Source organism: Lactuca saligna, chromosome 8 (assembly GCF_052625555.1).
Source record: "Lactuca saligna cultivar CGN05327 chromosome 8, ASM5262555v1, whole genome shotgun sequence".
NCBI classification, from domain to species: Eukaryota; Viridiplantae; Streptophyta; class Magnoliopsida; order Asterales; family Asteraceae; genus Lactuca; species Lactuca saligna.
This window is the reverse complement of record NC_136424.1, coordinates 58,969,999-59,042,087: the sequence shown is the minus strand read 5'-3', so window position 1 is coordinate 59,042,087 and position 72,089 is coordinate 58,969,999. Positions and strand designations below refer to the sequence as shown.

The 72,089-nt window shown below is 34.8% G+C and overlaps 3 protein-coding genes across 5 annotated transcripts; all 3 read right to left on the bottom strand.

Moving 5' to 3' along the window:
* Positions 1-1,382: 1,382 nt before the first annotated feature.
* On the bottom strand, positions 1,383-5,130 carry LOC145011434 (putative serine/threonine-protein kinase PBL28). Of its 2 annotated transcripts, none has more exons than XM_078970155.1 (7): positions 4,955-5,130; positions 4,711-4,842; positions 4,309-4,422; positions 4,178-4,219; positions 2,408-3,368; positions 2,007-2,284; positions 1,383-1,931 (listed from the first exon to the last, which is right to left on the bottom strand). In XM_078970155.1, exons 1-5 carry the CDS (start codon positions 5,045-5,047, stop codon positions 2,412-2,414), a joined length of 1,338 nt encoding a protein of 445 aa, XP_078826281.1. In that variant the 5' UTR covers positions 5,048-5,130; the 3' UTR covers positions 1,383-1,931; positions 2,007-2,284; positions 2,408-2,411. The 2 variants fall into 2 exon arrangements, with proteins under 2 accessions (XP_078826281.1, XP_078826280.1); XM_078970154.1 differs by having other exon boundaries at positions 2,175-2,284.
* Positions 5,131-30,416: 25,286 nt separating this feature from the next.
* On the bottom strand, positions 30,417-30,941 carry LOC145009655 (uncharacterized). Its single transcript, XM_078968305.1, has one exon. The coding sequence runs from the start codon at positions 30,939-30,941 to the stop codon at positions 30,417-30,419; it is 525 nt and encodes a 174-aa protein (XP_078824431.1).
* A 12,372-nt stretch (positions 30,942-43,313) lies between these two features.
* LOC145009146 (TMV resistance protein N-like) lies at positions 43,314-50,733 on the bottom strand. Of its 2 annotated transcripts, XM_078967817.1 has the most exons (7): positions 50,540-50,733; positions 48,755-49,018; positions 48,433-48,673; positions 46,394-47,474; positions 45,559-45,777; positions 44,249-45,097; positions 43,314-44,170 (listed from the first exon to the last, which is right to left on the bottom strand). In XM_078967817.1, exons 2-7 carry the CDS (start codon positions 48,930-48,932, stop codon positions 43,574-43,576), a joined length of 3,165 nt encoding a protein of 1,054 aa, XP_078823943.1. In that variant the 5' UTR covers positions 48,933-49,018; positions 50,540-50,733; the 3' UTR covers positions 43,314-43,573. The 2 variants fall into 2 exon arrangements, with proteins under 2 accessions (XP_078823943.1, XP_078823942.1); XM_078967816.1 differs by having other exon boundaries at positions 48,433-49,018.
* Positions 50,734-72,089: the final 21,356 nt, after the last annotated feature.

The window sequence follows — 72,089 nt, the reverse complement described above, 5'->3', positions numbered from 1 at the left end:
ATGTTATAATCTGATCGACTACTCCAACTTAAGTTCTTAGTTTGTGTGTCTGTGTCTATATAATATATATATATTGCAAAATAAGTAATTATTGGTTTTATACGCATTCAGTCTTTATGATGAGTTTTCTTTAGATTTTGCTCACGTGACATCTTACGTAGGATAATCATTAATGAGGTATTCCCACATCGATTCCATTCATCATCTGACTTGATAATTGTTTTTTTCTTTTGCTAAAATAAATATTGTTGTTCATCATTATTTATTGCTCATTGAATCCGTTGTGTTCATTGAGTTCCTATTTAATCGATTTATTCTACTCGTTTGTTGATTTATTGGTAAATTTAATTGATAAAAAAGAAAAATGGATCACGCTAGTGTTCATTGCAAGTTTTCACTAAATTTTCATCCTCTTCTTCGTATATTTTTTTTTGGGCCTGCATTCCTTAATGTTTCCATTCACGGCTTGTGCTTCAAAGTTTGCATATCAGAATCGATTGAAATCCACTAAAGTTCAAGGATTATACTCGATTGATTTAACCGATTTTTAGGATTTTTTTGTCATCAGTGTGTTCTTCATTCAAACCCACTACTAGAATTGATTTTTCATCCTGTTCTTATGATTGATTAAATCTATAGTAATGGTCTTGAAAATTATTGTCTACAATTGAATCTGTTTAATTGTTCATTTAGGTTGAAGTTCAGTTCTGAAAAAAAAAAAATGTCGACTATTATGCCCTGAACACAATATTTTGATCTAAGAAATTTTTGGTAATCGTGTTCTAGGCTATTTGTCAATGATTATGACACTTTGCTTGAATGATTGATTTTGGCGAAGTAAGATTGAAGTTGTGGTTTCGATATTAGTTGGATCAATTGCTCTGATTTTGTGATGCTTTGCTCCCAATTCATCTGCCGATCACTGATTTCGATTTGAAGGTAGATGGAAATGTGATTTAAATTGCCATACATAGATGATGAATGATCAAGATTATGATTTGTATGATTTCAAATGGATTGGGATTAGGGCATCCACAATCCATTGAACTCTATAGAGTTAAATGGATTGCCACATCATCCATTAAACATCTATACAACATCACCCACAACCCATTAAACACCTATTCGATCCAAATCACCACTTTATTCATTCTATTGAACCATTTAATGATCATTTAACTCTTCCATTCAACTCTACTTCATGTCATCACCCACACTCCATTCAACTTTTATTCAATCCTAATCATCATCCTATTCAACTCTTATACTACTTGCAATGTGGATGCTCTTAGTTGAAGACGATAACAGATGATGAATGGTGTCGACACTCTGATGAACAGTAATATGGGTAGGAGGGACCATTTTTGTAACTATAGGACATCTTAATAAAAGACAAATATATAAATAAATAAAAAGATAAGGGTATAAAGGTAATTTTACTGTATTTAACCGGCTCTACAGTTAGAGTTAACGAATTAGGGACCAAGTTTGTAATATCCAAGTACCACAAGGACCAACTTTGTCCATTTTATTGAAGTTGGACTATAGATGCCTATTATACCACACCACATGGATCATTTTTGTAATTTTATCCAACAATAGTATATGACTTCCTAAATAAATAATTGTAGTTATTAATTAAATCATAACAATAATATATGACTTCCTAAAATCTCAATTGTTGAGTATTTATCAGATCTTATATCCATAGATCATCAACAACCTAATATCATCAATATCATACCATCATAATTGAGCATCACATCTTAACCGATCAATTTTGTTTCAACATCATGATATCACCATCATCATCAAAAAATTATGTTTCAACGTCTCAAATCCTCAATATCTTTGATCAATTCTACTCCAACGTCATCAGGTCTCCATTATCGATCATCAACAATAGATTCACTCCATCTCACGTTGAAGATCTACAATAAATAAAAGATGTTATGAGCAAGCATTGCAAAGAGCATAAGATATATAGCTAGTGTGAATGTCGCTACATGTGCATCCTATATGTATCTGCAATTTCCTCAGAATAACAAGCCATAATTGGAAGGCATACTGCAGTATATACACCGACCATACCAATCACTTTGGCTATTTGAACTTTCAGACAGTCTACAGTTATATCATCCCATACGGAACTAGCTCAGAATAGAACTAGCTACCTCATACAGTCGCCAAACAAGCTGATCTTGGTTTCTCTCTACAAGTGTAGGTCTCAGGTGATCATCCATCCAGAGTTAGGGCAACTTCCAACACAAAATCCACTTGGTGCCTACAAAAGCAAACAAATAAAAATATTAAGTTTAGATGAATAAGCCATAAAATAAAATTTGATGTTGACAATAAGCATTATTATGAAAGAGAAAAAAGGTGATAAACGCTAAGAATGTGAAACCTTATTATTCCAGGAAAAGAACTTGTTGGTAAACCAAAGCTTTCTCTAGTTCTTTTACAACCACATTCATTCTTGGGCGATCTCTTCCTCGACACTTCAAGCATTGATGAGCAATGGCTGAAAATATATTCAAGGAAGCGGAGCTCATTTGATTTCGTAGATTGGAATCAATGATCTTATCTAAGGTTCCCTTTTCGTAATGTCTTTGGGGTAATTCTGCTGAAAACGGCTCATCAAGATGCTTTGAAACACCTACCAGCTTTCCACACAAGACTTCAAACATGACTACCCCAAAAGAGTAAACATCAGATTTTTGTGTTAGAATACCACGTTTATAGTATTCTGGATCACAATATCCTGGTGTGCCACAAACTTCAGAGATAAGAATCGTACACGGCACATTTGCAAGAGCTATTTTAGACAACCCAAAATCGGAAATCTTAGCTCTGAAATTCTCATCTAATAGGATGTTTGCACTCTTCATGTCACGATGGAGTATTCTATGCTGTGTTCCAATATCATCATGAAGATATTTTAACCCTTGGGCAACATCTAAGCAAATTCGAAGACGTTGGATCCAGGTTAGATCTTTCCTATGTAAATGTTGGTCAAGACTCCCATTACTTTCATACTTATAAACAAGGATTTTCTCATCGCCCTCGTTGCAAAATCCAACAAGAGAGACGAGATTTTTATGTGTATAAGCTGAAAGCATTGCAATCTCCATCATGAATTCACGATCTCCTTGCCCAAACCTAGGATCCAACTTCTTTACTGCGATAGTGCCATGTTCACTTTGGGCTTTGTACACCAACCCAAATCCACCCTTTGCAATCACGTATTCTTTACTGAAGTTGTTAGTTTCCATAACTAATTTTCGTAGAGGAATGTTCAAGTACGCGACATCCTCAAGTCCAATGAGGTCTTCACTAGGATTAAAAATTGCATCAACAAGGTCATCCTGCAGAGTTGATTTATAGTTAAGGGCAATTAGCATATACTAACTCGTATTCAATCTGTCTCACATAGTAAGCTTAAGGAGTTTCAAATATATCGTAGGTTTCACATTTAAAGGAAAATTAATATGCTGAAGTAAATATCACAACTATCTACAAGTGTTTGTAGCAATGAATATTGACTTTAACCTTTTCAAACAATGGAAGCACTGTAGATGCATACGTAACAATTTTCAAGTGAAAGACCCAATCAATATAAAGGAGATCAGGGGTAGCATCAAGTAAGGCGATAAATATGAAATTAAAAGTAGAATTCCATATATCGAAATAAATGTTTCAATGGAGCATGCCGTCATCTGAATTGGACATGTCTTCAATCTCATTGAAATGGGATAAACAAAACATGAAAATGGTCCACAATCCCAACAAAACTAAGTATTTGCTCTATTTTAGTTGATCATCCACGAAACAGGGTGGAAATCTGTTTATATGTTTACCGAATTTCTAAGCCATAACACCTCTCATTTTAAATAAGATATAAATTCTTGTGACATTGTTGTTAATAAGTGCCATTATAGGAAGAGTGAAAGACGTCTTAAAATTTATTGTTAACGTCATGAAATAGCGACAAACTTTTCCATCTGTTCCATCATCCAAGTCCCTGGACTTTTAATTTCACTTTCTAGATAAAAAATAAAAAATTAAAAAATAGCTTTGTTCCAATCCAAGTCACTCCTCTCAACTTTGACCATTCTAAGCAGTTAATTTGCTTAATTTAAAACCACATACAACAATCAGTAGCATAGTTTCATACCGTATTGTTCAACCAATCTCTAGTCTCTGACTTGGCTGGATCCTACAAGAGATAAAGTTTACAATGACAAATGGTGATTTCCATGAATGCCAAGTTTCTGTATCATATGCAAAAAGATATCCCATAGCTACCGTTTTAGGCTGCTGTCCCACTCCTTCCTTAGAGAAAGAGATTGTCTTTGTCTCTTCAAAAATCCTGAATCGTTCCAATTCTCGCTCAATAATCTTGCAAGCATCCATCAGAGCCTGCTCATAGAAGGAACTAACCATGTCAATAAGGAAGATACAAAGCATCTTGTTTTTTCTGACCAATCTCTTAGTGAGGAACACAGTGTAAACTCATCATATCTTTTTTATCAATATTCCTTTCAAAGTAAGCAACAAGAGTGCACATAGAGCAAAATTTGTTTCATATGGCGACTATATAGCTACACTAGGTAACCTGCGATTGTGACATATTTGTGACACAAGGAAAGGTATTCATCACGAGTCAAGTGCAAGAACAAACAAATACAAAGGGGGAACTTAAATGACCTGCTTATCCTTGATCCCGCTGAAATGTATCCATGTGTTAATCTGATCTCTGAATCTTTTTAGTTTCTTAATCTCCTTTTTCAAGTCGGCTTCAAACTTCTCCTTTTGATTGGCATTTTCAGTATCGTAAACCTAAAATACAAAAAATTAAAGCTTGCGAAAATTAAACCTTCAGCATTCAGATTAAACAACAACAACCAGAAACGTCAGTAATTTAAAGAAAAATATATAAATTTACGCATACCTTGCTCCATATGCTGTCGAAAACATCAACACTTTCTTGAACTTTCTTTAGAACTCGATCGATCTCACCTTGAAGCTTTCTACAGGCACCCATTGATAAATTCTTGAAACTGGAGTTGAAATTGAATTGTGCTTAGTGAAGTGATGAAAATGGGAAAATAAAATAATAATGGCGTGGGGTTCTATTTCCACCATGAAAAGGACGAAAATACGCGTCTTGGAAAGTGGAAACTAAAAATAATAGGCCCATTTGAAGTTCGGTCGGGTCTTAATTTGCTGTCTCTTTTCGTCCACGTGGTTTCCTAAAACATTTGAATAAGGTTTAAAAAGTTTAGTACTAGTGATGTCATTTTTGGCCTCTCAAAAATACCCGTTACTTGAATTATCCATCCGATTTTTTCGGGTATCAGATAAATTGGGTCGGATAAATCGGGTATCGGGTTAATTTTTTCGGGTAAGTGGGTAATCCGAATTTTTTCCGGGTAGGATAAAGGGTAAATTGTTTGGGTTTCGGGTATACCCGATTACCCGAAATATATATAACAAATAATGTCCCTTTATGATTTTATCTGTCATTCCCAATTGTCAAATCCCAATTTCCCTCGTTGAGGCTCGTTCTATTTTCCGCACGTCAAAAAAATCTCATACCTCGTTCGCTCTTTGTTGGTATTCGTTACTAATGGATGATTATGTTGAAGTAAAAGATGAGACGATTGAAGTTGACAATTCAACCAATGATCAAGTTCCACAAGAAAAAGAGAAAAAAAAAAAAAAAAACCAAACAATTCAACCCAAGATTGAAAGTTTGGAAAGAATACTTGATATCTTAAATTTTATTGAGTAAAAAATCTCAATTTTCAAAGTTTAACACGACATACTTATTTCATTACATTTATTTTTAGGTGCCATTAAAAATTAAAAATCGGGTAATACCCGAATTACCCTTACTCGACCCATTACCCGAATTTAATTTGGGTAGGGTAACATGTAATTTTTTTTATATGAAAAACCCGAATTACCCGAAACCCGAAAATTTTACCCGATCAACACCCCTAATTTTTGTCATTAGGTTTTTTCTGCCACAGATTTATCATACTTTTTTAATTTTATTTTTTATTTATTTATTTTGTCATTTGCAAGGATTGATTTGCTATGACATGTTATTATATATCTAAAGTAAAATTTACAAAAATAATATTATATTAAATTAAAATAATATATAAAATAAGTGTAACGTCTTAAAATTCAAGATCAAAAAATTTATTTTCATAATAATAAAACCATCAACCAAACATGTTCGTCAAACTATAAAGGAACACTACTACACAATGGACCTTCACCCACGAAAATTACCCACACATTTGCCACAGATTTTCCACGACTTAAAAAACCCTAATTTACAAAATATTTCTTACGGATTACACACAGATTACCCACAAAAAGAAATCTGTGGAAAATCTGTGGGAACAATATCGTCATCACCCACGGCTTACCCACAGATTTTGAAAAATGAAGAAACACTTCTGGTCTGCGGGTATAGCGTGAGTGATTTTCCACAGATTACCCACATAAAAACATTGTTTTTTTTTTTTTTCATTTTCATCCCTTAAATGTTGTTTTTTAGTTCCATATTTCTATCGTTTTACTAAATCAATGCATTTATTTTTTTCATCAACTTATTATACTCATCCATGTACATATATGTGTGAATAATAAGTTGAAAAATAAATGATACATTAGTTTATAAAGTTTGTATGCATATATGTGTATAATAAGTTGATAAAACAAAGAATACACTGATCTATTAAACATTATAAATGATAAAACAAAGACAATAACGTTAAATGGTCAAAAATGGAAAAAATTATTTATTGTTGTGGGAAAGACGTGGGTAATTATCCACAGATTACCCATATACCATAATCGGTTTTTTTTTTCGACCCTCAAACGTTGTATTTTTCATTCCATGCTTAACATAACTTAACCACTTGGGTTGTGGTGATTTGGTAAGGCATGTGGAAGATATGGTGGATAACCTATTGACCCATGTTCAAATCCTGGCACCACTCAGCCTTTGTGGCCATGGAGTTTCGCATGCAGTGACTCCAGGGCATGAGACAAAGCTTTATGTTTACAGCGGGGGATTAGTCGGTGCGCGAAAGCTGGCCCGGAAACCCTCGTTAGCGAAGTTCCCTTTCAAAAAAAAAAAAAAAAAACATAACTTAATAAATCAGTGTATTTTTTTGTTTTTTTTTTTCAATTTATTAGATACATATCATACACATGAATGTATGAGTTTACTAAGTTGATGAAAAAATGGAGTATACTGAAATATTAAGTAAGTATGTATGTATAAAAGTATTTATGTATGTTTAAGTTTATTTGTGAAATAGGTTGAACAAACAAGTCAATACATCAATTGATTATGTTTTGTAAAAGATTGGATGAATATAACAACATTTAATTGTTAAAAATTGAAAAAAAGGTTCTTGTCCGTGGATAATCCGCGGGTGATTTATCACGGATTACCCACAAAACAGAATTGTTTTTCCATTTTCGAACCTTCAACGTTGTTTTTTCGTTTCATATTTATATCAATTTACTAAATCAATGCATTTATTTGTTTCATCAACTTCTTATACCCATATACGTACATATGTATGTGAATAATAAGTTGATAAAACAAAAGATACATTTATGCATTAAGTATGTATGCATGTATGTTTATAATATGGTGATAAAACAAAGAAATACATCGATTTATTATACATTATAAATGATAAAAACAAAGACAACAACGTTAAATGGTCAAAAATGGAAAAAAAATATTTATTGTTGTGGGAAATCTGTGGGTGATTATCCACAGATTACCCACACACCAAAATTGTTTTTTCATTTTTTTGACCCTTAAACGTTTTCGTTCTATGCTTAACATAATTTAATAAATCATTGTATTTCTTTGTTTTATCAATTTAGTAGATACGTATACATTCACATGCATATATGAGTTTACTAAGTTGATGCATTAAAGGAGTATACTGAATTATATGTTATGTATACATGTATAAAGGTATTTCTGTATGTTTAAGTGCATTTGTGAAATAAGTCAAACAAACAAGTCAATACATTAATTTATTAAGTTTTGTAAAAGATTAGACGAATAGAACAACATTTAATGGTCAAAAATTAAAAAATTGATTCTTGTCCGTGGGTGATTTGCCACGGATTACCCACAAAAGAAAACCGTTTTTCCATTTTCGATCCTTCAACGTTTTTTTTTCGTTCCATATTTATATCAATTTACTAAATCAATGCATTTCTTTGCTTCATCAACTTATTATACCCATAAATATACATATGTATATGAATAATAAGTTAATAAAACAAAAGATACATTTATATATTAAGTATGTATGCATGTATGTTTGTAATATGGTGATAAAACAAAGAAACACATCGATTTATTATACATTATAAATGATAAAACAAAAATAACAACGTTAAATGATCAAAAATGGAAAAACTTTTCATTGTTGTGGAAAATCTGTGGGTGATTATCCACAGATTACCCACATACCAAAATAGTTTTTTCATTTTATGATCTTTAAACATTGTTTTTTCGTTTCATGCTTAACATAACTTAATATATAATTGTATTTTTTTTAATCAATTTAGTATATACATATACGTACACATGCATGTATGAATTTACTAAGTTGATGAATTAAAGGAGTATAGTGAACTATCTGGTATATATACATGTATAAAAGTATTTTTGTATGTTTAAGTATATTTGTGAAATAAGTTGAACAAACAAGTCAATAATTTAATTGATTAAGTTTTGTAAAAGATTAGATGAATAGAACAACATTTAATGGTCAACATTTGAAAAAAGGATTCTGGTAGATGGATAATCCGTGGGTGATTTGCCACGGATTACCCACAAAACAAACTCGTTTTTATCCTTCAATGTTGTTTTTTCTGTGGGTGATTATCCATAGATTACGCACATACCAAAATCGTTTTTTTCATTTTTGATCCTTAAACATGGATGATTATCCACAAATTACTCACATAATAAAAACATTTTTTAATTTCGATTCTTAAACGTTATTTTTTTGTTCCATATTTCTATCGATTTACTATATATTGTCTAGTTCTAATTCAACGATAGTACAAATTATAAATCATTTTAAAGTTCAAGATCTTCAAGGATTTGATTGTTATTACAATATAACAATCAAGGTATGTATCTTAACCCTAATTATATGTTAATTTCAAAAATTACACATGCCTCCTAGGGTTTTCTAGTTTTTGTGTTCAATGCTTGTATGTCTAATAGTGAAAAACATAGATCCTCAAATTAGGGTTGCATGCACACATAGGATTGTTTGGTATGTATAAAACCCATCAGTTCTAAGGACGAAGCTCTGATGATCAAGTTAGAAATGATTTTGAGAGAAGATAGAGAATGTATGAGAGAAAAAGAGTCCATTCCCCTTTTCCGTTGGGAAGAAGGGTTCTTTTATACCTGATCAAGAGGCACGTGCCTCCTAACTCATTCTTGGACCAACAACCCACATTAAGAGGACATAAAGAGATCTAATGAACCAATAGCCAAGATAGAAGCTTGATTACCATAAAAGGTAGCAAATGGAATGTAGTTTCTGGATCTACTCTTCCCCTCTTGAGCCCTCTATCTTCTTCTTCTTCCACAACCTTCAAAAGCACACAAATATCACTTAAAATGGCTCACACTCTCAAAGAAAGCTCTAGGGTTTCGTGGATTAGGGTTTGGGACAAGGAGGCTGGAAATAAGGCCTAAGGGTGGGGGTTAAGGAGCTTAAATAAAAGTGCAAGAACCCAAAATTAGGGTTTCACTCTAGCTGAGCTACTCGTCGAGTCGAGGGCTCTTGAATCATCGAGTAGATAACTCAAACCTCGCGCATAATATGCCCTATACTCGACGAGTTAGGGCTACCAACTCGTCGAGTTCCACTTTCAAAATAAATAAATAAATGAATTAAATGCATGCCAGGGACCAAGCTTTACATATTTCTCCTGGGAGAAGAGGGTAAGGCGCAGTTCTACCCTATAACCACCATACCAGTGAGTCCATGCAGGCTGAGGCCCGACCTTGGCCTCAAACTGGGTATGACCAAAGTCTAACTAGACCAATCTTGGTGCTAGTTTGACTTTTCTTCTTTAACGTTTTTCCTGAGGGATACGTTAACATTGGGCCATAATTAGGCTTTGGGGTGACCATGTTAGATTTGGGTTTTCTAGTCTAGTTAGTTGGGCCTTGGTCTTGGACCAAACTAGGTAAAGGGTAAACTAGTCATTTTACCCTAATTTAGACTGATGTTTATGGATTGGAATCCAATTATTAATTGGATGTTATTGGTATTGATAGTGTGGGGATTCGTTGAGCTAGCAGCCAGAGATTTATTAGTGTGATTCAGCAGTTTGAGCTGAGTTCCCTCATTGGGTTTAGCGGGTCCAATGCACCAATGCCGGCCAATGATATGTTAGGCTAGGATGCTAAATGGTTGTGTGACTCTTAGATGAGTATGTGCTTGTATGCTTAGTGGGAGAGGCTCGATGGTTATTCTGTATGCTATTATCTGGTTATGTTTATTTGAATTGTATGTTGGGTTGGGCCCATTATGCGCGTTAGGGTGAGGCTCGTTAAACTCATCGGGCGGGGCCTAACATATGTATGATATGTGTGGTATGTGGTATTTGGGGGAAACTCACTAATCTTTGTGCTTACGATTTTTAGTTTATTGTTTCAGGTACTTCTGGTGCAAAAAGGAAGAGCTTGGGGTGATTGCGGTGCATACACACTATTATTCCACATATTTTCTTGATTACTCTGATGTTTGATGACATAAATGATACATTTGATTTACTATAAATATGATGATGTTTTGGAAAACATTTCTATTAATTTAAAAATCAAAAATTTTTGGTCTATATTTTGGGATGTTACAAGTTGGTATTAGAGCCTTAGTTTGAGGAATTCATACATACTCCTGGGTGTTTCTGAACTCAAACTGAGAAATTGGTAATTTTTTTTCAAAAAGAAATGTTTTAAAGAAAGGAGTTTTCTAATACAAGAAAGTGTGTGGTGCATGCAATCTACCGATGTCACACCCCCAAACCAGAACGGCGGAAACGTTCGGGGGTGGATGACTTCATGTATAGTATCACAACAACTGCATCATAGTAATCAAAGTAAGCACAACCATTACATTGAGATATGAATATTTACATCTGTTTGTTTGATTGTTTGTGTACATCAAAAGCATAACGAAATAAGTAAAAGACGTGTCTTTGTACGCTCCGTCTTCTCAAAATGTTGTGGAAACACCTGTCTACTGATTTCCTGAGAATACAAACGATTTTGAAAGAGTATCAGCATAAACCTGGTGAGTTCATAAGATGTTTTTGGTACAGAAAAAAATCTTGTCAATGAATCTGAAAAATATATGCATGTTTCCCAAGAAAATCCAATATTTTCTAAAATGTAAGTTCGTTACTAACTTCTGTTTGAAAACCATGGCTACCACCAGTATCTATAGTATGTTTTGTTTGAAAACCCTGGCTACTGTAATGCCCGTAGATCCGATCTAGTCAATTTAGAGACGATAAGCATCAAAAATGACTTTTTGATAGAAGATTATTTAGAAGTATTAATCTTAACTAAGTTGTAGTATATGTCACAAGGTTTCCGTGCATATAAAGAACGCCAAAATCCGAGTTATAATGAAGAAATTATGACATGTCGAAGTTTCGCGACAGAACCACCATGACCCAGCGCGACGTAAATAGTGAATTTAAGGTAGATAGATATCTATCCTTAGTGATCTAACTTGTGCAAATCTTGATTCCGTAGACCAAAAACATCGAACTTGTGCATGGGGCGACCTGCGGACACGAATGCAGCTCCGAAAACTCGGGCGCGCGCTACCCTTGTCTTTGCTAAACTTGATAATTTTGGTCCCTGTTTTTGAATTCTGTAACGGATGCATTAATTGCATAATTAATGACATTTATTGCCATTAAACGCTCAATCAATTAGTGATTTGTTTCCGTTTCACGATTCGACTATAAAAGAAGACCTTGCCTTCTCATTCAGACACACAAATGAAATTACTCTTCTTCTTCTTCCTTCTCTGCGCTTCCGGGGATTCTTTCAGGCAAGTGGTGATATCCGGTAGTACACAATACTATTTAGGTTGTTGTACCCTGGGAACAGATGGTGAATCTGTTTAAGGGAATCGAGTCCAACTCGAGCCTCATCCACATCGTTTGCATCTAATCTTTCTTTACAGGAACCTCTCAAGGATGAAAATCGAAGACGTTATACTAACATATATATATATATATATATATATATATATATATATATATATATATATATATATATATAGGCTCGTTTAAGCTCGCTTAGGCTCGCGAGCCCATTAATTGAAGCTCGGCTCGAGCTCGTTTAATAAACGAGCCTCATGTTTAGGCTTGAGCTCAGCTCAGGCTCGTTTAATTCGATCTCGAGTCAAGCTTTTAACGAGTCGATCCCAAGTAGCTGACGAGTAGCTCGGTTCACTTACACCCCTACTGGCTACCACCAGTATGTATAGTAGTTTTATTATTTAAAATAAACCGAGTATTGTATCCCTGGAATCCCCTAGTGTAATGTATGGTAGTTCTATTAATTAAAATAAAACTAATGAAGAATGAAATCCCATAAACAAAGGTTACTTTATACTATTGTGAGTTGTATAACCATGCTAGATATGAGGGATGACCTCAGCGGCGTTCTTCAAGCGTCGTGTTATGTGATATTTGTCACCCCAGACATGCTTGCCTAACTGTAGCTAGCAAATTAGGTGTGAGATTATCAGTCCCGAATAGATCTATTCACAAATCTCATGCTCTCCCTCCAGGAGACTCTGGTTACACTAAATGTTGAGGAATTTACCAGTACTCTGAAGGGTACAATTGAAGAGTTATCTCATAATCCTGTATTAACTAGTTTACGCGTAGTTTTGTATCGTTTTCTCATGTTTGAAACCGTTTGTAAACTTGGTAGAGTATTTAATAATTATACTTAATAATTATTTGGTATTATACTCTTGCTATCCGAATGTAATAATGAATATTATAAACTAAAGTTGTCATAGTTTATATGTTTGTTCATATATACAGTTTGAATCGATATAAATTGTGTAATGAATTACCCAAACTATACCAATTATATTTTGCCTGTAATGTTATGCACTTGGTTCGTGATTTGTTTTGAAAACTTTGCAATTATGATTTCAAGTTGAAAGCATCCCTTATGCTCAGTAAGTTACAAAAAGGGATAAAATATCTAAATATTTTGGAAATGTGGAAATCGTATGACTGTATCAACTGAATAAGTTTTTAAACATTGTTGAAATCCTTTTTGTATTAATTCACAAAATCATTTGTGTTTGGCTTGTATTCCCCCTGAAAACGTTAAAAAAAACCATAAAAGTGTAGGGGTATGAGCTCACAGTTTGTTGTGCGAAGGCGTCGAATCAACGAAACTAGGAATGAAGACTTTCGGGTTGATGTATGCGACACTTAACGGAATTCTAATAACAATTAAATACATATATGTATCTAAATTAACGATTTCGTTAGACAAAGTGTTAGAAAAACACTTGCATTCGGTTAAGGAATGTTACCGGTACTCGATTGGATCAGGAAAAGCGGGTTTTTAGCTACGATTTCACGGTTTTGGGAGGGTTTGCGGTCGTGAAGGCGGGTTTACGGCCGTTAACTGCCCCTTGAAGGGTTTATGGCCATGAACTGTGTTCTTGAAGGAATTATGAGTTTTTAAAGGGTTTACGGTCGTAAACAGTTTACGGTCTTTGAAGATTTAAAAGGTGTACGACCGTAAACTCAAGAACAATGATGTTGGATTCGATGAAAAATGCGCTTTAGATGTTCCAAAACAACCTCCAAAGGTGATTCTTGATGATTTTCGGAAGAAAAAAGGGTGTTTTTTTTTTGTGTTTACGGTTGAGAGGTTAGAGAGAGAATAAGAGAGTTTTCGGCTAGAAAAATGTAAATGAAGGGTAGATGCTCATATTTATAGGGGGTTCCATGGTCGATGGTTAGAGCCACCTCTCACTGGCCGTAAACATGACTCAAGCCGAAAACTTTTTATTTTTCAAAGAAAATTCGGGTTTTTCGCGCAATTTTGGTTTCTACTTGTATATAAAATTCAATTTATATCACTAAATGATTTTCCAAACTAAAGGAATTTGACGGAAACCCAATAAAATTCAAATTTTATTAATGAAAATCGGCTAACGGTAACGGAAAAAGGTTCGGGTTGTCACCACCGAACTCAAGTAAGTTTCCCAAAATACCCATACATGTTATTTGATTAGTGATTCAGTGAATTGCATGCTAGTTAGGGCTAAGGGTCTGCTCAGTAGTTGCATAATATAATGTTAGGAGAGATGTATTTGTATGCCTATTGTATGAGCTTATAGACTTGCATGCTAGTACTGACCAATCAGTGATAAGATGGCTTGATTAGGTTATGTTTGGTTCTGATTACTCGATGCGTGAATGTTGCATGCTTTGTGCTTCTTAGGAGTCCTCATTAACTTCAGCTAACTAGTAAGCAAATATGTTAAGTTACATATTATTGAGACTAAATAATTTTAGAATGTTAGGTTTTAACTCTATTGTGCAGCTTTTGTTTGAGTCCAACCGTTGTAGTGTGAGACCTCTCATTCGAAGAATTATCTAGTTTTGGTGATATGTAATTGTATTTGTGAGCTAGTTAGAGGAAGTTAGCGGGAGATCCTTCTGTGGCTGATGGCGGAGAGTGGTGTGGAGTTGCCCTAGGAAAATATAGGAAGAGATTTAGTGCTGGGAACCGTATCTTGATGAGGGATTTATTGTATGAACATGAAGTGATTCGGCGGATTCAAGACAATCCTTGAGGAAAGTACGGATATATGTAGAAGGTAGTATGGGCCCATACTACTGGAAGGAGAGGATCGGTACTCGAGTCAAGGAGAGTTGCGATGAAACCAGGAAACTTGTAGAGTTTTTTGATCCCTCAGTATATTTTGATGTGTATTATGATGGTTTATATCATCTATTTTCAGTATGCTGACTCTTCGAGGCAGACCGGTTGGTGGTTCTGGTGCTGGTGAGGGACCGGGCTCAGGTTTTGGAGTCAGGCAGTTGGATGATCAGGCGAGGGAGTTCATTTCATTTAAGATTACGTGTAGCATTCTTGAGCAAACTCATGTGATATTCGGTACGATCAAGGAGGGTATTGTAGAGCTGTTGGAGGAGCGACTGAGCTCTTTTTGTTCTGAGATGGTGACCTTGATTGGGGCACGTTCATTGATCTTTTGGGAGTTTCGGGCATGTGGAGCTCCAGATTATCAAGGGGCAAAGGTCCCGGTAGCGAGCATGAGGTGGTTAGCGGTTGTTGCTAACGCCTTCCACACCAACAGTTGTCCCGAGGGGGTAAAGGTCAGACTAGCTTCCTATCTTCTAAAGGACAGGGCACTGGGATCCAATCCATAGGAATCAATAGAAAAGGCAAATCTCTTATTATACACCAGATCCGACTCGGTTATTGATAGAGTGAATAAATATGCCAGTTCTTAGAGGTTGGTCGGCTTCGGACGCCAGAAAATCAACACATAAGAATGTTGAAATAATGGACTAACTTTTAAGGAATATAAAAATGTAACTAATAAGTATTTGAGTCATCTTTTTATATTTTTTGAAAATATTACATTGCCTTATTTATTGCATAATATTTGTGTAATTTGATTCCATTTGAAATAATAACCTTCATATTATGCTGACTTATGAGATTATGTATCAGTTTCTACATTTAATGGATGATTTTTAGGAACCGGTTTTGGTTGAAATTGAAATAATACGCGGGAAACAGAGGAAAAGGTGTAGAAGAAGCTATTACTTGCCAATGCAGGGGTGTAAAAAAATGGACATTTGACAGCTTCATTAAGATTTGTTTTATTATAAAAGATACATCTTTTTTTATTATTATTATTTTTTTTATTTTTATTACAACATTGTAATTGTAATGTGATTCTTTGTATTTGAAGGAACATTGCAAAATATAATCACATATATTCTCAAAGTATAAAGTATAATGCTATAATACAAAGTAGGGGTGTTGAACGGGTAATTTTTTCGGGTTTCGGGTAATTCGGATCGGGTAATCCGGGTTTTTCATGTTAGAAAAATTACCCGTTACCCTACCCAAACTAAATTCGGGTAATTCGGGTCGGGTTTAGGTAATTCGGATATTACCCGAAATATATAATTTTTTTTAATTTCACCTGAAAATAAATTTAATGAAATAAATACGTCGTGCTTTATTAGTCTTGTTTATATAAACAAACGAGACATAAACGAAGTTACTCAAGCTTTGAACATTGAGATTTTTTAGTCAATAATACATGAGATATCAAGTAACTTTTTAACAACTTAATCTAATCTAATAAGATGTTAAAAAAACAAATACCTAAAGATCTTAATTTAAAAGTTTAAAATGTTTAAGATAAATGTAACCATAAGTTTTGCCATTTCTGAAGTTTTGTCAAGATAATGAGTTTGTTAGTTGCAATAAAAACTATAATGTAGAAAACAGCTAAGTTTTAAAGAACGTGATAGATATATAAAAATTACTTTTAATATTGTCAGTGTCGCATTGTCATAATAAATATATTTATGTTTTACAATAATGATAGTTAGTTTAAGCATGATCAAATACTTTCTATATAGTACAAGCTCTACAAAAAAAAGGAATTTTTAAAATAATTTGGGTAATTCGGGTATACCCGAAACCCAAAAAATTTACCCTTTACCCGATCCGAAAAAATCGGGTAACCCGATTACCCGGAAAAATTTACCCGATACCCGATTTACCCGATCCGATTTATCCGATACCCGAAAAAATCGAACGGGTAATTCGGGTATCGGGTATTTTCGATAGGGATAATACAAAGAAACGAAAGTAAGGTATTATTATAATAATAAACAAAACCCTTTATCGACAACGAACGAACACACACGTCTCCACGAAGCAGAAGTAGGCAATTTGTAGTTCATAATGCAATAAAACGTGGAGTATATAAATTTCTATCGTGTAAATAGAATTTCTTTTTTGTAAAATTTCATTACTTTAACATAGTTCAACGATACTTGCTATGAAGTGGGCATTTTCTTTTTGTTCCTTCTTTTTGCTTTTTTGGATAAAAACAAATATATCGTTCCACCTGCGATACTCATATCTTTCTTTTTGTTACTTGTTACTTTTTTTTTTTTTTTTTTTTTTTTTTTTTTTTTTTGTTTTTTATTTTTTGTTTTTTTTGTTTTTTTTTTTTGTATAAAAACAAATATATCATTCCACCTGCCAAATCTAATTCATCTCTTCTAACATCGTTTCCTCTAAACTGCTTTTAGTTTTCGAAGTCAATATTGGTGCGCTTGAAAAAAAAATGCCGGGGTGTAAATAGCCTATCTTTCATTTACATCCGTTTTATTTACATGAAAATATCAAGTTCTATTATATGCTAAGTTAATTTCAACTTTATTCGCTTATCATTTCAATGTTTTAAGTTTTAACTTAATCTAAACGAATTGTTATAACAAAAAAGATATCCACCATTATCTAATAACCAACATCATCAAAAAATAACTTCAAAATGATACTAAAGTTAATTATTAATGATGTTTACTCTATTTGTAACATTATTAAATATGAAACAAAATTTGATTATTGTATTAACATCTATTATAATGGGCTTAAAATAAAACACCTTTTTAAGAAAATTAGATATTTTTATTTCATCATCTTTTTTAACAATGTTATCTTGTTATCTTCTTCTTGTATTTTGGCTAGCTAGCTTCCAACTAGCTGTTTTCTATAATAGTTGTTCTACAAAAACAAAACAAACGGATGGGCCGATGAGGATGTGTAATTGGTTGAAATGTGGTTTTAATGTTAGCAATTTTTTAATTTTATCAATTACACAACAGTTTTTATCCGTACACAACATCTCATGCTTAATAGTGTTGTACAATACAACATTTTAAAGCACAAATTATTGTGTATTGAGAAATTTTGTTGTGTACAAATTAGCTCCCAATTTAATATATTTTTAACTGATACATGACAGAAACCATACATTTACAAAATTATGATCATTTAATTTCTGGTCAAATGTTAGTAAAATATTTTAGCATGAGTTATGAATGTACCGGCTTTATTGGTTCCTTTTAACATAGATGAATGATCTGTTGTAAATAACAAACTAATAGACGCGCAAGGAAACCGACAAATAATATTGAGAATTATATGTCGATTAGTTGCGAATAATAGATCTAATTATTATTATTATTATTATTATTATTATTATTATTATATTACCGAGTTTCGTCCAGAAACCAGAGAGAGGGAGGAAGCTTTCAGATTTCGAGAGTATCCATATAGCTCCTAGAGAGTTGTATTTATAGGTATCGTAACCCTAGAAGGCATCAAACGGGCCCCCATAGGCCGGCCCCAGAAACCCTAGGGCGACAGCTTGCTCTCCAAGCAAGCCGTTTCCTGATCCTTCTAGAATACCCTGACTTGGCCTCCACGAAGTCAACGACGGTCAACCATTTGACCGGATCGGTCAAACCGGCTTGACCCAAACTCGTCAAAAATAAAAGCTCCCAGCGACCGATGCGTCGTGCAAAGTGCAAAGTGCGCCTAAATCGCGCCATTTCGTGCACTCGCGGCGTCGGCTAGTGCTAGGCTAGGCTAGGCGCGCGCGTGGGCTTGGCCCATTCCTTTGATCCGCTAAAGCCTTTGAAGGCTTACCAAGGGAATAAACTTATAAACCCACAAAAGTTTCTTCCCCCCACCAATGTGGGATACAAAGGAAATTGCCAACTTGCAATTCCTTTATATATAAAGTTCCAACAATCCCCCACCAAGTTGGTAAGTTTCCTTTCACTCAGACAGATGATGTCACTTGGGTGTCACGAAGATTAAACCCTAGTTTAATGAGAACAAACAAGAAGAGACTGATTCAATGGTATCCTTATAGGTTTAAACCATGAACCTAAATGACCTCTCCGGTTTACCCCTACACATCACAAGTCATATTTGTGTTCTCCCTGAGCGCTATTATGGCCATGCGTTATAAATCCTTTTCATGACCCTCTAGAAGATAAACCACTAATCTTCACTTGAGGTGGCACCACCTCTAGATCATATAGGCAAAGTTTTACAACATCTTCGTTGCTTAGATGTCCCCAAAACTATGTTAAGAGTCGTAACTCAACCTCATTCTCGACAACGACGTACTATCCTACCTCACATGGATCTATCATGAATGATAGTACCTTCTATCGTTAGTGATGTTACCCGTTAAACTTGAAAATTAGGAGCACTAATGTCAAGTTGGGTTTCCATCACTAAACGATTCTATTGTGGTTTTAGACCCATGACTCTCGTGGTAGATGTAACCAAATCTCTTGTCAGAGGTTTGGTAAATGGATCTGCCAAGTTCTTACTTGTCTTGACATAGACAACCTTGATGGTACCACTTTCAATTAGTTGTCTCACAAAATTGTGTCGCAGACCTACATGTATTGACTTCCCATTATATACCGCATTATATACTTTAGACAGTGTGGCCTCACTGTCACAGTACATGGGTATTGAAGGCATCGGAACATCCCACAAACGAATATCCATAAGTAGATCTCGAATCCACTCTGCCTCTTTGCCAGCTGCTGCTAAGGCAATTAGCTCCGCTTCCATCGTTGAATGAGCTATGCATGTTTGTTTCTTGCTCGCCCAAGAAATAGCACCACCAGCTAGAGTATAAATCCAACTACTTGTTGATTTTGAATCACTAGTGTGATCAATCCAGCTGGCATCAGAATAACCTTCAAGTATTCCATTAGACGACGAATATGTCAACTCAAAAGTACTTGTCCTTTTAAGGTATCCTAGTACTCTACCCACAGCCTTCTAGTGCTCCATCCCTGGATTAACTGTGTACTGATTCAATTTGCTTACAGCGAATGTGATGTCAGGTCGCGTGCAGTGAGTAGCATACATCATACTTCCTACTGCACTAGCATATTCCAGTTGAGCCACTGCTCGACCAGAATTCACCTTCAGTTTTACACTTGAATCAAAAGGAGTATTGAATTCCTTAATGTTCAAATGTTGAAACTTTGTCAGAATTTTCTCTATGTAATGAGATTGACTCAGAGAAATCTGACCACATGTCCTCTTCACCTTGATACCAAGAATAGTATATACTTCTCCAAGATCTTTCATCTTAAAGTTTGAGGATAGGTATTTCTTCGTCTCAAGAATACCTTCTAGATGAGTGCCAATGATCAGCATATCATCAACATAAAGACATATAACTACTATATAAGTAGGTGTATATTTAGAATAAATACACCTGTCAGCACTGTTGTGCTGAAAACCAAATGCGATCACAGTGGTATCAAATCTCTCATGCCACTGTTTGGGAGCTTGCTTCAATCCATACAAAGACTTAACAAGTCTACACACTTTGTTTTCTTGTCCAGGTATTACAAAACCTTCTGGTTGCTCCAGGTAAATCTCCTCTTTGAGATAACCATTCAGAAAGGTTGTCTTCACATCCATTTGATGAATGTAAAATCCTTTCAAAGCGGATATTGCTATGAGAGTTCTAATTGAACTAATTCTAGCAACTAAGGCATAGGTATCGAAATAATCGATCCCTTCTTGCTGCCTATAGCCCTTTGCAACCAACCTTGCTTTATAGGCAGATATGGATCCATCAGGATGATATTTCTTCTTGAATATCCATTTGGATCCTATGGGTCTTCTCCCCTTGGGTAGATCAGCTAACTCCCAAGTTCCATTACCCATTATTGAATCCATTTCGTCATTGATTGCTTCCTTCCACAAAGGAGCATCCCGAGACGTCATGGCTTCAGTGAAGGTCTTAGGATCATCATCCAAATTAATTGAAAGGATGACCTCTCTCGTCACTTTCTTTTGTGTTCCTTCGACCAAATAAGAATAGAAATCATCTCCAAAGGTTTTCTCAATTCTAGCCCTAGTACTTCTCCTTGGTTCCTCCACAACGGGAGGAGGTGGGAGTATATCCTCGAGAGGTACTTCTAGGTGTTGTATGACTAGAGTTTTCTTCATCCTTAGAAAACTTGTCCTCAAAGAATTCCACATCTCTGGATTCCACAAAAACACTTGAATCAATATCAAGTAACCGGTAAGCTTTGCTATTTTGAGCATATCCAATAAATATACTCTTATTAGCTCGTGCTCCCAATTTGGTTCACATAGGATCGGGAGTTCGATAATAAGCAACACACCCCCACACTTTTAAATAGTCTAGGTTAGGTTTTCTACCTTTCCACAACTCATAAGGGCTTGTAGGAATCACACAACTAGTGATCCTATTGTGAACATAACAAGCAGTCAATAGTGCTTCCCCCCACAAATTGTTTGGTTGACACGATTGGTTAAACATACAGTTGACCATCTCACAAAGGGTTCGGTTCTTTCTTTCAGCCAAACCGTTCTGTTGGGGAGTGTATGGTGATGTTCTATCATGTTTGATTCCATTCTCTTCGCAGAATGTGTCAAACTCTTGGTTGAAATATTCTTCGCCTCTGTCCGAGCGAAGAATTTTGATGTGTCTTTCAAGTTGATTTTCGACCTCAGCCTTATATCGTTTAAATGCATCAAAAGCTTCATCTTTTGATCTCAGCAAATAAACATGTAGATATCTACTGAAGTCATCACAAAATGTGATGAAATACCTTCTTCCTCCTCGAGTAAGGATTCCATTTAACTCACATATATCAGAATGAATCAACTCAAGTAACGAAGTGTTTCTCTTAACTGATGGAAATGGTTTCTTAGTGAACTTTGATTTTACACATGTTTCACATTTTTCAAAATCTTTTGTATCATATTTTAACATACCTTTAGTTTGCATTTTTTCAATGTTTTTAACATTAGTGTGAGCTAAACATTTATGCCATAAAGAAATTGAACAAACAATATAACAAGAAAAGTTCACTTCATTCACATTAGCAACCAATCCATCAATTACATCATTTCCAACACTCGACACACTAGCAACACCACTCTCAACAGTAGGACCACTCCTATTACCCTCATCACTAAGACATAAATGATACATTCCCGAAGTGTTGTTAGCCCTCCCAACATATCTTCTGCCTTTAGTGATCACAATTTTGCCTCTCTCAAGCACCATCTTGAACCCACCCTTGTCAAACTTGTCCGCAGAAACCAAACCCTTCGAGATAGTAGGAACATGAAGAACATCTTGAAGAGTCACCCATTCACCACGTGTGAACTTCAACCGAACATCACTCCTTCCTAGAACTTCAACTCTATGGCCATTAGAACAGACGACAACCGTCCCATGGGGCATGGGTTGGTAGGTGCGAAAGCTCTCTCGTTGCCCACAAATATGCACAGTGGCTCCAGTGTCCACGAACCAACCTCGAGCACAGATTGCTCGAGTAAGAGAGGAGATCATGAAAATCTCTCCAAGGTTCACACTAGCCACCATGTCAGTTACCTTCTCGATTGCATGTGCAACCGGTATGGATTTGCGATCTTTGCATTCTCTCGCATAGTGCCCAATCTCTCTGCAGACGTGGCAAGGACCGGCCCTTTTTGGCTTTGAGTTAGGATTTTGATGACCCAATTTCTTGAAGCTTTGTTTCTTGGGCCTAAAATTCTTTTTGTTATGTCCCCTAGATTTGCCTTTGTGGCTAGAATTCCCACCTGACACATGATGCACACTTTGTCCAACTTTACCTCGCTTGGCCCTGATGCGAGTTTCCTCCTCAATGCGGAGGTGTTTCATCAGATCATCCAAGGAGTAGTCCTCAGATTTGTGCATCATTCTCTTAGAAAAATCTTTCCACGAGGGTGGCAGTTTTGCAATGATCGCACCAACCTGAAAGAGTTTTGGAAGAGAGATGGTGAGTGCGTTCAACTTGTTGACCATGACTTGGAGTTCATGCACTTGCTCCATAATTGGTTTGTCATCAACCATTTGAAACTCAAGGTACTTGGATACAAGGTACTTATTAGTACCTTCTTCATGTGCCTTATACTTGAGTTCCAACGCACTTCATAGCTCTTTAGGATCTTTGACCGGCGAGTAAAGATCATAGAGCCGATCAGATAGGGAATTCTTGATGTGACCCACACACAATTCCTCGGATTCTCTACGCAGAATCCTTTGTTTTTCCAGTTCTGTAATGACCGCTAGGTCCACAGATTCCCCTTCCTTTGGAATTGGATCATCAGGAATTGGTGCCAGTTTTGGGTCCAACAAAAAGGAGAGCTTCAAGACATGAAGCATGAACTTGACCTTTTCGGCCCAACGAGTGTAGTTCTGACCATCGAATTGGTCAATTTTGGCAAACTCTTGGTTCATGAAATGGAGGCTAGCAGTAGAGTCCATTAGTCTGTTGATTGATCACAATAAAATATAAAAACCTGTAAGATTGTTGTAAATAACAAACTAATAGACGCGCAAGGAAACCGACAAATAATAGTGAGAATTATATGTCGATTAGTTGCGAATAATAGATCCAATTATTATTATTATATTACCGAGTTTCGTCTAGAAGCCAGATCTATCCTTCTCGATTAGATCCGATTATAAGAAAGGTAGAAGAAGACTGTCCTGTTATTGGACGAATTAAACACAAGACAAAAAAATAAAACCGACCTGTTGATTGTTGATCTTGATCTTGAAACAACTGCATGGATCAGACTCCTGTCCTTAAAGGTTTTTACTTCGCTTGTACTGGCTGTAAGCAACAGAGTAAAACCCCAGGATTTAATGCAGCTTTATCGATAGTCCAACAACACTGGAAATCGATAAACACAAAACCGACTACTTGGAAACTAGGGAAAAAACGTAGAGAGAGGGAGGAAGCTTTCAGATTTCGAGAGTATCCATATAGCTCCTAGGGAGTTGTATTTATAGGTATCGTAACCCTAGAAGGCATCAAACGGGCCCCCATAGGCCGACCCCAGAAACCCTAGGCCGACAGCTTGCTCTCCAAGCAAGTCGTCACCTGATCCTTCTAGAATACCCTGACTTGGCCTCCACGAAGTCAATGGCGGTCAACCATTTGACCGGATCGGTCAAACCGGCTTGACCCGAACTCGTCAAAAATAAAAGCTCCTCAGCTCCCAACGACCGATGCGTCGTGCAAATGTGCAAAGTGCGCCTAAATCGCGCACTCGCGGCGTCGGCTAGTGCTAGGCTAGGCGCGCGCGGGCTTGGCCCATTCCTTTGATCCACTAAAGCCTTTGAAGGCTTACCAAGGGAGTAGGCTTATAAACCCACAAAAGTTTCTTCCCCCCACCAGTGTGGGATACAAAGGAAATTGCCAACTTGCAATTCCTTTATATATAAAGTTCCAACATGATCTATATAATTTCAATTGTGTTTTAAAGATGAATACAATGTCTAATATAGGCACGATGTGCATACATGAAGGAGCAATAACATGAGATAAGAATGAAAGTAAATAATTATCTTTTATAATACAAATTGACAGAACATTATAATTTAAACTATGATTGAGTGATATCCATAATACGCCCCCCAAGATTGAGGCTCCACTAGATGAAATGATATTTTGGTTTATGTCAATAGTGGATAAGGGTGGGGCATTTGGAGAGTTTGGTGGGTTGTTAGATGGGGATAATTTAGTAAGAAAATATTTAACATGAAGTATGGGAACAGTAAGTTCCATAGGTTTGTGAACTGGAAAACTGTTCTTCAACAAACTGTACATGTCTAGAGTGATAAAGACGACGAGAGTGAGGATCATAACATTTGTATGCTAACTTGGAAGAGGAGTAGCCCAAAAAAATACATTGAGTGGATCGAGGTTGAAGCTTAGAAGTTGTGTAGGACGTAACCAAGGGTAGCATAAGCAACCAAATGGCTTGAGTTTGGAGTAGGAAGGAGATTAACCGTAGAGACGATTGAAAGGAGATTTGGAATCAAGAGTGTGTGTAGGAAGATGATTAATAAGGAAGAATGTGATTTGAAAGGCATGATACCAAAAATGAATTGGCATGTTAGAATAGTGGAGAAGGGAAAGACCAGTTTCAACAATGTGTCGGTGACGGCGTTTGGCAAAGTCGTTATGTTCTGGGGTATGGGCAGGCGTTGTGAAGTGGGATATGCCATGAGTTTGGAGGAACAAGATAAGTCCAACATATTAGCCTCCTTTATCAGTAAATATGGATATTATTTGTGTTTGGAAAAAATTTCAACTAATATTTTGAATTGTGGGAACAAAGTGGCTAGGTCTGATTTGCGTTTCATGGGGTATATCCACATGTATTTTTGAATAAAAGTAAAAGAAGATAACATAGTAAGCAAAAACCATCATTTGATTTTTTGAACTGGTCCCAAACATCTGCGTGCATGAGTTGGATAGAGGATGGACGAATTCTAGGGCTTGGGATAGCCTCAAATTCATCCAAGGGTTATCCAAAGTAAGGATTAGGATCACTTAAAGTCTAAGTTATCCAATTAGGGTTTAAGCTGTAACCCTTAAGGAGTTTACAAGTACAAATAGACCCTATGGGATAGAGAATTCGGTACCCCATCCAAAGTAAAGATACTCTGGCCGAATCCCTCTCCTCTCTCTCAAATCATCCTCCTTGCTATTTGGTGTTTGTAAGCCATTAGAGGAGTGACAATTGTGACTCTAGAAGCTCCAAGACAACAAGATCAACAAGGAACTCAAAGGTATGATTCTAGATCTGTTTCAACATTGTTATTACACCTAAATAGTCATTAGAAGTCTTGGATTCAAAGAATGTTTGATTAGAAAGCCTAGATCCAAGCATTAGGGTTTTGCATGCGCACATAGGAAAGTTCTTATGGTTAAAACCCATCATAATCTTATTCATTTATGTAGATGATTCAATGGATGATGTTGGTGAGATTCCAATTCTATTGAAATGGAATAATGAATTCCAATTCTGTTGGAATGGAATGACGAATTCCAATTATGTTGGAATCACAGAAGTTGATGCGTGAAGAACAATCCACATTATTCTTTTAGAATGTATTAGTCGTTGTTAGATTTTCATGTTTTCTTCCCTGTTTTGGTTTTTTTTAGTTTTATTCTTTAAAAGTAAATGTATTTCTTAATAATTGTTACCTGTATTCTATAAGAAATAATGTATTTTTTGTTTTTATTCTTCAATTGATTGTTCAGGATTTTGTTATTCTACAACAAGTTGTTATTCTTTAAGAAGTTTTTAAAGTTATCATCAAGAAATAGGTTTAAGAATATTTGTATTATTTATGTTTCAAGAATATTTTTATTTTTGAATATACTCATAAACACATTCTGCCAGAATGTCCAAATTAAAAGAATTATAATTCATAAAATCGGATATTTAAAATTAATAGAATCTATGACCCCTTAAAAAAAGCAATTTTCCTTTATTAAATCTATATTAATTGACTAAATTACCCTTGTAATTAATTAAGATGGTTTTTTCAATTATATTTAATTCAATAATATATATTAATCACTTTCTTAAAATAAGTAGATTTGATTGGCCCACATTTATGCATACAATAACACAATAATTACTTTAAACAAAATAACCTAAGACTATATATATATATATATATATATATATATATATATATATATATATATATATATATATATATATATATATATATAATTTCGGCGGGTACCCAGCGGTAGCGGTTCCGAAAAAATGAGAATTGAAACCGGAACCACTTAAGGCGGTTCCATAACTTTAGGAACCGGAACCGGAACCACTTAAGGCAGTTCCAGTTTCAAAAACGACAGTTCCGAGGCGGTTCTAGTTCCAAAAGCGGGTACCCGGTTCCGATGCTCATCCCTAGTATATATATCAATTTTTAGTATAATAAAAATCATCACATATACTTTGTGACCGGTTAATATATGTTCATCTTTGGTTGTTATTATTATTCGGCTTCCTTCCCCAAACCAATCACGTGATCTAACTAACTCTTCTAAGTGCTCAAGGTTGTCAACATCATCAAGAACAATCAACACATTTATATGTTGTAACCTGTCCTTTATTATGCGCCTTCCTTCTTCAACTCTCCTTACGTGTAGTTCCTTTTGTTTCAAAACACCACAAATGATTTTTTCTTGCAATCTTTCCAAACCATCTTTATTACTTGATTCCTCCTAGATATTTTTTACAAAGATACAACCATCAAAATTGCTAGAGATCTCATCATAAACAGAAGAGGCAAGAGTTGTCTTACCACCACCCCCAGCCCCCATATTCCAATCATAAGCACACCACCAAACCCGATTTGTGACTTTGATATCAAATATTGCATGAGGGACTCTACTCCAATCAGGTTGCCATACAAACTTGAAGTTATCGAATACAACCTACTTGAAATTGTGTCCACAATTTTTTTGATGCATTTTGACAAATGCCTGCAAATTGTATATATAAGGATCATTAAAACATGCTCACAATAACAAATAGCCTTATCATAAACTATAACCCTAATGTTTATGTTGTGAGTTCTTAGCAAATTTTAATCTCGGGTAATAGTGATTAATGGTTATAATATTTGGCTCTTATCAAGTAATCTAGTTAAAGCCTTTGTGTAAATAAAATCATCCATCTTCAAACAATGTTACCTGTGGTAATGTATTTTGGAGTTCTTATCAACATTAATAACTTCCTATACTCATACTAACTTTTATTATAAATTGTTTTGTTTTTTAGTATTTCCTACAAGCTATTTCAAATGATTGCGCAAACATAAAAGGGTCAAAAGACAATTATGCAAATGATGATTTGTTTTGTTTTGTAATCTTCCATACTAGCAAAACATTTATATTTATTAAATTTTAAAGGCATTTGTATTTTATGTATTGAGAATATTAATGTTAGAAAAATTAATTTGAACTTAAGTAAAGATTGTGTTTTTCCATTTAAATTTATAAAAAAATAGAATAAAAATATTTTGTGACAATACAAAGTGTCCTAAAAACATAAAGATTGTTTTTATTTTACCACTTATACTGTCATTAAAGAAGTTTTACAAAATCCAAAAGTGTTATAATGGCATAAAAAAGTACCACTAAAACCCAAAGGGCTACTATGACATAACCAAAAAGTGCTACTAAAAGCCTTTAGTGGGAGCGCTTCTAGTGACACTTCTTTTTTGTGTCGTTGATTGCAAAGGGGGGTTTTTATTTTTAGTGGCACTTTTTTTGTGCCACTAAACGTCATTTTATTTGTAGTGGGTCTCTCATATCCTTGCATTTCATGATATGTGCAAGTTCATCTAAGCACCATTAATAGTCTGCATAATTTGCAGAGAACACGATGATGGCAATCTGTGATTCTTCAATAGCCTTCATAAGGCATGGACCGATCGATTCACCCCGAGGAAGTGTTTCATCTTCCTTGTAAGTGTAGATCCCTTTTTGTACAAGAGCTTTGTAGAGATGATCCACAAAAGTCTACGAGTATCTTCTCTTCTAAAACTAAGAAAAACATGGTACTTACACAACTAAGAAGAAAATCCCATAGCGGAAGGAGAAGAAGATGAAGATGTCATTGATATGTTGATTTGTTAATTGAGATAGACTGTATGCAGTTTGAGTACTTCAATGAAATGAAATATAACTAATATGTGAGTTTCTGCTACATGTTAATCTGTTATCATGTAGAAAAACATTGTCAGAAATCATAATTGAAGTAACTAGTTGCCATTTAGAGAACCTCATAACTAGTCCTTAATTGTTTATTTTTCACTTTTTTTTTTAATAAAATGCCTTTGATAAATAATGCACGTTATGAATTTATGTAAGTTAGTTGTCAGACCACATTTTACAAATTGATGTTTTATTATTAATTCTACATTGAGATTTTTCTTAAAATGCATGTAGGAAATTTCCCAACAACACCAAGCTTTGGCAGACTCCCTTTCTAAAATTTTCAATTTGCAAGCTCGTGCATCAACTTCCATAGGATTTGTTCCTTAATTTCTTATTTCAACTTGAATTGATTTGAGTATGTTGATACCTTTCCTCAACCCCTTCACTCCTCTCTCAATTCTCTGGATTATAGTCACATGGAACACGGTACGATCCGGTACGGGAACATGGATCGGGAACATGGTTCGCTAGCTTGGATGTATCGGGTACAAGGGGGTAGGTTCATTTCAGTACGCCCGGTACATCCCGATATGGTGTATCATAGTATCCGGTACGGTGTACAATAGTATCCAATACAGTGTACCATGTTTAGAACATAATTCCAAGAACAATTAACTTAGATTATAACAGAAACACTTCAAATAAGATGTAATATTCCAGCAACTAACACTTCAAAATTCAAAACATAGAAATTGAAACTAAATACTAGCAATTAAAAAACAGTAATAGTAACAGTTTGAAAAAACCAAAAAACAGGAACATTAACACCTAAAAACTTGAAACAAATCTATCCTTTGCCTTTTTTCATTTCCATCTGCATCAACATCATCTCCCTCAAAGTTCTCCCACTACAAGTCTTGATATCTTGTATTTAGCCCTTCAGAAATTTGTATTTTCTGGATTCATATCCCATTTTTTGGTTGGATCTGCTTTGTAATTTTCAGAAAAACATGACTGGAGTCGAATGTTTGAGTGGATAAACACCAACTTGTCTGCCCTTTTACGATTTCTTTTCACATTTCGAATATAAGAGTATGTACTCCAGTTTCTTTCTGTTGATGAGCTAATAATGGGCTGTGAGAGAACTCTTATGGCAACATTAGCCAATTTTGGAGTTTCTAAACTATAACTTGGCCACCAATCAATCACATCCATAGTTACCGCATCCATCTGTGATGAGGCCATCGAATAGAGTCATTTTCTCTTGTGAAATGTTGCAAATTGCTCTCACAACATCCAATATTCTTCTTGACTTTTAGATATTCTTTTAAACGCTTCCATGACTCCAAGTACCACTTCTTTATATAAGTTAGGTTCTTTTCTAGCTATTCGACCAGGTGCTAACATTGAAAGATAATATGTATCATAGAATCGTGGACAATAAGCAAATCCCAAACAATGTAATGGAATCGTCATCTTCTCCCACCGAGCAAGCAATATTTTTTCAATTGCAGGATTGTAGGAAGCATATTTGTTATTTGACATCACATCTTTAATTTCACCTAACATGGTGTCCATTTTTTCATATATTTCTCCCATTTTTGCTCCCTCTCCATCACAAAAATTTATCAACAAAAAATAGGTTTTGTGATGGCTAAAATGCTCTCCACATCCTCCTAAAATTCTTCACTTCTAATAGTTTTAACAACCTTTGATCCAATAATCTTAGTATTTCCATCTCCCTGTTTCACCCAATCTCTCCAAGAATTAAGGGAGATGATTGTAGACAAATCTTTTCTACAATCCATTAACCTTCTCGATAATACATAATAAGATGCAAATCTCGTCTTTGCCACCTTTAATAACTCGAGAGTTGAGTTATCTCTAAACATGGTCAAAGCATGATTGTGATTAAGAAAATATTTTTCAACCACTTTTCCTCTTTTATATGTTGTCATCAACCAATAGAACGAAGTTGAAAAATCTTTGAAAAGCAAATTCAACGTATGCACACAACAAGGAGACCAGAAAATGTGTTTGTGCACCTTTTCTATTTCCTTCCCGGCAGCCTTGTAATTCGCAGCTTTGTCTGTAACAACTTGTAGGACATTGCTTGGTCCTATTGTTTCGATGGCTCCAAGCAAATAGTTTGCTATTGCAACTCCAGTTTTCTCCACACCAGAAAAGTCTTCTATATACATGAACACCGCCCCACGACTGTTAACAGCTATGACATTAATGTGTGGCTTGTGCTTTACGTGTGTCCACCCATACAAAAACAATTGAAACACCTTGCGTATACCATGTATCCTTTATAGGATTTAAAATCCTTTTCTACATCTCTGTGGCATTCATCAAGTAGAACCGTCTTTGCTTTCTCGTTAGAAGAAGGCTTCTAATTGGCAGGTGCTTTGTTGATAGCACTAATCATCTCAAAAAATTGGGGATTACGTAGCACATTAAACAAAATTCCATTTGCGCAAAGCCTTCTCATGATCTTTAAGTCAACAACGCTTCTTTCCATTACATCAAATGCATCTTCAAAACGTTTCTTAGAAGAAGAGGAAGATTGTTTTTGACTGATTATGGAGTTCTTTAAAGCACGGAACACATCAACCTTTCAGCATCTTGGACTTTGTTAAACAACCTTTCACGCTTCTCACGATCATTTAGCATAATTGAACACCTTTTAATTTCTGCGGTCTTACCCAACATAGCACCAAAAAAGTGTACACGTATCCTCGTATAGGAACTAGCGAACTGTGGTTTGCAATGTTTACAAACCCACTTCTTTGCACCCCTAGCATTCTTGTTTGTTGTAACAAAAATAATGTTTACTTCCTGCAACAATGGCTTGTCATCCTTCACTTCACGCGTGTTAACTTATTAAGTATCATCTATAAATGAGTTATCTTCAATGTTATTTTCATCTTCATCTACTTTAATATGCTCTATGTTATCCGGTGATTAGACACATGTTTACCAAATACCATTTCTTTTTCCTGTGAAAACTAAGGGGCTGTTTGTTTTTTGTGTGAAGATCTGTGCAACCACTTTTGTCTGCGCCGCGCAGACAACGCGCAGACGTATGCCCTCGTAGATTGTTTGTTTTTTGGAAGTGCGCAGATTAGAAAACGTCTGCGCGAGGTCTTCCTGGCGCAGACATGGGCCAGTGTCTTCAAAGGTCTTCAGACCTTATTTTAACCTAAACCAAAAAAAAAAAAATGGCCATCGTGCAGTTTTTTTTTTCTTTCATTTTTTTGTTAAAAATGCATTTTTAATGTTTATAACATTAAATTAAGTTTAAAAATTCAATTTATTTTAACGGCCCGCAGACGTTAAAAACAAACAGTCTTCTTATTGCAGACTGCAGACATTTGGTCCATCTCTTCTGCCGCAGAGGCTTGCAGATGTGGTCCGCAGACTGCAGACATTTTGACTTCAAAAAAACAAACAGCACCTAACTTTGCCTTTTTGTTTCTATTGAGAATATGTGGTAAAAAAGAAAATTGATGCATGTATATATAGGCCTCGCTAGTTTATCTAAAGAAAATTAATTGTGGGTAACCAATTATACCTTGTTCCCGAGTTTTAGCAAAGACAAAGAAATGAAGTGAAAAGAAAGTAGGAGAGAAAAAAAGAGAAAGGAAAGTGTAGTGACAAAGAACATGGTTTGGTATGCGGAATTAAAACTTGCACAATTGAACATTATGATTTGGGTGTTTAAGAGATATATTGAATGTATATGGTGTTACACAAAAAGGATCTAGATCTAGAGGCTAAAGCACCACATGCAAAGTTTACATGTGGTAAGTTCTACATCTCTCAAGCACACCTCTACAAGTGGACAAACCCACTATTTATAGAGGTGTTTACATGTCTCTCTCTCTCTCACTCTCTAACAATGGGTCTAAAGGCTAAAGCACCACATGCAAGTGGGTTTTACAAAAGTCAAACATTTACAAAGTCACGAATGAAGAACTTTGCACCCCAACATTCTCCCCCTCAAAGTTAGGAATGAATGACCCATTTCAAATCTTCCAAAATCAAGCACTATGCGGTTCGAGCCTCAAAGGTGACACATGTCGAAACGAACTTCAATCTTCAATTCCTCCATGACTTTTCAATTTGGGCTCTAGGATGTGAGACCATACAATCCAAACAGCAACGAATGATTAAAAGTATTCCAAACTCCAAATAATCACCCAAAAGTTGCGCATAAAAACACACTCCAAAAATCTTCAATAAAACCAAACTCATTTCGAATACATCACTTCCGAACTTCCAATTGCATCATCTCATAAGCTTCAAAACTTCAAGATCACTTCGGTCTTCAAATCCGCGTAATATGAAAAATTCAAGTTCGAATTTCCATATAAAACTTCTCCCCCTTTTTATAATCGAAATATATAAAACTCCAAAGGAAAAAGAACGTGCTCTATTTGGAATTTTTCATGTCAAAACTCCCCCTTAACATGTGGCATAAACATTGTGCTTCAATCCGGAAAACCTAAAAAATATTCAATTTTTATTATTGTTAACAGATCGCCTTTGACAAAATTTCTCAAAAATGGGTAGAAATTGTCAATTTTCAAAATTCTGCAGTGATCCGTAGCACCCAATACAACAAAATATGCAGAACTCTCCCCCTTTTCCAAAGCTGGGTAGAAAGCATCATTTTGCACAAACTGTAGGGGCCTGAAATACACAATCTTCAATTTTCAGCAAAAAATAGTCCTTTTTTCGAATTTGGGTGAAAACTGCCAAAAATTTGAAGTCTCAGGGACCATCTTCGTAAATTCTGCCCTTTTTCTCAAACATACGAAGACTAGTTCAAATATACGAAGCCTTAACCAATTTTCGAAGTTGGGTGAAAAGTGTTAAATATTCAAAACTTGAGCTAATTTGCGAAGTGACAAAAATTCGAAGCTTCAGGGGCCAGATTCGAAACATTCTCATTTGTTCAATTCATTCGAAGCACAAATTTCCAATATTGCCCCTTCAAAGTTTCATCTTCATTTAAATCGCATATATCCCCTTCGAATCAAAATAATATTCCCATTTCATTCAAACCCAAAAACATACGAACAGTGACCATCGTTCAAACTGCCTGACCCAATTCTTCGTATCAAATCACAAACACAGGTACCCTTCAAAAGCAAACCCAAATCAAAATTGAACAAAGTTCTTCCCAAATCATCTAACCAAAATTGTCGTCGATTTAACGAAGCATCAAAATCTTCGTTTAAACCACCGACTCCGAATAATCATTCTCACAGTTCTTCGTTTTTCGTATATTAACCCAAAACAATCGAAATATCGACATTAACAGACAGTCCATCAATCGACTCCCAAGTTGTCATCAACCCAATCCTTCGCATTCAATGACTCCAAACTATTCGATTCTCTAACCTTGTTTAAAAACGATCCCTGTATACAAACCTAAAGACTTCGATTGATCGACTTTTCGATTCAGGAACCCTTCGTACATCATCATTCAATCGTTGTTCGTTCTAAACCATTCTTTGACTTTCCAAAGTCAATCAAACCATTTTGAACATAAAATTGAAATCTGATCTTCACATATCCTTCGATGCTTTTAATCACAAAACACCAAATTAACATATTTTTGTTGTTTCCAAGATCAAATCAAGATCTTCAATAATATTCAACAGATTCACCGATTGTTATTTAGCACAAAACCAAGAGATAATCTCAATTTGTTTCATGAACCGAAAAGAAACTTGAACTCTCAGTGAATAATGATGAACTGAAATCGATATCAAACATATAGATTGAGAACAAAATCGATTATCAACAGATTCAAAACAAGATTCATTCAACTTGATTTTAACAATGAATCACCGGTGAAATTAAAACTCAAAGACGTCGAATTTTTTTTTTTATTATTATCATGAGCAGATCGAGTAATCTGAATTGAATCAAAAATCAAAAAATAATTTTCACCACACGAGAGATACTGATTAGAAATCGATTCACAACAATTAATCAATAGAGAACATTGATTCATAAATTGCGTGAAGAAAATATGTGCAAATTGAGAACAAATTGATTATCGAACAAATAATGAATTGGGACTCAATCTTGGGTTGAATGAACAGTAAAAGTTATGGATTGAAAACAATTGGGCTTTTTAAAAAAAAATATGGATCAAATGTTTGAGCTTTCGAACTTGGCCATATGAATTTACACATGAACAGTAAAATAAAATGAATTGATTGGGTTTGATCTTAAAACAAAAATTGTTGAATCACGAATAAGGTAAAAACGGATTAGATTCAAAGAAACAAATCGATCATAATTCAAAAACGTAACGCACAATTCAATTATTATAAGAGATCATAGAGAGAGACTCACCAAAATTGCTTAAAATTGTGACAAAAATTGCCAAACCAAGAATCGTTCTTCAAAAATCACCTTGATCTTGAAGACTCGCTCTGATACCAATTGTAGTGACCAAGAGATATATTGCATGTATATGGTGTTACACAAAAAGATCTAAGATCTAGACTACATAATTAACACACACTTACACACTCACTTCTACATCTCTCAAGCACACCTCTACAAGTGGACAAACCCACTATTTATAGAGGTGTTTACATGTCTCTCACTCACTCTCTAACAAATGGGTCTAAAGGCTAAAGCACCACATACAAGTGGGTTTTACAAAAGTCAAACATTTACAAAGTCATGAATGAAGAACTTTGTACCCCAACAGAAAGGAAAATAAATTTGTCTTTCGTGTTCCCGAGTCAGAGAGAAGTGAAAGGAAAGTTAAACATTTTGTTCTTTCTCTCTAAATTCGTCCAAATCGGAAGGAAAGTTTAGAGGGAAAGTGATTATTCCATTTCCTTCTACTTTCTTCCTTTAATGAAACTCGGGAACACTAATTTTTTTTTTTTTTTTTTTTACTTTCCTCTCACTTCCATCCATTTCCTTTCTTTTCTTTCATTAAGTTGAACTTAGGAACAGGGTGTTAATACTCTAATAATGTAGTTGTTGATTCTATAAAATCATTTTCTTTTTGGTTGACTAATATGCCGACTGAATATCAAAATTCAAAAAAATGTCTTAAATTAATGAATTGAGATCATGTTATTCGTGTATATGGTTTTCTGAAGTGAATCGTTATCCCTTATAAAAGAGATATACACAATCAATTGTTGGAAATTGGGAGATTTTGTTACCAAATACTGAATTGATGTTCCGTACGTACAAAAGTTATTTGAGTCGGCGTCCCCAGACTTCAATCGGCGTTCGTAAACCTCAATCGGCGATCTACATCGTCGTTCCGATGTTCATGAAACGCGAATTAGGTTAAGGTCAATTCAATTTTGAAATCGCTCAATCTATCGATCCAGGATGCACGAACTGGAACGAGAATTGTGGCAACTCTAGCGATTTATGTTACTATGCTTTCGAGAATTGTGGCAAGTCTAGAGATTTAATGAAAATATTGTTCATTTAAGAACCCATCAAAAGAGACATCAATTCCCATTATGATAAACTTCTTACATCCCACGGTTTTACATCAAATGTCAACATACATTGCATCTTTTTGTCTAGAGCATCTTGGTTAGCAATTCTTTCTTATTGCATCACAAGTTCAAATCCCTATAATTGACTTTCATAGTGTGCACAAAGTTGACCACTTTGGTACAATTATGTCGCTACATACTCATCATTTACCTTGTTTACGAACAACCTCTCTAATTCCTACTTAGTCCATGATTCAAGTAATCTGAATGAAAAACCATGAAACTTCCCATCAGGACATGCCCATGCACAACAAAGTTACTAAAAGCATGGATTTCTTCTAAGCAGTTCCACTTTCATCATTAACATCTTGATCCTCCAATAATTTTACACATCATTGTTGCCTCGGTGTCGTTCTCTTTGGATCACAAGAGATATGTTTATCTTTATAACTCAATGCTAATATCTATCTCTCGTAGTACAAGAGGACATATATATCCCTCAAAATTTCTTCATTAAGCCACTGTATTACAAATTTCACAATCATACCATGTACTTAATTTCACACTTGTAATCATTAGTAGGTATAAGTCCATTCATCCGCCATTGTAAAAATATGCAACCTAAACCTATTATTTTCACATTGCTTATATTTACAACTTCCATGTCACAAACCAAGGGATGCTATCCGAGTCTTATTCAAACTTTTGCTTTCCGAGCTAGCTAGCATCTATAACTTGTATCCAATTCAAAATAGGTTAACTTTAACTCATGTTGAAGTATTTTTAGATCCTACTTCCTTTAATGTCCCAACTTTAGATCCTTAACATATGTTTATACCAAACGAGCATCTTAATCACTAACCAACCTAGATTCAAAACACCAGAATTGGTAATCAGTAAATGACTGGTATCTTTGATCTAAATACAATATTTAAATGTCCCTTCTTAAAGGATCGTTTAAATTCTCTATTGCTCTGTTAGATTCTCTTTTTGTATCCATAACACATGCACATCCTTAGACTCATTTCTCACTAATTCCATACATTTATAACATAAACGACAACTCATGAAATTCACAAATTGATTAATTTTATCATCTAACTATACTAGTTCAAAAACTTCAAAGATTGGAGTAGATTAAGTCAAAATACATTTATGATATTCCATATCAACATTTTTTTATCTCATTAATAAAATCTACTCTGTAAGTCATATAAAAATTCATTAACACTTCGATTTATTTTTTGATAACTTATACTTCATCAATTTATCAGTTTCAGGAACGTACCTCAATTCCCAACAACGCCAGATTTAGCAGACTCCCTCTCTAAGATTTTACTTTGCAATCAAATCGCCGCTTACACTTTAATTCCCGTAGAGTTTCGTCCGTAGTTTGTTCTTTCAGTGGAGATCGATCCGTGTAGGTTGATTATTGCCTCCAGATCTCGACTCCTCTCTCACCTCACAACTCTTTAGATAGATCGGTCAACGAGGACAAATATATTATTAAAGTTTAAAAGTTTAGCCCCTTTACTTCTACATTTCACATTCTATTAACATTCTTGGCCAGCATATGTCGCCAGTGGAGATTGTGTCATCCTCAAGTATCACCTTATGATCCATTTATATCCGGCTAATGAGACTTTCCCTGTTTGTCGCAAGGCATGTTTGGACTCCTTTAGGGAGCATGCAATTCATTATAAAGAGCTCTTGGGTTTTAAGTACCGACATGATCTGGTTAGGGATGTTCTTTTCGATATATTTAGGCGCGTTGGGTTTTCTGCAAGAAAGAGGCCCCTGTGAACTTTGTGAATTTTCTGACTGACCCATTGAAAGAAAGTTCAACACTTAGACCAGCTGATGTTATAGTATTTGGATGAGCTGGAGGAAAACATGCATGCACAGATCTAAAAGGTTTCCCCTTTTATGGGCTTGGGGAGTGGAGTTTTCACTGTGGGGCAGGCTGCTTAAAAGCTGCATCAAGCAAAGTGACAAAACATTACAAAGCATGCATGGAAAATCAAGACACGTTTATACCCTTTACATTTGATACTTTCGGTTTCCTTGCGCCAGAAGCTGTAGAGCTACTCAATAGAGTCTAACAGATCATGCATTGTAATGTTATGACTCCAAGATCTATAGATATTGTTTTTAAAAGAATTAGTTTTGTCATCCAAAAAGGGGATTACAGCACAGCTTGTTGTTCGTTTACCCGCTACATTTATGTAAATCTTTCTTATTCATTCAAAAAAAAAAAAATTTCTAACCCCCAAAACATTAAAATTGGATCGAGTAAAGGTTCCTATTCTATGTTTTTTAAAAAGGTTCCTATTCTATGTTTTGTTTTTTCATTATCCTTACCTTATCTTAAAAAATACTTTTTTACTCGATTTTTGATATTTTTAAATTTGTTTAATAATATTATTTTTGTTATTATTATTTTTAATAATATTAATTTAAATGGGCCCACCAACCCATTCCCCTCCCTTTCTTCCTTCTCAACGATCTGGTGCAACTACGACTCGTTAACCTCCAGCAACACCTCCGACAACTGCCGACTACCACCGTCGTTCACCTTCCGATCTAGTGTCCACCGTTACTATCAATATTTGCTCACTTAAACCAAATTGCATAAAAAACTAAAACATAAACCAAAACCAAACCCAAATCAAATGAAATCAGAACCTAAAACCAACATTGAACTTGAAATCTGAATTGTTGTTTGATGGCAGCTTCAGGTAGTCAAATCGAGCAAGCTTCATATAGAGACGACGGTAAAGAGGTTTTCAACGAGAGAAAAAACCAAAACTTGTATAACATTGAGGTGGTTTCCGTCGAAAGAGGAGAGGAAAAGAAAGTTTCCAGATAGGAAAGTTTGATGGTGGTGTATTGGTGTTGGAGTAGGTGGTCGTGTCTAGAAATTGGTGAGCGGAGCTAGAAGTTGGTGGTCGGACCTGCAAAGGAGGCGAAGGTGAATATCACTGAGGCGAGGAAAGGAGAGTAATTAGGGGTGGTCAATCGTGTGACTGGTTTAGAAGATCAGAAGTGGTGGCGGTGAAGGTATCATGGTCTCCACTCTAAACGAAGCTCTAAACATCTTCATTATTAGGTACTAGTTTATAATCCGTGGAAACTACGGTTGTAAAATTAATCAAACTTTTATAGTAAAAACTCAAAACTATTAATAAGTTATTTTAAATAAATTATTGATTTAAGAGATATTTTTATTAGTTATGTGAAATTATAATCATTGATTCAAATAATATATAAAATTAATTTTTAATATATATTAGATATTTTTTATTTGTGAATTAATGAAAACAATAATTTAAAACTTAAAACTTAAAATAGAATCACATTAATAAGGAGGTCTAATAAATTTAAAATGGAAAACTAATAGATTGATAAGTGGCAACACATTAATTAAAATGTATAATATGATGACACATGACAAAATAACTACTCTTTTATTAGTATAGGGATAAAGATTTGATGCTTTTATTGATTGTACATTATGCCTTGTTAATTTTATATTAATAAAAGATAATAATAACAATAATAATAATAATAATAATAATAATAATAAATAACATCAAGAGTAAAAGAGTCTTTTTATATATGGCATGGGCTAGAGATGTAACAAAAACATAAAATAAGGACCATCCGAATTTAAGAATAATAATTAATGACCAAACGCACAAATCACCATATATTACTCCAAATTACAGAGACCATTCATATAAAACTGGTATGCATACCACAAAATGGGTCATGATCTAAGTGGTGACGATCGTTGTTAGTGCACACCACCCCGAATCCTAGTGGTTCTTTATGGTCATTATGATTTGTGGTGGGAAGAACGGCTACGCATGCCCAATCAGATTTCTTCTTCTCTCTCTCTTTACAATAAAATATATTTTTATTTAAAATCAAAAAATAAAAAGATATAGTTGTAGGTATACCAACCTTTTAGTGGTGGTTAGTGGTGACGATGTGGCACCTACTTTTATAGTAGTTAGTTGTGGATATAAGTGATAGCCTAATTTACTCAATTGGATCACGTCCCAGAAAATATTCTTTCATGTTTAGAAGTTTCAACATTTATTCCCCATACTTCTACGTTTTACATTCTCACCTCCAAATCCTTAAAATATGGTCACGTCCCTAAAAAATTATACCTTCAAGTTTAGAAGTTGCAACATACGCTTTTGTATTTTACATTCTCGCCTCCAAAACCTTAAAATTTAATCACATTCGCAAAAGCTCGTTAGTAGAAATTGAAATTTTTGAAAGATTCAATGTTGTTTGCTATGGTTTGCTAATGTAGATCCTCGTTTTAACCTTCTAAATAACAAGAACAAATTTCACATTTCATATTCCATATTTCAAACATCAAAAAATAGTATGTGTATAACAAGAACAAATTTCACATTTCATATTCCATATTTCAAACATCAAAAAATAGTATATATATATATATATATATATATATATATATATATATATATATATATATATATATATATATATATATATATATATATATATATATATATATATATATATATAGTAGGTTCAAATAAAAAAAATAAATAGTATGAGAACGTAAAAACACTATGTTATGTTATTATTCTGTAATGAATTTTTTATGTGTGTTGTTGAAGTAATTTTAATATGAATATTAACATTTGATTATTCATATATTCATTAGAATGTTATTATTCTACTAAATAATTATGCATGTGTCTTTTTGTAATAATTAAAATTTTAGTTTTAACCTTTGACTATTCATTTATTTATTGTTGAATAGTGACATAAAACAGTTGATACAAAATTCATTGTATAATAATAATATAAAAATAGTGTTTTTATGTTCTCACACTAATTACAGTTTTTATATGAACTATATATATATATATATATATATATATATATATATATATATATATATATATATATATATATATATATATATATATATAGTTAGGTTCATGTGAGACGGCCTAATTTTGTGAGACCGTGAGATGCATTTTTTTATTTTTTTTTATTTTTTTAAAATTTCTTTTAGTTAATTCAAAGTTCTGAAAACAATATTTAAAAAAAGAATTTTTTGATTTTTCCATTTATTTTGCATTTTAAAATTATTTTTAGAATATGTACAGTGTAATATTCTATTTAGAATATTTCACGTATTTTTCAAAAAAAATATGATTTTTTTTATTTTTTTTAGTTAATTCAAGTTCTGAAAATAATATTTAAAAAAAGAATTTTTAGATTTTTTCATTTATTTTGCATTTTAAAATTATTTTTTAGAATATGTCAGTATAATATTCTATTTAGAATATTTCACGTATTTAAAAAAAAAACTGGATTTTTTTTAGTTAATTCAAGTTCTGAAAATAATATTTAAAAAAATAATTTTTGGATTTTTCCATTTATTTTGAATTTTAAAATTATTTTTAGATTTGGTCTCACGGTCTCACAAAATTAAAATGGTTTCAAATGAACCTGAACATATATATATATATATATATATATATATATATATATATATATATATATATATATATATATATATATATATATATATATATATATATATATATATATATACTAATCTCCAACTCAAATACATCAAAACAAAAACAAACATAGTCGGATTTGTTTATATATATTTTTATTTTTGTGATTGAATACTTGAAACAAAGAAAATATCAACTAAATATGGATCATCGATCACAATATGTATGTCCAGTCGTGTTTCTTGTTGTAAGTTGGATATGTTTATATGTATTTTTATTTTTAGATTTATATATTGTTTAACCTAAGTAAATTTTATGTGTTTGTTTTTTTGGATCATATAGTTACTTTATCTTCGTTGCAATATGACCAATTCCCGAACTGAAGAAAGACGTTCCTGCTACATCTTATTGAGATTTAAAAAAAATTAATCTTAGATTGAAAGATATAATTAAGAAAGGTGGTTATGATAAAATAGACCTTATTGAAACATATGAAACTTATGTAGAAGGTATATCATATTTCATTTCCTATTGTTTTTCGTTGTAATCAAAAGTTTTTATATTATAGTTTTATTAATTTTAACAGACATTTCTTATTTGTTATGTTTAGATGATTTTGATCACATTTCTCTAGCTGCTACTATGAGATGTAAATGTGATTAGTGAAGGTACACCACAATAATTTTTAATATTATTTTTGTATTTAGATATTTGGCATTTCTATTTTTTATAACTTTTATTAATCCACTCAATAAATGATGTAAATCAAGTACGTGTTTTTCATGTTAAAAGACAAAGTCCAATAAAGAAGTTTCAGTCTAAGAAAAATGTTGAATCAAATGCAGAAGTTGAAGACAAGATGGCTTTTTGGATGGGGAGTAATGATATGACTTGCATTATTATGGGAGAGATTTATTATTTAAAATAATTAAAAGGTTTTAGAATAACTTTTTACATTGTTAGGGGGCTTAGTGTTATTATTATTAATCAGTTTATTTTTATTGATTAATACATATGTTTTGGTTTGCAAGTTAGGTTATGTTTGGTAGACTAGTTGAAAAGCTAGCTGCTAACTTATAAGCTAGCTTACAAAAAATAACGTTTGGTAAAAACTAGCTGAAATATATAAAATGACGTAAAATAATATTTAGAAAAAATACGTTTTTTGTAATTAATTAAGGGTATATTTGGGAAATTTTTAAAAACCTCTTAAAAAACTACTCAAAATAGCTTTTTAAAAAGCTAGCTTATCAACTACTTTTTGACTTGCCAAATATAATAATTTAAGAAAAAACTCGAAAAATAAACTAACTTATCAACTAAGTATGGTGCACCAAACACATCCTTAGAATAATAGTATTGATAAGGCATTATGGTTAGGATTTTGGCAGGCAAAAGTTGAGTTCACAAACCCTAGGATACCTCTTACTTCTCGAATTATATGCACTATGCACTAATTGTATTTTTCTTTCTTTAAGTTACTTTTAAATAAGAAGTTAGTCTGGTTCGTACTGCATCAGAAACCACTAAGCCTCAAAACAAAAAAAGGTATAACAAACACAATCAATAAACTCATAATGATCAAGTTAGGGAATACAGGGAAAACCACATACCTAATCATGGGGAAAGTGGGAAACAAGGGAGGGGAGACACATGGAAATGTCATTTTCCAAGAATTCCATTCACAATAAATCCAAAAAAGTAAATGAAAATACTGATCATTAAATTAAACAATAATAACATACAAGAAAACATTAAGAGCGTGGACTACGAACTGGCAAATAATTTAGAGATCTATGTGTGGGCTTGTTAAATATTGTCCGAAGGTCGCCATAAAATGTTGATAGAAGACTTTGAAACATGTTGAATCCTGAATGTCTTTCTATAATCATCTTCATCATCCCAAAATTCTGAACAATCTGCTGTGACGTTTCTTGTTTGCATGAGGTCATCTTTACCTTTCCTAGAAACGAGCTCAGCTGAAAATGAAGTCCAATACCTCTTTATGGAAAATGAAATACTATCGTATGATAAATTCAACAATGTGGTTCGTCTCAATGAATTAAAGGAAACATATCCCACGTATGTCTTTAAATCTCCATCATATTTGGGCTCCCCTGCTTGTTTAGAATCCTGCCAAAGCTCAAATGGAGGATCTTCATCTGGCTCCTGCTTAATGATTATACTTATATCCGCATTCATGTCGCTGGTAACAACACGTATTAAGAACCCACAAAAGTCATTGTACCCATCATGTGGAAGACGAATGCGCATTGTATGTGGGTCCATCCTAACATGTGGAAGGCGCATTGTAAATGTGTCCCCCCTATAGAGCCTACCTACAAACCCCTTTAGAATCTTATGTTGAAGAGTAACACTGATAAAGTGATCTTGTATAGCATTTCCCTGCCATGGAAAACACATTCAATTATTCTTACGTTTAGGCTTATATAATTGAAATTCAAAAGGTACATAGAGCCAAACCTGGAGAATGGAGTCTAGTAATAAGTCACTACCAAGTGGACCTAATTTGTATCCCCCCTGAACTGAGACTTTCCACAACCATTTACAGTTTGAAATATCTCCAAATGTTTCAAGTGAGCTACAACCATCCGCTATAACAACAGCTATACTTAATGGCAGCTCTGACAATTCTACAAGGTCATAGCAGTATGACACGTTGAGCCATTTGAGCCGAGGAAATTGCACGTGACGAAAACTTAATCGTGAAAACTTATTTTCAGCAAGGTTTAGTTCTTGCAAGTTGGGTAACACCCATACATCAGAGCCTATGACTTCATTTCTCAAATCACAACGGCTGAGATCCAACTTTCTTAGGCCAAGTTCTTTCAAGTGGTGAAAAAACTGAAACCCTATGTGGTTCATGTTGTTGTGAGGTAAAGAAGGCTCCTCTAAACAACATTCTACTTCAGGAAGACTGCTGCTACAACACTTGAACCAAGTAACATAAGAGTTTGTCCAAGATTTTCCATGGGACGCAACTTTGTTCCCACTATTATCCAAGTGAAGATGTGGTAAATTGTCCATGTTTTGATGTTGGATCATTGTGAGATTAAAAAGTTCGGGGCAGTATGAGAAGGAAAGGGTCTCAAGTTTCTTTAGTCGGCTAATGGGTGGAAACGTCTTAAAACGTACACAACCTTCAATACATAAGGAAACAAGCTTTTCCAACCTTCCAATCGATGAATGAATTTCTTCTAAATACCAAGATCCTTTGAGTTTGAATCTTTCAAGATTTGGAAGTCCACCAAAATCTGGTGTCATGATTAGGTTAGAACACCAAAGTTCCATTATCTTTAAATTTGGCAGCAACTGTTGTATACAAGTGCAAACAAGTCAAAAATGTATCAAGGTGACAAGATTTTGAGGAAAATGGCACGCACGCATACAGACACATAATTCTCAGTTATACACTGTTTATGCGGGAAGATAATTATATATATATATATATATATATATATATATATATATATATATATATAATTCCTTCCATTTGATGTGTTGGATTGTTAATTAGATATATTATATGTGAATCACTTGATGAATACAAATCAATGTTACCAATGTTTTATAATGGTTATCAATCAACAAAATAAGATCCAAATGTCCCCTGATAATAATATGTTATTTATTTTCAAGAAAACACAAGAAAATTTGTATTTTTATTAAGACAATAGGATATTTGCGTGGAGGATAAGCTTTACATATATACTATGTATAGTTCATCATCGATTTTGTTTTCATCTGTTAATTAGATAAACAATAAAAATTACCTTACAACCATCCCAAAGTTGTTTCTGCAAGGCTCTAGACAATATAAGACAACAGAGCTCCCTTGGTGGAAAGTTATTTGACAATGGATTTGCAGGATCACCTAATTCCCATTCAATATACCGAAGGTTCTTCATGTTTGCAACAATCGGAGTAAGATTTTGATCTTTTAGTAGCAAGCTATCGTAACGAGCCTTTATTGCTTCAATCTTGTCAAGTTCCTGTGATGGAGGAACAAAATGGTGTTAGGGGTTGCCTTAAGAATGCCCCCTAATATATATATATATATATATATATATATATATATATATATATATATATATATATATATATATATATATATATATATATATATATATATATATATATATGGTAGAAAGGTAAGAAGTTTTTTTTCTACATATTTTTTTGATGAACAAAACAAATGAATTACCAGATGCATAAAAAATAACATGATTCACAAATAAATAAATAAATAAATAAATTCTCAAAAAACTTCTCAATAATTCATTTATACAATGATTTTGTTGTCATTCACTAAAATTATCATAAAATTGAATTTTTTCTTAATTTACATAAAAATGAATCAAGAATATGTTTTTTTGGGAATTTTTTTTGTGAATCATCTAACTTTTGAATCATGTAATGATTCATTTTGTTTGTTCGCTAAAAAAATATGTAGAATAAAAACTCCTTACCTTCCTACCGAAATTTTCCTTCTTATTTTATCTTGATTCTCTCTCTCTCTCTCTCTCTCTCTCTATATATATATATATATATATATATATATATATATATATATATATATATATCTTGTAAAGCTATCTTAAACATTACCGTTGTTGCATCCATAGCACTTATTTTTCGAACATCTTCATTCTCCCAAACTCTACTACGTTTTTCAGGATTCTTAGGGTGCTCCACTCTAACAATGTAGTGTCCCATTTCTTGCACCAGATCATGCATATCAAACTCTCCGTATTCCGAAACAGTTATGAGAGCCTTTTGTATCAACACCTTCACTCCTATAACAGGATGAAAACCACAAGCATCAAGTATCTCCATTGCCCTATCTTTCTTCTCCCACCTAAAGAAACATGCAATATCAAGGAACAAGTCTTTCTCAACCTTTGTCAGTCCATCAAAGCTTATTTTTAGCTTTCCCACAATATCATCATTTGGGATATCTTTCAATCTGGCTAAAGCACTCTTCCACTCATGAATATTTTTGTCACACAAAAAAGAACCTATAACTGTAAGTGCTAATGGAAGCCCACCAGCATAAGAGACCACCTCTTTTGAAAGTAACTCATAATCCTCCAATGGTCTTTGGTCCCGATGTGCATGCTTGTGAAAGAGCTTCATAGCCTCATCATTGTTTAGCAAGCTAATATTGTGTATTACATCTACCTTGTGAGCAATTAATACATGCGCATCTCTAGTTGTGATTAATATCCGGCTTCCTTCACCGAACCAATCATGTGATCCAGCCAAGGCTTTCAGTTGGTCAAGCTGATCGACATCATCAAGAACAATCAAAACCTTTCTATGGCAAAACCTATTATTTATCAAGCGTAATCCTCCCCCAACTCTGTTTACATTCATTTCTGAAAGAATTTTTTCTTGTAATTTTCCACAGCCATATGTACTTGCTTCCTCTCGAATATTTTCAACAAAGCAACAACCATCAAAGTCTCTACAGATTTCACCATATACTGAGGAGGCAAGAGTAGACTTACCACCACCCCCAACCCCCCATATTCCAATCATGAGCACACCACCTGACCCAATTTGTAACTCTGATTTCAAACATTGCATGCGAACAGCTATTCCTATCAGGTTCTCATTTGCACTTGAAGTTACATGCACCTTGTGTGAAATTTCGACAACAATCTGTTTGATGCCTTCTGATTCATGCCTACACAATGGATATGCAGAGATAATTAACATACACTCACGTTGACAAAAGAGGTAATTTGGTTTATAGTCTTTAAGATGATGAAAATGAGTCCTAATTACCCTTTATATTTCACAACCAAAGAGAACTTGTAAAGTGAATATCACAAGTAGTTTGTAACAAATTTCTTCGGAAAGATGGAATAGTTTCAAATAGGAAAAAGTGAAGCAAGATGGGTTTGTCGTTGTAGCTAAAAAATGGGATGTTGTTAACTATGGACTTAGAATTCCCATCTTGTCGTTGTAGCTAAAAAATGGGATGTTGTTAACTATGGACTTAGAATTCTGAATTATCATTCAAGAACTAATGGCATCCACAATGCATTGAAATGGATTGTCACATCATTATTCTATAATCCATAGAACTCTATCAATTGTTATTAATAATGCATTGAGCTCAACAAAGTTCAATGGAACATTACTAAAACTAATTTATAATAATTATTAAGGAATTCGAAAACTTCTTTTTCTCATTGAAGAGGGTCATTGAACTCCAAATCCATAGAATGTGCACGTGACATCTCACAATGGTAGAGTTTCATCCATTGAATGACAAATAGACTTACCACTTCATTCAACTCTCCCATTGAACTCTCCTTTGTATATGTTCCTAGATCATAACTTAATATGAGCTAATCTATAAATCATAATCCTAGCTAGCAGGACTTGGGATGTCCTTTAATTTGCCCACTGGCATAAGAAACCACAACTAGGAAAATCATGTCAGAATTTTTTTCTACAGATTTATTTTCGGTTATGATCAGGTGAAGTAGTCAAATCCCCTCCGTTTTATAAAGTTATACAAATATACGTGTGTTGTAGAGCACATATATATATATATATATATATATATATATATATATATATATATATATATAAAGCATAAAAACTGGAAAGAAAAAAAGAGAGAAGAAAATTACCCGTTGGCTATGTTCCTGGGTTCCCATCCAGAGATATTACTTGCATCTACAAGTGCTTTTCTCCAGGTTTCAACAATGGTCTTGTTCTCCACCTCATGTTTCACAAATGCTTCTCCGTATTTCCCTGTTTGCTTTCGTACTTCAGAGGGATCCATGTCATAAAATATGGGCAAAACAATTTGGCCTCTTGTATCCCTGCATTTCATAATATATGCAAGTTCCTTCAAGCACCATGAAGAATCTGCATAATTTTTAGAGAACACGATAACAACAATCTGTGATTCTTCAATAGCCTTCTTAAGGGATGGACCGATCAATTCACCTCGAGGAAGCGTTTCGTCGTCCTTGTAAGTGCAGATCCCCTGTTGTACAAGAGCCGTGTAGAGATGATCAACAAAAGTCTTACGAGTATCTTCTCCTCTAAAACTAAGAAAAACATGGTACTTCCACAACTGAGAAGAATAGGCCATAGCGGAAGGAGAAGAAGATGAAGATGCCATTGATATATTGATTTGTTGAGATAGACTTTATGCAGTTTGAGTAATTCAATGAAGTGAAATATAACTGAGATGTGAGTTTCCACTACCTGTTATCATGTAGAAAAACATCATCAGAACTCATAATTCACGTCACTGATTGCCATTTAGAGAACCTCATAACTACTTCTCAATTTTTTTTTTTTAATTATTATTATTATTTTTTTTTGTCAATACAAAGCCTTTGATAAATAATGCAAGTTATGAATGTATGATTCAAAAGACAGACATGAACTGAGATAGGTGTTGTAAGTTAGTTGTCCCACCACATTATACAAATTGATGTTTATTATTAATTCTACATTGAGATTTTTCTTAAAATAAGTGGACGAAATTTCCCAGCAACACCAAGCTTGGCAGACTCCCTTTCTAAACTCTTCAATTCGCAAGCTTATGCATCAACTTCCATAGGATTTGTTCCTTAATTTCTTATTTCAACTTGAACTGATTAGAGTATGCGGATACCTTTCCTCAACCCCTTCACCCTTTTCTATCAATTCCCAACATTTACCCTGTTAACAAACAACCTCTCCGATTCGCATGATTCAAATGTTTCTGAAGGAAAAACCATGAAACTTCCCATCAGGATTCAGGAAATTCCTATTTACAGCGAAGTTACTAAAAAAATGGATTTCTCTAAACAGTTCCACTTTCATCATTAACATTTTGATCCTCCAATAGTTTTACACAGCATTGTTGCGTTGGTGTCGTCATCTTTGGATCACAAGAGATTTGTTTATCTTCATACTTCAGTGTCAACATTTATCTCAAGTAATACAAGAGGACATCTATAACCTTCAAAATTTCTTCACTAGTCACTATATTACAACTTGCACAATCATACAATGTACTTAACTTCACACTCATAATCATCATTAGGTATAAGCCCATTCATTTGCCACTGTACAAATAGGCAACGAAAACCAATTATTTTCACATTGCTTATCTTTACAAATTTGTATGTCCCACACCAAGGGATGCTATCAGAGTCTTATTCAAAATTTTTGCTTTCCCAACTAGCCAGCATCTATAACTTGTATCCGATTAATGGTTTAACTTGAAGTCATGGGGAAGTTTTGTAGATACTACTTCCTTGAATGTCCAAACTTTAGATCCTTGACATATGTTTATAACAAACGAGAATCTTAATCACTAACCAGCCTAAATTCAAACACCAGAATTGGTAATCAGTAAATGACTAGTATCTTTGATCTAAAAATGTCCCCTCTTAAAGGATCATTTAAATTCCCTATCACCCTGTTCGATTCTCGTTTTGTATCCACAAGACCTATCCGCATCCTTAGATTCATTTCCCAATAATTCCATTGGTTTATAACATACAAAATAGCTCATCAACTTCACAAACTGATTAATTTTATCATCAAACTATACTAATTAAAAACTTCACAGATTTGACTAGATAACGTCAATACGTTTTTGACATTCCAGATCAACATTTTTCTTAACCCATTAATAAAATTTACTCAGTAAGTCATACGAAACTTCATTAACACTTCAACTTCTTTATTGATAACTTATACTTTATCAATTTATCAGTTTCAAGAACGCACCTCAAATTCCCAGCAACGCCAAATTTAGCAGACTCTCTCTCTAAGATTTTACTTTGCAGCTCAACCGCTTACACTTCAATTCCCGTAGAGTTTCTTCCGTAAGTTGTTCTTTTAGCTGGATCGATTTGAGTAGGTGAATTATTTCCTCCAGCGCTCGACTCCTCTCCAACCTCACAACTTCACAACTCTATAGATAGATCGGTCAACGACAGAGTAAAAATAATGACTAAGTGAAATTATTTAAGTTTAGAACTTTCCACATTTAGTCCCCAAACTTCTACATTTTACATTCTAACCTCCAAAACCTTAAAATTTGATCACGTCCCTAAAAATTATACCTTCAAGTTTAGAGGTTACAATATTTAGTCCCCACACTTCTACATTTGACATTCTTACCTTTGAAACCTTAAAATTTGATCACATATGCATGTGTGTAAAGAGTTTAGTGGAGTGATGCGAAGTGACATGAGAGTCTTGAAACAATCTTTGGAGTGGGTATGGATAGGTGTGGAAGATAGTATTGGGGTTGTACTACTAAAAACACAGGATTCATACTCAAGAATACCAGGAAACTTATAGGTGGGTATGCATAGTGTGGATTTGCATTGTGCAATGATTTTGATATGTTTATGTATCTTTCATATTCAGGATGGTGACATTTCGTGTTGGAGGTTCAGATTTGAGTGAGGGGGATGTCCGTGACATCATACCTGTGGACATTTCGAGATTCATGAGAGAGGATTTTCTTGGATTGATCAGCACTTTCAGGGAAGAGTTGATCGCAGTGGTAGACGGTCGACTTAGGAATCTGTGGGGCGAATAAAAAGATTGTTGACCATGGGATCACAGAGTCACCTTCAAGGAGTTTAATGCTTGTGGAGCTCCTCGTTTCTTTAGGAATAGGGAACCGATCATTAGTATGTGTTGGATTGCCGATGTGAAACGTGTCTTTCGTGCCAGCGGAGGCCAAGTTCATATTTGCAACACGTATTATGTGCGGCATATTTAGAGATTGGTGGTGCGAGGTTGTCCAGGGCTTCGAACCAGATGCGATCGAGTCTGTGTCATGGGAGGATTTTGTCACCAGATTCAAGAGAGGTTTTATGTTGGCAATTGAGGTTCAACAGTTACCACGAGAGTTTATGGCACTTGAGCAGACTATAGAGTCGGTGGCTGAGATCACTGGCAAGTTTAGGGAGAGGGCATTTTTCCCCTCAGTATGTGGCAACAGAGGAGATGAGGATGACTCGCTACCATGATATATTGAGGATAGAGATCCGAAAACAGATGAGTAGAAAAGGAAGTAGGATTTGGTTTATGCATATGCAACATCAACCAAGAAGACTAGAGTGACTAACATCCGGTCGGGAGATTGAGAGACTCGCAGGTTGTACATCAGGTGTCATCGGGCTCATTGGGGTAATTGTTGTACGTCATTTTTTGGATGTTTCAGATGCGATCAGGAAGATCACTATAGTCGGGGTCATAGTCTGATGGAGTCGAGGGTATGTTTCCTTTGCAGTTAGCCAGACCATGTTAATGTTGAATGCCCTTTGATATCGGATGGTGTGGTTCTAGATCCAACACCTTTAGCCTGGCAGTTTCTGGATGAACAACATGGAACAACTTGAGTCCCTATGGTCGGGGCTTGAGTTAGCAGGTTTCTTCAATTCCATCGGATGTACTATTTATTGGTTTCTTCAGTTTCTTTATTATGAATCTGTATTTTTAATTATAATCTTGGATGATTTGTTGTGTGGTAATGTCTTAATCGATTCTCGTTCTATTTTGAATGATTAAATATGTTTGGATTGTGGTGGTTGCGAACTTGCAGAAATGTGTTGAAACTCTTTTGTTTCATTGGTATGGGTCATATTCATATGTTGGAGCTCTTGAGTTTTGTTTGAGAAATTCTGATTCCTTATGTATGACGATATCAGAAGTGGTGGTTAGGAACCATGTGGTGAACTTTTGGGTTGACTTGGAAATTTGAATAGTTATGAGGTCATCGGAGTTTAGACAAATCCGAGTGCGGGAGAATCACTCATTCAGGTGGAAAGATTTAAAATTACATGTCATCCCGAAGTTTCTCATTCAAGGATAATTGATAGCAGGTTCGAGTCATTAGCAGGAATGAAGCTTATGCAAGGAATATTAATTAGTCAGTCGCGACCAAGGAACCTGATTCCGAAGATTTGAGGTTTCCCTGTCCATGAAGCATTGTTTGAGACATGAGTTTGAGTTAGATATTAGGCTCAGATTGAGGATTTTGTGAGGGCCTCTCTGCTTGTTCTTATCGGATGAAGGCTTTGGGGTTCGAAGTACAACCCAAACACCTAACAGGGATCTAGTAGACTAGGGTTTCATCTCGTGTAAGTTTTTCTTGCTATTTTCGTTGGCTTGTTTGAAGGACCATGGGGGAGCCCATGGTAATCGTAGGAGTAGGGATGTTAAAAACCCCCCACGGGAGATCATTCCCATGGGACCCCAATGTCGTACAAGATTAATTTTAAAAAATTTGGGAGCGGGAGCAGGGGAGAGATTAAACCCTGTTTATTTTCGGGATCGAGGTTGGGAGGGGGTATTTCCGTCCCGTATTTCCACAGGGGCCCCATTTGTATTATATATATATATATATATATATAATTTTAGGGTTTATATTTTCTAACTTCCTAATTTCCTATCCAATTGACTACATTGAGGTTGAGCAATGAGCATCCATTGGCATCGTCGACTTCCAAGTTCAAACAAGAGCTAAGAATCAATATCCATCAGATTCGTTGATACTCGATTTACCGACATCATACATATCACTCACCAGCTTTGTCGATACTCGATCACCTGCGGTCTATGTGTCTACATTGTCTCCGATCATCTTCCGCCTACCGACTCCCGAGTGCAGATTGTTGACCTGTTTTCCCGGTGAACTAAAACCCCACTTTTCCTCTTTGAAGTTTCACTCATCTCAATCTTTCTTCCATAACACTATATCAATGATTGTTGATTTTTACTACCCTTTATTTATACTGATTGGACACAGTTAATACTCAACTCTTAGGCTATTAGTGCTCTCATGAGTTTAGCCTATATTGTTTGATATGATTGTCGATTTCTGCTAGTTTAGCCTATAATGTTGGTTGTGTTATCTGAATCTAATCTGTTAGACTGTTATACTATTAATAATGTTGACTTTTTAAATCTAATATGTGGTTCCATGTGTTGATGAATCTGATTTTTGTAGAATTATTAAAAGAAAAAGCTTTGTTGAATATGATGTTGCTGCTTTGTTGAAGGTGATGCTGCTGATTTGTTGAATGTGATTATCCCAAAATGCAACAATTTTTTAGCAAAAAAAATCAAATTTAAGCCAATAAAATGGGGGAATGGGGGTGGAATCAGGGGTGATGAATGTATTTGGGGGCGGGATAAGGGGCTATGTGAACGGGGGATTTAGGGGCAGGGGCGGGGGTAGGGACAAAAAGTAATTTTGGGGGCTAGGGGCAGCTATTTACTCTCACTTTTGGTCCTGTTGACATCCTTACTCACGAGTGTTGTCAGACTATGATCTGGCACGTAGCCTTCTCTTAGCCGAAATAGGCCATTGAGGTGGTGTTTGTATGACTGTAGGAGGACCACAACATTCATTTAGATAGAGTCAAACTTGTCATTTTTGTTTAGCCGCTCATAGTTCGGGTGTGAGGGATGTTAGGGTCGAGTCGATGTTTAGACTTGTGTAACTTTTGATTGTGGGTAAGGCCTGTTTGGTTATGTTATCTTGGGTGAGGCCCGTTTAATTATGTTATCTTAGGTGAGACCCATGGGAGAGGCCTGTTTGGTTATGATATCTTAGGAGAGGCTTGTGGGCGAGACATGTTTATATGTTGTTAGGCTTTTGTTTGCGGTATACTTTGGCATCCGTGTGGGAGGTTGTCGGCTCCAATGGTTGGTTGCACTACAACAAAAATGACCTACATCCACACTTTTTAAAAATTGTTTTGCCACATTTCGGAAAAAATGTGACGATTTCATTATAAAGTGTGGCAAATTATCATTGGTAAAACCATGGACTGTTTTCTCCACATGTAAAAATCATAATGATTATCGATGAGATCAATAATATATATATATATATATATATATATATATATATATATATATATATATATTGTCACATATAGAAATATAATGTGGTGAAAAGTTAATACCTATGGTCACATGAATTGTTTGTATGACCATATGTATCATTTAGCGACATATATAGAAATCTAATGTTGCTAATAGAAATACCTAATGTTCATATGAACTGTTTGTATGACCATATGTATCATTTAGCCACATATAATAAACATGACAAACCATGTGGTTGTAAACATGTTATGGTGGCGTTTTTAATTGTTCATGTGTACAAATATATTGTTTAGCTTCAGTCGAATAATTTGGCCAAATATGACCATATGCCACATTTTTTTGTTCGTTTTATTGAAAATAATGTGCAATGGATTCTAATGTGGCTAAAGGTAATACCTATGATCACATGAATTGCTTATATGCCCATGTGCATCATTTAGCCAAATATAATAAACGTGACAATCCATGTAGTTGTAAGAATTTTATGGTGGTGTTTTATCATTTAATAGTTCGTGTGTCCAAATGTATTGTTTGGCCTCAGTTGAATAATGTGGCTAAATATGACCGTCTACAATGTCTTTTTGTTTGTTTTATCGGAAATAATGTGCAATGGATTTTAATGTGGCTAAAGGTAATACCTATAGTCACATGATGTAACACTCCAAATTAGGTAAATCATTCTAATCCATTGAAATGATTTGATTTGGAAAAAATGGTCCCTTTTGTATGCTGGCGTACCTAAGTGTACACTTAGCATACTATGGAGGAAGGATCACGAAGGAATATTAAGTACGTGGGTCGTACATATAGGTACGTGGGATGTACGCGACAAAGGACCAAAACCCTAAAACCTAAACTTGAGACCTATTTATTCATCCTTAAGCCACTTGGACCAAACCCTAATCAGCCTCTAGAGTCTCATTTCGTCCCTTTACCTTAGTTTTCCTTTGAGAGTGTGATTTTGGAGCATAGAAAGGTGTTGGTGGCCATTTTGGAGCTTATTCAAGAAGAAGAAGTTAGTAAGCAAGCTTGGTATGGCATTGGGCTTCAAGAACATGCATCTACTTCACCTTAAGGAGCTTCTGGAGGTATAAAGTCTTAATCTTGGCATCTTATTCATTAGATTGGGTTAAGGCTTTCTGTATTGTCCCTTTTGTTGGTTCTTGGATCTTCTCTTGAGATTTGAGCAACTCCAGAGACTAAGATGGTTAGATCTGAGCCTTGTAAGCCCGCTAGATGCATAAAGGTGCTAGCTTGAGGGTTATCTAGACTCCATGCATGACTTCGAAGCTTTATATGAAATCCTAATGTGAAAAATGAAGTTTTGAAGTCCCTTGTAGCATGCAAGGGAATAAAGTTGCCAACTTTATGACCTAGGACATCTTAATGATCTCATATATGATATTAGACGTTAGAATATCAAGTATTAGGCACTTAATGCAAGCGGTGCTTAATCTGCTTGTACGTTGGGCGTAATATAGCATACACAGCGCATATAACCAAGGACGTTGTACGCGAAGCGTACTAAAGTAGTATGCTTGACGTACGCACCCCAGTTGGTTTTGGGCTTCGTGTGGGTTTGTAAACAGTTTTGGGCCTAGTCATACTTTGGGTTAGTGGTCCGATTTTTTTTTTGGGCCATGGTTATTTTGGTTGGGCCTTACTGGGCCATATGGCCCATTAATAGTTTTGGATATAGACTTTGAGCCCATTAGCAAGGGAAGACTTTTGAGCCATTATGAAAGGACTTGGACTTAGGTAATTAGGTTCTTTAAGTAGATTATATTTAATCCTAATTTTTGGTTTAATGCTATTATCGTTCAGCGTGGTGGTTTTGGACTGTTAGGCGAGCAACTTTCGTGTTTAGCATACTAAGGTGAGTCTCTTCACCATACCAATGGGTCGAAGGCACCAAAGCTGTCCCATTATGTGTTATGTGGAATTCAAGTTGATTACATGATATGTGATATCCTACTAGTCCTTGTGATACTCGCATGGAAGACCCCGGGGGGTTCCCATGGCATTTAGTGTAAGAACTTGAATGTAACGCCTATATCCCTAGTACGTATTTAAATATTTATTTGATCAATTTCACAAGGCAACTCAACGAGTTGGTATCGCCAAACTCGTCTAGTAGAGATAGAGAGGGACGCAGGGTTTGAAGTCTACTCGACGAGTTGGGAAGCCCCGACTCGATGAGTAGGACTGCTAGAATGAAACCCTAATTTTGAGGGTTTGGCACCCTATTTAAAGAACATAACACCCCTTTATGGCCTCCCTCATCGTCTTCTGTTGTCCAAAAAACCCTAATCAGTGAGCTTTAGCTTTGTGTTAGTGTGTGAACCATTTTAAGTGATTTGGTGTGATTTGAAGCTTGTGAGAAGGAGAAGCAGCTAGAGGACTCCAAGAAAAGGTTGTAGATCTAGAAGAAACATCAGATTTCATTCACTTTTGGTAATCAAGTCTAAACCTTGGCCATTTTTTTCTAGATCTTCTTATGGGGTGGTTAGGGCATTTTGGAGTACATGTTGGAACCATTCATGAGTGCAAGCATGAGTTGGTGTATCTACTGCAGATCTAGGTCCTTGAAGGACTCCATGGCATAAAGGTGCCAACTTTATAGCCATATTAGTCCCATGCACCTTATGAGCCACCTTTTTGGACCTTTTGAGCTAAAAGCCCCATGCATGCACATAAACTTGGAAACTTTACGTGACATAAGGACCTTAGGGGTTTAGGTCTATGCTTTAGGGGCAATGAACCCAACTGGAATCGACCGAATGGATTAAGATCTTGAGGGAATCGACGAGTTGTTCATGCGACTTGGTGAGTCGGGTCGCGGTTCCCCAACCCTTGCTGTTAATGAGTGAATTCGTTGAGTCTAGGAGATGACTCAGCGAGCTAGACATAGTTTTGGACTTGGAGGTTGAAGAACTCGACGAGTCCAAGGAAGGACTTGACGAGTTGAGACGGGTTGTCCCGATTCTGAGTAAGTAGAACTCAACGAGTCTGAGGATGACTTGATGAGTTGACTCACTTAATTACAACTATGAGTGGACAGAGAACTCGGTGAGTCGAGGGAATGGCTCGGTGAGTTGGATCGTGATTTTACGGTTGTTATTGAGTAGCAGAAATCGACGAGTTGATAAATCAACTCAGTGAGTTGAGTCAATCAGAATGTTGATTATGACCAGGGGTAAAATGGTCATTTTACCCTGTGAAAGATTATCATATTTTGACTACGTGTATTGTGTTGATGATAGTCGGGGAGTCGTTGGAGCATCCATCAGAGATTCCTCGCACGAGATTTCAGCAGAAATCTTGAGAGGTGAGTTTTCCTCCAATAGAACGAGTCGAAGGCACCAAGGCCGGCCCAAAAAATGTGTGATTAGTAGTCGAGTGTAGGAAGGGCCCGTATCTCATAGTAGTTGAGTGTAGGTGGGGCCCCTATCACATAGCTTTATTTGAGTATGGATATATATGACCGATTGATATATTTAATTATATTTATTATCTGTGTGATACTCTTATGTATGTTTAGTAGCTGAGTGTGGGTGGGGCCCGTATCTCATAACAATCGAGTGTGGGCAGGGCCCGTATCTCATAGAAGCCGAGTGTGAGTGGGATAGTAGTTGAGTGTGGGCGGGCCCGTATCTCATAGCCAACAGAGTGTGGGTGGGGCCTGTATCTCCGAGTTAGCGGAGTGTGGGCATGGTCTGTATCTCCATGAGTGTGGGCGGGGCCCGTATCTCCTAGTTACATGTATATGTGTATGGTATGTGGTAGTTTGGGGAGGCTCACTAAGCTTCTTGCTTATAGTTTTCAGGTACTTCTAGTAGCAAGGGGAAGAGCTCGGGGTGCATGGCATACACCACAGTTTTCAGCCTGGGATATTCTAGACTTTGATATTTTGTTACATGGTTTTGATATAGTACCTTGATATGATGTTTGAGATACATGATATGTGATTTCATTATGTTGTTTTATGAATTATGGGTTTTTCTTAAATGATTTAAAACGAAACTTTTGGACTATATTTTTGGGATGTTACAAGTTGGTATGAGAGCCTTGGTTTGAGGATTCGGTCACACTCTTGGATGTGTTTGAACTCAAAATATGGAATTGGTATACAAATTTTCAAAATAAAAACCATTTTATAAAAAGGACTTTGAGAAAAAGAAAAGAATTTTAGAAAAAGCGAAAAGAACTTTGAAAAATGAGAAAAGGGTGTGGTACATGCAATCAGCCGAGCTCAAGTAAGTACTTCCAAATTACCCATACAAGTTATGTTATGATATGTTTATGAGAACTACTTGCTAGATTAGGGCTAAGGATCTAGGAATGATGCCTTATGTGCCTGTTATATGTATCAGCTTTATGAACTGCATGCTAGTACAGATTAGTCAGTATGATGGCCTAAGTAGTATATGCTTGATTATGTGTATTTAATGCTCGAATGTTGCTTGCTTTGTGATTTTAGGAGTTCTAGTTGTCTTTTACGAACGAGTAAATGAATATGTTAAGTTACATATTGCGAAGACAAAATAATTTCAGAAGGGTAGGTGTAGCTCTATTTCGCAGCTCTTGTTTGAGTCCAACCTTTGTAGTGTAGGATCTCTCATTCAAAGAATTATTAGTTTGTTGCATACCAAAAAATATTAATATATAATTCATCCAAGGGAAAATAACTTAAATGTTTTTTTGTAGGATCTTAATTTTTAAGATCTAAATTTTTAAAATGTCTGAATTTCGAAGAAGGTCTGAACATTTTTAATATCTGAATTTTATTATGTTGTTTGGTTGAAACGTCTAAATTGTTGTGTTGGATTATTAAAATGACCATTATTTATTATTTTTTTGTTGAATAATTATAAAAAATACAAATACCATAAAAATCCAAAATAATATAAATCACAATTTATCTTTAATAATTTGTAATGGTAGTTTTGACATAAGTTTGAAGCCCTTAGCACTAAGCATTACGTACAAAGCACTAAGAGAAGGGTAACAGTGTGGTTTTGTAGGTTGGGTTGAGGTACGATAGTGACTGGTTGTGGTGGTAGGGGTGGGGTGAGGTGTGTAGGATAGAGGTGACACTTTATCATATATGGGTGGGTATCAGTAGATGGTGTATGACTTATTGGTTGAGGCTTAAGGCTTATGGATTATAGTTTAGAGCGTTTGACATATGTTGTGTGACCTATAACTTATGATTTGTGGCTTATGGATTAAGGCGTAAGGCTTATCGCATATAGTTTAGAGCGTATGATATATATTATGTGACTTATGACTTGTGGTTTAAGGCTTATGGATTATGGCTTACGGCGTATGATTTATGGCATATAGCTTATGGGTTATGGGTTATGGCTTATGGCTCGTGGCTTTAATGATTAAGGCTTTTGAGTTATGACTTAGGTTTTATGATTAGGTTTTAATGCATAAGGCTTTTGGCTCAAGGCTGAGGATTAAGGGCTTAACGAAGACGCCATTATCTAGTCGGAGTCTTTAGCTTATTATTTTGAATAGTGTCCCGGTTTTTCCTAGTCTTACGTTTAGAATAAGTCTTCATTTATTTTAGGAATATCGTTTCTTTGTTTTTATGTATCAGGTATATAAATCCATTGAGTTTATTTTGCTACAACACACAATTTAGGGCTTTAATTTACTTTCTCTATTTACTCAATAAAGTGGTATCAGAGACAGGTCGATAAAAAAGAAATGAGTAAACACGAGAGATGGTGAGAAGAGAATAAACACGATTGATGGCTCAACATAAGGAAATTCTATATATATGTGGCATTCTCACAATTCGATTATGATTACGACATCCCTCTTCACATAGTTCAAATTGTGAGAACATGGCAAATAAATTTTTTTATAGCATCGATCGTGTCCCATATGCTTCGGGTATAGGATAGATTACATCCATTCTAAATTTTCCAAATGCTTAGGGTATTAAGAGGTAAAAGGGAATAGAACCGGATATGACTAGAATGATTAAGCAATTGTCGAGGACAATCTGAGGTTTACCAAAGATTGGCTGCTCGTGGACAATTGGAAGTATAATGTAAACTTTGGAAAGGACCATATTGACATATTCTGAAAAGAGGCCACTCTTGTTCAGAAGTGATAGTCAAAATGCTAATATAGAATTGTTTTCATAGGTAGAAGTTATTCTCTAAATCTCTGTAAGATTAGAAAACTTAATGCTAACAAGGATGTTCAAAGGAATGTACTTTGAATATGAGACTTCATTTCCATGGAATTGATCTCTATTGGAATACTTTGTAATGTCTGTTGCCAAGTCTTCGTGACTTTTTGCACATAGTCATTACAAGAGAATCATTGCATATAAGTTTAGAATCTAACAAATTACAGTAAATGGCAAGAGTTTGGTATTCTTACATTTACAAAAGGGATTGGGATTGTGAAATGAGCATCATTGGAGTTGTGTTTAATTGATCTATTTCACAAAAGAAAGTACCATAGGTAAACATAGTGTGCATGCTTGGATCATGACATGACTATTGATTTAATTCAAGTATTAAGTTGATAAATCGAAACATTATACAATGAATAATGAGTAATCAATATGGTGCTTAGATAAAAGGGTTTTTTATTTACACTCAAGAGTTTGGGCCATATAGGATTAATATTATTTATGTGTTTCACTTTGCATGTTTTGACTTCCAGAATATTATTTTATTCAAAATCTCCACAGTCAGTCATACGTTGGAAGTAGGTATTGAATTAAGATTGTCATGCATTTGGCTTGTAAGATTTGTCTAAGGTGCATTAGACATAGCAATGGTTGTTGCAACATTCATGAGTGCTCATAAGGTCTGAGTATTGGATTAAACCCACGCTCATTTGAATCACTTCATGGATTTTATCACGAGTGAATCATGAGACGATAATATCTTATATTCTTCAAACCTAGAGATATGAGTTGTTGACTATGAGTTGGTTATACATTGATTGTACGAAAACGCATCAGTAACTTGATGTCATAAAACATGCCTTTATGTATGATTCAACAAGTAGTTAGTACAAGCATATGATTCGAAGTTTATCCAATCCTTTTACCTCATAAGGATAAAATCGATATCTATGGGCCCCTTGATGATTTAGTGATGACACCTCTAAGTGCTTGGCCAAGCCTGGACTGATTTGATTTGTTCAATTAGTCAGTTGTCATAAATAAAAAATAGGGAAACAACAAATGGATAGAGAGAATGATTATAATCCATGTTTCAGTCCATATGATATCTAGAATGGAGGAATATATGATCACTTATCTAACGGACGCGTCATTTGATTTGTTCAGAGTTCGACAGCGGCTTTAAGAGCTACGATTGCTAGTCGGGTTATGAAGTCGTACTTGCAATAATAGTTTTAGACTTATCGAAGTGGGAGACTGTTGGATTAGATGTCTAAGCCCATAACTATTATTGGTATGTACTTGACCAGAGAGTAGCATGGTCCATTTGGGTTGCATATCATCAAGACAATTTATTAGGATGGACTCTTGAGAGAAGGTTATATATGATTTATTAATATATTATAAGTACTAATATATTAATATGAAATCATATTGTTTTAATTAGTACTGATCAAGAATTAATTTGGAATTGATTTAGTGATAAAAAAGAGACTAATTAATTATATGGGGTCTAATTATGTTAATTAGTTATATTTATATATGTTGGGCTTATGATCCATGTTGGACCAAGTTTATGTATGGATACATAAAGAGATGGGCCACATGAACCATGGATCATAAGACCCATGGGTATGGATTTGGGTTATATGCATGACCCTAAAAATCCCACATATAAATACATACTTCATTGCCCAAAATCGACACTAGTGTATTCATGGAGTTCATGGAGGTTTTGGGTGCATGGAGAGTCTCTCTCAAGTTCCTCCTTTTTCCATGACGTGTTGTGATTCTACTTGAGGATTCCACACAATTGGGGCTAAGCTCTTTAAGGCCAAATACATCAAGACTTCAAGCTCCATCAAAAGGTATGTTATCCTAAGTAGTACTCTATATGGTTTATATCAAATGCATGCTAGTTGTAGGTTTAATACCTTGGAAACCATTTGCATGTATAATTAGTGAAAACATAGATCCAAGGTATTTATGGTTGTATGTGCACCATAGGATGTTGTATTATACCAAAACCCAACAGCAAATGCAATGACAGTAGATGATCTTTAGAGTTCTCTTTTGCTTCATGAGCAAAAATTCATAAGGGTAACACAGGAAGATGATGGTTAAGCTCTCAAAGATGAAGCAAGTAGAAACAGAAGTCGAGATGGAGATGAGCAGGTCTTCAAGATGGAAGGAGGTAGAGGTAGAGGTAGAGGTCGAGGAGGTTCTCATGGTGGATGAGGTCGTGGTCGAGGTAGACAACAATCTTACTCAAAAGCCCATATAGAATGTCATAAATCTCACAATCTTGGACATTTTTAATGGGAATGTCCAACATGTGGAACAAAGCAAACTATGCAGAGGAAGATGAAGAATTATTACTGATAGCTCAAGTAGATAAGTAATTGCTCCACAAAGCCAAAATAGAAAAAGACAAAATTTAGGTGTCAAAGTTACAAAACAACATGTGGTTTCTTGACTTAGGGTGTTCGAACCACATGTGTGGATATAAAGATATGTTCCAAGGGATCGAAGACTGCAACAAAGGCTACATCAAATGTGGAAACAACTCAAAAATGAAGGTTGCTTGTAAAGGAAATCTAAAACTAAAGTTCAACAGTGTGGTTCTTAATGTCTAAGATGTGTACTATGTGCCTGATTTAAGACACAATCAGTTAAGTGTTTGACACATACAAGAAAAGGGAGCTAGCCTACTCATCTGTAATGTGATATGTAGAATTTATCATCCAAAAATAGGAGTCATAGTTCGATCAAAGATGAATGAAAATCAGATGTTCGCTCTAATAAATGAACAATCGAAGCTATCAGCCCAAGACAATGAAGAATGCCTACATACAAGTTGCGACTTCACACATCTGTGGCATCAAAGGTATGGGTATTTTGGCTATAAAGGGTTGAAGGTGCTACAAACGAAGAACATGGTACATGGTCTACCTCATCTAGAAAATCCCAACATTACTTGTGTTGAGTGTCTCTCGGGAAAATAGAATATAAGTGACATTCCAAAAAAAAAAGCCAATAGAGAGAAAGTAACATTCTAGAACTCATACATGCTGATATTTGTGATCCCATGGAACCTGTCTCAAAGAGTGGAAAAGGTACATGTTATGCTTTATTGATGACTTCAGCAAAAAAGGTTGGGTCCACCTTCTAAGTCAAAAGTCAGAAGCCCTTGAATGATTTAAACTATTAAAAACATATGTAGAAAAGGAGATAACTTCACTTATCAAACGCCTAAGAACTAACAGGGGACGAGATTTCAACTCCTCTGATTTCAAGTTGTTATGTGAGTAGAAGGAGATTAGAAGACAGCTGACTAATGCATACACACCACACAAAAATGGTGTGCTAATGTACATGGTTAGATGTATGTTGATTGTAAAAAGGGTACCAAAACCATTTTGGGCAGAAGCTGTAAAATGGATTTTCTATGTTGTGAATCGAAGTCCAATCATGACAATGAAGGATGTTACTATTGGGTTATGAGCATTCTAACACTCCTAAGTGTACATGCAACCCTAAATACCTTGGATCTATGTTTTCTCTATTATACATGCAAATATGAATATCCAATGTATTATCCTAAAGTAGCATACAAAACTATCAATATAACAAGATAGAAGACATACCTCTTTGATGGTGCTTGTCTTCATGAAGCTTAAGTGCCTAGTGCCCCAAGTGTGACACCTCAAATGGTTCACAATCATCAAAACACTTAGAATAACTTAGAGAGAATTCTACACTTCATGAAAATCGGCTAGCCCTTTCTTACTCTCTCTAGTGGCCGCTTTTCCTCAAGAATAAGATGCTTATATAGTTATACAATTAGGGTAAACCCTAATTGTCATGACTTTCCATTTCCTTGGATCCATGGGTTAAAATACACAATGGAGCATCCATGGAGCATCATATGGGTTTTGGCCCAACTAGATAATCCATGGAGCATTAGCCCACTATACAAGTATGGATGATTTACACAATCAACCCACATATTTAATTAGTCTTCTTTTGATCACTCAATTAATGCTAGATTAATACTTGATCAATACTAATTAAATAATCTCATTATTCTTATTATTAATATACTAGAACTTATAATATATTAATAACCATAAGTGTCTTATTTCTCTCATTTAGTCTATCCAAGTGCATGATGGTATGCAACCCAAATGGACCATGTCGGGTCGGGTCAAGTTTTACCAATTATAGTTATGGACTTAGACATTAATCCAACAGTCTCCCACTTGGATAAGTCTAAAACTATTATTGCGTATGACTTCAGGAACCAACTGGCAATCGTAGCTCTCAAAAGCTTCTGTCGAACTCTGACCTTGTAGATGAACTCTGACCTTTGTTAATGACTTGTCCATTAGATAAGGGATCATATATTCCTCTATTCTAGATATCATATGGACTGAGACATGGATTATAATCATTCTCTCTGTCCATTTGTTGTTTCCCGATTTCCGATTTATGACGACTGACTAATTGAACAAATCAAATCAGTCTTGGCCCGGCCGAGCACTTCCATTTGTCATCATCAAATCATCGAGGGGACCACAGATATCGCTTTTATCCCGAAGGTAAAAGGAATGGATAAACTTCGACTCATATGGCTTGTTCTACTACTTGTTGAATCATACACAAAGACACGTTTTATAGCACCGAGTTACCAAATGCGGTTTCGTGCAATCAATGTACAACCAACTCATAGTAACAACTCATATCTCTAGGTTTGAAGAATATAAGATATTATCGTCTCATGATTACTCGTGATAAAATCCATGAAGTGATTCCAATGAGTGCGGGTTGAATCCAATACTCAGAACTTATGAGCACTCATGAGTGTTGTAGCCCTTTGTCCAACATCTTAGACCTCTACAAGCCAACCCATGGCAGTCTTGATTCATATCTACTTCCAACATATGACCGACTGTGGATGGTTTGAATAACTTAGTCATTCTGGAAGAATAACCTAGTTTATTCGGGAAGTCAAAACATGCAAAGTGAAACACAATAATAATTGAATCCAATATGGTATCAAAACCTATGAACATAAATAAAACACCTTTTATTTATCACCATATGATTACACATTATTCATTGTATACTGTTTCAGCTATCAATCTTTATTCTTGAATTTAAAACAATAGTTGTCCCATGCTCCAAGCATGTACACTATGTTTTCTAAACACTAGTTATGCCACACACCAAGTATGCATACTATGTTTGTCTATGATCTTTACTTTGTGAACTAGATCAATTGAACATAACTTCAATGATTCTATTTTCACACTCCAAAATCCTTACTGCAAATGCAAGAATTCCAAATTCATGCCATTTACTGAAATCTGTTAGATTCTAAACTTATATGCATTGATCATCTTGTAACGATTATGCACAAATTCACAAAGACTTGGCAACAATCATTACAGAGTATTCCAAAGGAGATCAGTTCCTTAGAAACATCCTTCTTGCATTAAGTTTCTTAATCATAAACAGATTGAAAATTCTAACTTTGAAACATTTCCAGATTCATTTTGACTGTCACTTCTGAATAAGAGTTGCCTCCTTACAGATTATGTCAATATGGTCCTTCTAGAATTATCACTATACTTCCAACTGTCCTTGAGCAACCAATCTTTGGTAAACCTTAGATTGTCCTCGACAATTGTTTAATCCTTTTAGTCATATCCAGTTCTAAACCTTTTCCCTTCTTAATGCCCCATGCATTTGGAACCTTTTAGAAAGGATGAATATAGCACATGTAATCGATCCTATATCCGAAGCATATGGGACACGATTCATGATGTCTCACATAAAGACTAAACCAGTTTTTTGCTATAACATTTCCATTTCTATTTGCCAAGTTCTCATAATTCAGATTATGAAAAGGGATGCCGTAATCATAATCGAATTTTAGAACGCAAATAATGGACCCATATACAGAATTTCCTTATGTTGAGCCATTCCAACATGAAATTCATATATATCCTTGAATAAATGATTAAAACCTCACGATCTAAGCTTATAGATTTGAGATGAAGTATAATTTCCTCTCCCTTAATTATAGCAAAACAACTTTTTCCCAATTGAAACCTTTTGTTTTCTATAATTAACATTGCTAACTTGCAATCTTTATCATAATTATCATGCTCCCACTAACATGATGATCATTAGCATAACACTTATGCTCCCACTAGCTTTGACATGTACTCAGAAATCAGTTGGACTTCTAGAAATCAATACTTTATTGACTTTCTTACCAAAGTTCAGATTTCTGATACTGGATTGTTTTGATAGAACTTTATCAAAATCATACACCTTCCCTTAGATAGCACACTTGTGTGTCTAAACAATTATGAAGAGGGATGCCGTAATTATAATGGTTAGACCTTTTTGCCACTTCTCACAAGTCCAGGTTAGTGTGCCGGTAAACCACACACGCTCCACTAACGACTTTGAGAATGCAAATATCACAATTGCTATCTAACTAAAATCTAATTAGTGAAAGTGTTTCCTCACCATCATTTTCATGAATCGGAGAGAAACCTTATGACACTTAGATTTATTGGTGTATGTGTTCTTATCCATGTGAATTGTCAAAACCATAGTCACAAGACAAGGATAATGACAAATCCAAACTCATATGGACTGAACTCAATCTTAATTTCTTGCCACCTGGCAGCTCAAGGGCCTGCCATTGCTTCCAAGTTGTTGTGCAACCAATTGATAATTCTAAGAACTCATATGCAAAGCCAACTTTGATTGAAATGGGCACAGAATATGTCAACACGATAGGTTATAAACCTCAAGTCGTGTGCTAGTGAAGAACTTCAGGTTTTATTCTTGATTAGTTCTTGAGACTTTCAAGACCTTTAAGACTCCCACTGTCCTCTTGACCTATAAGACTCCCTTGTCAAACATCCAAGAGATAGTGTGGATTCTAACCAAGAAAAACACTTCACACAATTGGCCTAAGTTGGTCTTTGTTTTATCCAAAACATCACAACTTACCAATTTCAAATGTACAAGAGTAGAAAACTTTTACTCTTACATTTGATAAGTGTTCTTAAACCTTCTTTAAGACATGTCACTCATATTACAATCTTGGAGTATGACTCTAATACTTGTATTGGAACGAAGTATGACTCATCTTCTTGATTTAACCATTTCAACAATTTCAAGATCCCTTCTTCTTAGTCATAAGAATGCACTAAGACTTCCTTAGAGAACAAACTTTGATATGCTTTCTTAATCATTAAGATGATCACAAAGCTGATACTAAAGTACTCTCCCATCTTTTCAGATTTGAGAAACTTTTATCCTTTTGCCTAATTTGATTCTTCTTATCCGCTCTGCTATGCATTGAAACCTTTTCCAATGTCTCAGAGTTACACTTAAGCTTGTAAGTATAATCATATTTACTGAGCTTTAGTAAACTATGACGAATAGCCTTACATCTTTTGTGGTGGACTTAATCAATGCACATGACTATGTACTCAATCCCTTAGTCCATTACTTGACTCACACATCTATGTGAACAAGTAATTAGTCTTAATTTTTCCAATACTTGAAAGTTCTCATCCATCATGCTATACAACTTGCATGATTCCAAGTCCCGGTCCAATTGAGACTTTGGATGATGAGAATCTTTCCTTATTTGGTAAATTTAGACATTACCACAAATGAAAGAATCAATTTCATATTTCCACTCTTGCTATTAATGGAATCATATAAGCAACAATGTTTCCTCAAATGCCATTGTAAGGATATTTTAAAATAACTAAAATAAAAAGTTTTCTTTTATTTTAAAACTTTACGGAAAAACTTATCCTTACAATCCTTATGAAAACTTGTTGTTATCTATTCCTAAGAAATATCTCATAACTCCTAAGAAGTAGCTCAAGAATCCGATTTTCAAACTACGCGTTAGAAATCCATCTACGCGATCAGATTCAGCATATTCTTTCTTTAAGTTTCTTCACTTTTCTTTGATTCTTAAAACATCACCATGTGACCCAGTCACATCATGCATCAAGAATCTCAGAATAGAAACTTAACAGAGTTAGATAGTGGACTTTACCTGAAGTAGAGTCAAACTTATTGACTTTAACATCCTTAGGTAAGTTTGGCAGCTTCGCAACTAATGACCCTTTCTTTGGCAAATTAAACATATGGACCCTTTGATAATGGTACACAGAACTATTACAGACTTAGCCTTTTTTCTCTTTACCATTTGGTCAACCTAGTTGACTATGGTCAATCCCTTTCCTTGGGAAGAGAATGTTTTTTTTTCTGTATTTCCAGTGTCACCATTGTCAATGTCCATAAAGTTTCAGGAAGTTGATCTTAGCAAATAGATAAGATCATTAAGGGTCTTGTCATAGTCTGTTTCATAGGTGTTCCAAAAGAACTCACTATGTGACTTAGAAAGTGATTGAACCACCAACTTTCTCAAGACTTTGACACCCAACTATCCCGGCTTGTCAATATGTGACTACATCTCCAAGATGTGATCATACCTAGACCTTGCCTTGCCAATAGGGCTTGAGTGACCTTAAACTTTTCAAGAACTTGTGGGTTAGGGAGAATAATTGGAGGAGGTGAAAGAAGTATGATTTCCATGGGACATCATCTTCATTTAGGAAAGCTTGTTTTAAGAGATTTGGGAGGATCATAAATGTCTAAACCAGACATCTTTTTGGGAGATATTCAAGATAGTTGATTTTAAAGTTCTTAATATGACACCCAATATGAAATATTAAGGCTAGGACCCAACAAACTATTTTATAACTTAGAGGAGGTATACCGTAATCCAAGCTAAAAAACAATTTGAAGGTAGGTGAATGACGATTCACCAATTTCCACCAAGATAAACGAAATGTATTATTAGGTTTTAATTGGTTTTGAAACTCCTAGATCTTTTGAGATTCATTGAACTGTTCAATGCCACGTTTCAATCTCGAGTGTGCCCTTCAGGTTTTTGTGACCGGGATGTCGAGGATCACAAAACAAGGTGTGAAGTAACCATGCAAATTACTTGGTACCCTTAATAAATTACCCCTCAATCGATGTGCCGGTTAACCACACACGCTCCATCGATACTATGATAAATATTAAGTCACCCTTTACCTACCTTGTTAAGTCCAAGTTAGTGTGCCGGTTAACCACACACGCTCCACTAACGACTTAGACAAAGTGTAAAGTGTAATTTCATGGATTAGCACCTTATTCACATTTTCCTAAGTAACTAAGATCGGATATTTTTAAGAGTTTAGTTACTTAGTATTTATCATTAATACTTTTAATGAAGGGAGAATTCTAGTCCTGTCAAACCCGTTCGGCTAACGACCCTCCACCAGTCAAGCAAGCGGTGGGTGAGAGTGGACACCCATTAAGTTGCCATTTTATAGGCAACAACCTTATACCCACCTTATAGACCGGCTTCGTGAATGAGGCGTACTAGCGGTAAGACTGACTTTACTCTCATACATATATATATATATATATATATATATATATATATATATATATATATATATATATATATATATATATATTATTAACTTATAATATTATAAAGTATAAGGGTTGAATTTTAACTTTTAAAATTCTAAGGGCTAACTTGGAATTAAAGTATTCATAAGAGAAAACTTTACAAATTCCAAAACTTGAGGGCAAGTTTTGAAACTATTCAAAACTAATTAATTCCATAACTTATGTGTTTAAAGTAGTTTTAATCCAAAAACTCTTCAAGTTCCATAACTTATGGAAGACTTTAAACTAATAAAAGAATTAATTTTTCTTTATTTTTATAACTTATGGAATTAATTAAGGTTACATTTTTTTATTTTTTTATTTTTTTTTAATTATTTATTTAATGAAGAGACTCTTGGTCCTCCATAACTTGAGGACAAATTATGGAGTCATAACTCCAATTAATTAGAACTAGACTCTTCATTTTTTGTAACCTTTGCCAATTTCATGAGTTTTATGAGTCTTTAATGTGACTCTTCATGTAACTTGATGACAAGTTACACAAACACATTTTATACTCAACTCTTAGATTAAAATGGATTGAAAACAACTATTTCAATTAACTTTTTCTATTAATCTAAGCAACTCATAAGAACAAGATAATTCAAATCACACTTTTTCATGTAATTAGTCTTTAAACTAATACAAAACATGAATCTATTGACAATTATCTTTGAAAATGGATTAGCATGAACATTACCACATTAAAAAAACAAGTTTATAAGTTCAAAAACAACTTAGGGTAATGTTCCTAGTCCATTTCTAGCCAAAAACCTTGAAAATATGTTGTATGGGGTCCAACTCGTCGAGTGCATGAACATAACTCGGCGAGTTGGATGCATTTTGCCTTGGACTCGTCGAGTCCCTTCTTGGACTCGGCGAGTCTGCTGGGCTGACAGCACCAATTTCGATTTTTCAGCTTCTATTGCAGGTATAACAAGAAAACAAGCCTAGGCTCTGATACCACTGTTGGGTTATGAGCATTCTAACACTCCTAAGTGTACATGCAACCCTAAATACCTTGGATCTATGTTTTCTCTATTATACATGCAAATATGAATATCCAATGTATTATCCTAAAGTAGCATACAAAACTATCAATATAACAAGATAGAATACATACCTCTTTGATGGTGCTTGTCTTCATGAAGCTTAAGTGCCTAGTGCCCCAAGTGTGACACCTCAAATGGTTCACAATCATCAAAACACTTAGAATAACTTAGAGAGAATTCTACACTTCATGAAAATCGGCTAGCCCTTTCTTACTCTCTCTAGTGGCCGCTTTTCCTCAAGAATAAGATGCTTATATAGTTATACAATTAGGGTAAACCCTAATTGTCATGACTTTCCATTTCCTTGGATCCATGGGTTAAAATACACAATGGAGCATCCATGGAGCATCATATGGGTTTTGGCCCAACTAGATAATCCATGGAGCATTAGCCCACTATACAAGTATGGATGATTTACACAATCAACCCACATATTTAATTAGTCTTCTTTTGATCACTCAATTAATGCTAGATTAATACTTGATCAATACTAATTAAATAATCTCATTATTCTTATTATTAATATACTAGAACTTATAATATATTAATAACCATAAGTGTCTTATTTCTCTCATTTAGTCTATCCAAGTGCATGATGGTATGCAACCCAAATGGACCATGCCGGGTCGGGTCAAGTTTTACCAATTATAGT

Excerpts from the sequence above, each read along its gene's own strand:
- LOC145009655 (XM_078968305.1), bottom strand. The coding sequence starts at position 30,941 with ATGTATATAGAAGACTTTTCTGGTGTGGAGAAAACTGGAGTTGCAATA.
- LOC145011434 (XM_078970155.1), bottom strand. The coding sequence starts at position 5,047 with ATGGGTGCCTGTAGAAAGCTTCAAGGTGAGATCGATCGAGTTCTAAAG. Across the intron at positions 4,423-4,710 it reads GCGGGATCAAGGATAAGCAG|GCTCTGATGGATGCTTGCAA; the intron begins GTCATTTAAGTT and ends TTCTATGAGCAG. Across the intron at positions 3,369-4,177 it reads GAGATTGGTTGAACAATACG|GATGACCTTGTTGATGCAAT; the intron begins GTATGAAACTAT and ends TCAACTCTGCAG.
- LOC145009146 (XM_078967816.1), bottom strand. The coding sequence starts at position 48,932 with ATGGCATCTTCATCTTCTTCTCCTTCCGCTATGGCCTATTCTTCTCAG. Across the intron at positions 47,475-48,432 it reads CCCAGGAACATAGCCAACGG|GCATGAATCAGAAGGCATCA; the intron begins GTAATTTTCTTC and ends TCCATTGTGTAG. Across the intron at positions 44,171-44,248 it reads TACTAGACTCCATTCTCCAG|GGAAATGCTATACAAGATCA; the intron begins GTTTGGCTCTAT and ends TTTCCATGGCAG.